The following is a 66,569-nucleotide window of genomic DNA, read 5'->3' on the forward strand; positions in this document are numbered from 1 at the left end:
TCAACAGTTACAAAAACTCCCTCCTTGTTTCCTGTGCTGATGTCTTCAAGCTAGACTTGGAAAAACCTTTGTTTAATGCAGTCCCTTTATTGTATTAATGAATACAGCACCTTTGGGGCACATGATTTATTCAAGGTCACATGGTGAGGTCAGCATGAAAAAGGCTGGGATATCCATTCTATCCACAACTCAACCTCAGTAAAATATGAGGGCTAGGCAAGTTCTCCTAGTGTTGAATTAATTTCCATCAGCCAACCGTTTCACAAGCAAATCTCCCTCACAATTGGAATACAAAGACTGGATAAGATGTCTCCATATGGAGTCCACTGAAGTCCTTGTAGGTGCAACAATGGTTAGTGACAACCCAGCATGTTAGTGAATTTCTTCCTTCCTTCCTTTTTTCCTTCCTTTCTTCCTTCTACCCTCATTCCCTTCTTTCTCTCCCTCCTTCCACCTTCTTCTTGTAGTTTGAAAGAAAACAGCCCCAAAGGGAGTGGCACTACTGGGAGGTGAGGCCTTGCTGGAAGGAGTGTGTCACTGTTGGGGTGGGCTTTGAGGCCACTTCTGTTTAAACTTTCCACAGTATGACAGTCATTTCACTTCCTGTTGCCTGAAAGATGTACCACTCTCAGCTCCAGCACTGTATCTGCCCCCACACTGCCATGGTGGCATGTGGGCAGACATGGTGCTGGGAAGGAGCTCAGAGTTCTGCATCTTGATCCACTGGCAAGAGATAATGAACTGCCACACTGGGCTTGACTTGAGCGTGTCTGAGACCTAAACACCCACCTCTACAGTGACACACTTTCTCCAACAAAGCCACACTTCCTAATAGTGCCACTCCCTATAGATTAAGCATTCAAATGCATGAGTCTAGGGGGTAGGCCAACTAAAAGCCCTGGATGTGGGCCTGGGGGAGTAGCTGAGTTGGTCAGGCTGGGCCTCCATTGGGACTGAAACTTTCAAGCAAGGGTCAGTTCCAGCTCTCCTACATGCATGGTGAGGGGTGGGACTAGCTCTCCTGAGTGTGGGGTAAGCTTTCTCTTTAAGGCAGCAGGTGAGGGGAAGGACATTTCTCCCAGGGCCATCAAAGGTCAAGGCCAGCTCCTCAGTGCCCACACCATTGGTCCCAGCTTTTCCATTGGGAGGGGCCTCTTCTGATGTTGTGGCCTGCAAGGGATGGAATCACTTCTCCAGTGTCCAGGCCTCCCAGGCCAGCTCTCCCATGGCTCCTGGGAGTAACATGGGCCACTAAAATCAACACTCCATAGGACCCCAGACCCAGACATGGCCCTCAGAATACCCCACACAGGCATCTGCTGTGGAATAATCCTTTTGTACTCCATGAAGATGGGTTGATCTCATTGGTTCAATAAAGAGCTAACTGCCCAATAGCTAGACAGGAAGAGTTTAGGCAGGAGAGGCAGACTGAGAGAATGCTAGGAAGAAGAAGGGCAGAATCTTCAGGAGACACATAGAGAAGCAAGATAAACATGTCATGGCAAAAAAAGGTAACAACATGTGATTGAGCATAGATAAGAAATATGGGTTAATTTAAGATGGAAGAGCTAATTGGAAACAGGCCTAAGCTATCAGCCGAGTTTTATAAGAGAGCTAGCTGGAGGGACAGAATATTCCACTTACAGGCCACTTTTAGGCTTCTTCAGAATTCCACATTCTTTTAATAAATCAGTTCCAAATCCAAGAGCCACATGGTCAGGTTTGTCAGAGTGACAACCCTCTCTTTGTACAAATTTTCAGGGGGTAATTACTTGTTCATAGCTATGAATAAGAACCTGACAAGTGTCAACAGGAAGAGGAAAGGGTTTGTTTTGACACTACCATCCATGCTGTCAGGGAAGGTGTGGTGCCTGAAGTATGTCAGAAATTGTCACAATATATCCACAGTCATGAACCAGATTTAAATGTGTACTTGTGGTCATCATGAATTCTTCTTTTTATTTTGTTCAGGAACCACTCATTAAGGGTGGTACCCATAGTCAGGGTAGAGATTCCCTATTCAATTAAAAATCTGTAGAAGTTCTCTTCAAAAGACACACCCAGAGGTGTAGTTGATGTGATCCTAAATCTAATCAAGTTGACAATAAAAGTGAACCAAGATATTCCAGTGGATCATCTCATGTGAAGGGACTGAGTGGCTTTCTCAACACTGTCTCTGAGTCCCTAATCTCTGACCTTCATCTTACTCTTTTGTTATCCTTCTTCCAGACTCATGGCTTCTTTCTTTCTGTCTGTCTCTATATCTCTTATTTCTAATATCTGTGATTAATCTATTTGTCCCTACTTGTCCCTCTAAATTCCCCTCTTAATCATAGCCCTCTTAATCCCTCTTCCTATTTCTGCATGGGGAGTGAATCTAGAACCCCAAACCTGCTTGGAAAGTGCCCTAACACTAAGGCACATCCAGGGTCCCTCACCTGTGACTGGTTGAGGCCAGGCAAATGCTCTACCACTGTTGGTACATCAGCAGCCCTTTTTGAAAGTTTTAATCTGGATATAGGATTTTGCTAAGTTCCCTAGGGAAGGACTGATGCTTAATCTCAGCCTTCCAAGTGCTGAGATGAGAGCACAGCCCATCCTTGCACCTGTGTATTTAGATAAGACTTCACATCTCTTTATGAGAGCAACAGAAGAGAGGAGGAGGAGGGAGTAAGAGAGAGGAGGAGGGAGAACTTCCAACATTTAGCCAATGCCTGTCTAGATCCAGTACATGACTTCCAGAGGAGAGTTATACTCCAGTGGCCAAGAAGGAAGGGAAGAAAAATGTGTAGATTTCAGACACAGACCCTTTACTTTCCTCATCTTGGCATGGTGCCACCCTAGACTCAACTGACACCAGGACCTTGTTCTTGCCAAGCTAGGTTATCTGGCATTGAACTTGGATCATTTTTCCACCCCAGGATTCCTGGTGGAAGCCATAAAGTGCATTCCGTGCAGGAACAGACAATTAACTCTTTGGAGAGGTATGTTGCCTTCCCCTACTAATATACAGAAGAGGTTGTGAGATTACCTAAGGTCACACAATGGATTAAAACTACTTTGTGCGATAGGAAAGCTGCTTCCAAAACATGAAATGTGCCAAAGGTGATGACACACATTTGTAATTCCAGCACTAGGAGGCTGTGAGAGCAGCTTTATGAGTTCAAGATGAGCCTGGTATACAGAGGGAGAACTTGTCTAAGACAAACAGATAAATAAACAAATTTAAAATGTGGGCTGGATAATCAAATTCAAACTTGGAAGTTTTATGATATACTTGAAACAGCAGATATCTGAATTATCTTCTTTATATAATCAAAGATTTTTGAAGGAAAAATTATGATACAATTAAGTTGTTACCACGTCAAAATTATACACCAGATTTTGCATAGAAAACGAACCCCATCAACATCACCACCACCAACAAAATCATACCTGGAGCTTGTGGCATAAGCCTATAATCTTCATTACTCAAGAGAAAAGATCACAAATTCACAGAGTCTTGAGTGGCAGAGCAAAATCCGCTTGTATTACAAGTGGAGGCAGGAGAATCAGGAGTTCAAGTCTGGCCTGGGCTGCATAGTGATATTGTATTTCCTTAAAACAATTGATCAAAACAAAAAAATGGGTTCTGAGGATTTTTCAGAATTGGTAGAATGTTGGCTTGCCTCGTGGACAGGAAGTCCTGAATTCAATCCCCAGCAGTGTATACTATAACCATTGTGGTTCATGACTATGCTCTCAGCACCAATAGAGGAGCCAGGAGGATCAGGTATATAAAATCATTCTTGGCCACACTGTGATACAGAGCTGGTAGGGTTTCATGAGACCTTCACACCAAGAGAGAAAGAAAGAGGAAGTGTATTGACATTTTAGGTTGCTTTTGATCTGCTTATCTATCAGGACAATACACACTGGGTGATCCTTGACCCCTCGGCCACAATGATATTGACCTATGTGAGGGGTAGATGATGTTGATGGTTCTGGGTCTTTGATAACTGAAATTTCTTGTGTTGAAATAGTTTAAGAATGTCTGTAACTGGAATCTGATCCTTATGTAGTCAAGAGTGACATTCACAGCCCTGAGATTGTGTGTGTTTATTATCACACTCACTTGATGCAGTGATGAAGGTGAAATCCAAGTTGACATCTATGCACAGAATGTATTCTATCAACTGAGCCCATCTCCAGCAGGTTTTGCCCTTGAATGTGTATGTAGCTCTGTAGATGTCAGTGTTGTCAGAATGGCAGGCTCTATTTCAGTTTCTCTCCCTCTTCCTCTTCCCTGAGGATGACTCAACACATCCTTCCAGGTTCTTCATCTGTCATCATCTCCTTTGTCAAAATGTCAAGATAAGATACAATCTCCTGCCATAGAAGATGAAGGTTCTCTTCCAAAACACAGACATGTATGCAGCTTGACCCCAGTGTGTGTACGTTACCTCTCCAGATTGATGCTAGTTTGTAGATTACAATTGAATGATGACTAAGGAAGTTGGTAAAAATAAGCCTTGGACCATGGGAAAGGCTTTAAAACAATTTAAAGTTGGCGGTATTGGGATTGAATGAATATCGTTTATTTGAGAGAGCAAGATGGATTATTTTTACGGGTCGAGGAGAGTGTTAATTGCTGAACATTCCCTGTAAAATTGAAGTTGAAATTCAAATGCCATTATTACTGCATTAAGAAATGAGATATGAACTTGGAGGTGGTTCATCAGTGAATAACACTTACTATTCTTGCAGAGGACCTGGATTCAGTTCCCAGCACCTCCATGGAGGCTCACAGCCATCTATAACTCTAATTTGAGAGCATATACTGTTCTCTGTGAACCTTTTGGGCTCCAGACATGCATGTAGAAAACATATGTATGTTCAGATGAAACATTTATACACATAAAATGAAAATTAAAAAGGAATAAAATGACAGCACGAAACTCTTCAGCTTCCTACTTCCTATTCCAAGTGAATGGATGTTCACTGAGTTGTATAGACTGTGGGTATGGTCAGTTTCTTAGTGTTATGTCTTACAATACCGTTAACTGAATAAAGCAACCAAAGAAGAGATGATATGTTTAAAATGTGATTCAGACTTTGCCTTTATGTTATGTTGGTTGTGGAATGTTCCTTACCAGTTTACTTATTTGATCAGTTGGTCTTTAGTTAGTAGTCATATTTTGAGAGTTGTAGATTATTTAAAGGGTTGTGAGTGGTAGCAAGTTATTTAAATTGGGTAACATTCATACCCAGTCTCTCTCTCTCTCTCCCTTCCTCTCTCTCCCACATGCCTTTCTTTTTTGATACTGATATGTGATCCTTCCTATGTCAAAGCTGGGGCCCAAACTACCTAGAATTTCAAACAAGGAACTAAATGGCCAGTTTAATCCCATAACAATCCCACTCATGCATTAGTTGTGTTTCACTGTGGTAAAATATTTGCTCAGAAGCAAGTGTGAGGAAGGATTTATTTAGGGTCAGTTTCAAGGCAAGAAGGCAGGGTAGCTGAGCCTCTAGATTTGCTGTGGGAGTATGTGGCAGGTGGGAAAGAGAGAGAGGAGGGTCCTCTCAGGTAACCTACATCTTTCTGCCAAGTCTGAGAACATCCTAAAAACACTACTAGTTAGAGATCAAGCATTCAAACACGTGGAGTCCTGGGAGATAGCTCACACTCTAACTATGGCACTTTGTAATTGGATTGTGTCATTATCATAGAGTGTGTCCTCTGTGGGCATGTTCAGTCCCCTTTTTAGCTCTGTCAGTCTTAGTCACAAATGATTGCCCCATGTCATGTTATAATGCAGCAGCAAATGCCTCACCAGACACGATGTGGTATTCCTGGAAATGATTTCTTTTAGAAGCACAAATTTAAAGTGCCTACTAATTATAACTTTCCAGTCTCTGGCATTCTGTCTCAGTAGAAAACAGAGTAAGACATTCTTAGCATAATGAGGTCAGAGTCTACAGGGGACAGAGACACTGTTAGAAAGAGATGGGTCAGTGGGAAGGTCAGAGAGCTCCACTTGCTGTGAAGCAGCCAGGAGGAGGATGTGATCACCAGTCACAATGATCAGAAACCAAGAAGCTCCACACCACCACCACCACAACCACCACAACCACACCACTGCAACAGATACAACACACACACACACACACATACACACACACACATCTTGAGAATACACAAAAACACATACATGTCATTCACATAAGAAAAATCCCTTCACATATGCAGCACACACACACACACACACACACACACACACACACACACACACACAGAGGTCCATGCCTGAATCAATAAACAGGCAATACTGAGCTGAGAAATGCACACTCACACCTAGAAATCAAGATGTGTTACTCCCAATGTTCTTTTGTCCTGTGTATCTGATTCAAGTCCTTGACAACATCTATGGAATATGGAGTGAGCAGGTGACTGGCAGCCCAAGCAGGAAGTATGGGTGCTCACACTCCTGGACAATGATGAAATAGGAGGCGGGAACCACTCAAGTTGCATAACTAACTAGGTGGAGAGACATGCTCAGCATAAAAAGTCCTGCTGGAGTGTGCAGTGGAGTGGATGGTGATCAGACCAGGACCATGGAGGTCAGTGTCCTGCTCTTCCTTGCTATCCTTGTGGGCTTCTTACTGCTTCTAGTCAGGGGACACCCAAAAGCCCATGGCCACCTACCACCGGGACCACATCCCCTACCCCTCTTGGGAAACTTACTACAGTTGGACAGAAGAGGCCTCCTCAACTCCTTCATGCTGGTGAGACATGCACAGTGGTTGTGTGGTTCTATGGGCTTAGCCCCATGTTTGCTCCTGGAGATCACTCAGCAGGATGAGGAAGGGACTCCATCCAAGCTGTAGCCTCAGGTGGGAAGGTGGCTAAGTGAAAGGTGAAATGCTGATTGATGATGGATTGTGCCCAGATCAACAGGCATGTTCTTTCAATGTTGGAATCATGTGGGGAACTGTGTTTGGTGTGTGAAAAGTGACAGGGATGTCAAGGTGTTTGCTAAGGTTTTACAATTTCCCTCTTTGGTGCTTCTTTGTTCCAGAAGAGAAAGAAAGATATCAGAGAAACCAACAGATAAAGTTGGCTTCTGCCATCACAACGGATTAACCTGCCATGTTCTGGAGCAAAGGGGAAGAGAGGCAGGTCAGGAGGTGGGGTAGGTAGGGAGTGCTTATCAGTTATAAACACCATGGACCATCCAAGCATCTGACCATGGCACCATCTTTACCAGTCTCCACAAGGGAGATTTCATGTTCACTTACCACTTGTTTATTAATAATCAGTTATCATCCTTGGCCTCACTTCCCATTTAGAAAGCTGATATAGTGGCAACAATCCCAACCTCCTGCTACCCATTCATTGTTAACACATCACCCATCTGGATCATTGGTGTAGTCATTTGTTTTTAACTAGCTTTTGAGACAAGGTAGCCCTACTTTCCCCAGGTTAATCTCAAACTCATGATCCTCCTTCAAGTTTTATATAACATCTTTGATCTGATATATGTATTGATAGTTCATTGTTGCAAAAGATTCCATATTGTGACTCAGCCTAAAAACATAAGTAGGTCAATATCAATTGTAGAGGTTTTCCTTAGCATTGTCCCTAAACTACACTGGACACTGACTGTTTTCATAGCCTTTCATTTCTTTTCTCTTTTCTTTTTCTTTTTTTAATTGAGACAGGGTTTCTCTTTGTAGCTTTGTGCCTTTCCTGGTAGCCCAGGCTGGCCCTGAACTCATAGAGATCCACCTGGCTTTGCCTCCAGAGAGCTGGGATTAAAGGCATGCGCCACCACTGCCCAGCCCCGTAGCCTTTCATTTCTATTTGCTGCATTGTAATCTAGAGTGAGGTAAAGGTCCAAGAGGATGAGTGGGTTATGTGCAAACATTGCACTGTTCTCTTCAGGGGCTTTCAGCACTGGAGTGTTGTGATATTCCTGGGATCAATTCCCTGTAGATGCCCAGATGGTTGCATTGTCAGGTATTTTCCAACTGTGTGTTCTGAAGTCATGACTCACATTCAGGTCCACCACTAGTGACTACCACTTTCCCTTCCCTGTTACTCAGGGGGTGGGTCCGCCATTTTCTGAATGTTGTCAGAATGCATTGGGCAGGTTGACTCTGGGTCACAGGAAGCAAGGTTCAGCTGGCCAGACTGAAGGGTTTGGGCATGGAGCTACCTCCATAACTGTACATGTTTTTTAGAGACAGATTTTATGTAGCTGAGGCTGGCTTCCAAATGCATGTTTAGCAAAGGATGACTAGTGATTCTCTGGCCTCTATCTCCATATTGCTTGATTATAAACATGTGTTGACCTTCATCCCTACTCTACAGTACTGCTGTACTGAACAGGAAGCCCAACCAATCAGCGCAGGCCCTGACTATGCAGACAATTAACCCTTCTAACTTCAGCTCCCAGAAGGGAAAGGGTGGTCATATGAGAGGTTCCTATTTTCCATTCTGTATGTGTTTTCACAGTGTAACAACATCATCTGCACTGACTAATGACAACCCTGGTGCCCTTATGCTTGGCAGTTTCGAGAAAAATATGGAGATGTGTTCACAGTGCACCTGGGACCGAGGCCTGTGGTCATGCTGTGTGGGACAGAGGCCATAAGGGAGGCTCTGCTGGACCAAGCTGAGGCTTTCTCTGGCCGGGGCACAGTTGCTGTGGTTGAGCCATTTCTACAGGGATATGGTGAGATATGGGACAGGGTGGAGTGGAGGATGTGGTTCAGGAAGGTGGAGCCCGAGCTGTGGGGAAGGACTCTGGTTCTCTGACCTACCAGTGTAACTACCCATACATCCCCTTCTGTCTAAGGTGTGATCTTTGCCAATGGGGAACGCTGGAAGACCCTTAGGCGATTCTCTGTGGCCACCATGAAGGACTTTGGGATGGGGAAGCGGAGTGTGGAGGAGCGGATAAAGGGGGAGGCCCGATGTCTGGTGGAGGAGCTGCAGAAATCCCAGGGTGAGTCTCTGAGAATGAGCATAAAGGAAGATGGTGATACAGGATCTGAGTGCACAACCAAAGAAAGACAAACAGACATATAAGGGTAGATAAAAAGGCAGACAGACTGACAGACCAACACACACACACACACACACACACACACACACACACACACACACACACACACTATGGGTAGGATGAGATATGGACACAGGTAGAAAGAGAAAAAAAAGGGTAGGGAAGAAACATGAGGTATATTGTGTACAAAATAACTCAGAAACATATACTGACCATAGCTGCAATGTTTCTTCAGAAAATCAGCCTGTGAATTAATTTTGTTTGTCAATTGGGTATGACTGGTGCATACTTGTCCTCTCAGAATTTAGAAAGTGAGGCACGATGCTCATGAGTTCAAGGCTAGTCCTGTCTACATTGTGAGGCTCTCTTTTTGATGTGACTGTGGCTGAGTGAAGGTTGCTTCCAGCACCACATACATCAGGCATGGTCCTACACGTTTATATTCCCAGCCCTCTAGGGTGGAGGCAGGAGGCTGAGATTTCCAAGGTGACCTTCTACTGCATATGGAGTTCAAGGCCACTTTGGCTTATCCTTTGTCACTGTTACCCATCATAGTCTAATAAAAGACACATGCAGACCCTAGGTAACTGAGAGGGAAGGGAGCAGGAGGAACTGCAGACGTGTTCTAAGCAGGGAACTGTGTTTCTTCCTTGTGGTTGTGCTGGTGAGCAGCAGTGAGCACACAGGCTGGTGGGAGTTTGACTCTGGGTGAACTCAGAGGCACCTCTGGGGACTTGAGGGGTCTTTACATCAAGGGCGTATTGGTGACATGACTGTTGTTTGCACCTCCATTTCTGTACACGGGACATTTGCCATCTTATTGACCTTTCTCAGGAGATCTGAGAGGTCAGTGCAGAGGCAGGAGGGAAGAAAGGTGCAGAGGCTGGGAAGAAGGACTGGAAAGAGCAGTCAGAGATGGAGGAAGCCAAAGGAAGAGAAGTGAGCTCTAAGGCTGAGAGTGAAGGTGATGAGCCCCAGGGAAGGACCTATATCACTGTCTGGAGGACCAGGCTCCAGGCAGTCCAGGACCCAAATGGAAATCCACAGCATCAGCACACTGGAATGTTTTTAAAATCACCTTCTGGATGGTTTCATTTCCTCTTCCTCTTCCTCTCCTCCTCCTTTTCCTCCTCCTCCTCCTTTTCCTTCTCCTCCTCTTTTTCCTCCTCCTCCTCCTTTTCCTTCTCCTCCTCCTTTTCCTTCTCCTCCTCCTTTTCCTCCTCCTCCTTTTCCTCCTCTGCCTCCTCTTCCTCCTCTGCCTCCTCTTCCTCCTCCTCTTCTCCTCCTCCTCCTTCTTCTTCTACTCTTCTCTTCCTCCTTCTCCTCCTTTTCATCCTCCTCCTCCTTGTCCTCCTTGTCCTTCTTCCTCTACTCTCCTCTTCCTCCTTCTCCTCCTTTTCATCCTCCTCTTGTTTCTCCCTCTTCTTCTTTTGGCCTCTACAGCTTGTATTCCCCAACGAAGTCTTTTAAGCAATACAAGCTTCACAATGTGGTTACGTTCAATTTTTAAAGTGAATGATTATAATGAATATAGGTAAAAACATGTTTTCAACTCACTTACATGATTAAAAACAGAGTCAACTTAATAACCCCATACATTATAACATTTTAGCAACTTGTTAAGATTAATAGAATATGAGAAAACAAGGACCGTTTGTTCTCATTCCACTCTTTGGTTGGCAGGCAGCATATTGCTGTTACAAAGAAATTATCAACTACTTTATTATCTATTCTTAAAGGTAATCTTATAAGGAATTTTAAAGAAGTCGCAAACCCAAACTTTTATACATAAAAAGCCAGTTAGTCAGCTGAACTTTGAATCCTCAGGATACATACTCATTTATCAATAGTATCTAATATCAGAAAATGGAGGTCAGGAATGGGTGAAAGGAATTAATTAATCATCACCTTTGCTCACCAACCAGATCTAGCAAGGAAAGTACTTCAGGTAGCAACAATCAGGCTGCTCTGTATTTTTGATATTAGCATAATGAATCTACAACTCAGCTTTGTGTCCTTGTGAACTTCAGATTGTTTTCTGGGGTTCTTCGTCATAAAGCTATTCTCAGAGTTTATGGTCTTACTTGAAGTTATTAAGAAGTTTTGTTTGAGCTAATGGTGAACACAGAAAACTGTGACAGCATCTTTCAGCATTAAGAGAATTAGAGCCAGCCTGGATCCTGGGGACTCAATTGTTTCCCTTAATCATTATCCTGAACTGTGATCTAAAGCAGCTCCTCAGGTGAAAGTGATAGGCCTTAGCTGTAAAACTCATAGGCCCTAACTGTGTAACATTTCCTTGTCTTTGTTTTTATTCATCAAAACTCTGTATAAACTATCATTATTATTATCAACTTGACAGTACAATTTAGGTAGGAATCATTTTCATGACAATCCACAGATAAAAATGCCCATGAGAATGGTTCCCATGAAATAAACACACTACATCACAGGCAGGGGTGTCATCCCTTAACCCCCCCCCAACACCCCCCCCCCCCCCCCCCGCAGATCCCAGAGGAAGATGGCCACAGAAACATGTAAAGGCACAGCAGAAGCAAAAGACATTCTGAGTTCCTGGGACTTGTGGCCTTGCCGAACCAAGACTGACCCATCAGAGAGTTTCCCCCTGGTGGGCTGACACCTTGGACTCCAATTGCCATCTGTTGCTCCTCTGACACAGCGACCAGCAGATCTACATGGGATCAGTGACCACAGACAATCCAGGACCAGGGGGAAGGGCAATGGTGGCCCAATATTTTTGGATGAACAACAGCCCTCTAACCACCAGGGTCCATGACTGAACCTGACATACGAAGGTTTCAGGCAGCAGGTGCTGATGGCTTCTGGAACACCACAGAGCCCAGAAGTCAGAGAAGGGATGGCAGATTGGCATGCAGAGTGCAGGGCTTGTAAATTCACACAGGCATTCCCTGAACCCTTCTCTGCACCATTCCAGCCAGTGGGAGTTAGGTATCAGCTCAGAGTCAGAATGTTGTCCTGGGAGGAGGTATAGGTTGGAGGCTGAATATACACACTCTTCTTTTCATCTTAGTTTTGTAGTCCCAACTATGGTTGGGACTTAGTGCCTTAGTGAAGGTAGACTCTCTTTTTTGTATATGAGTAGTATCCCATTTTCTGTACAGTATTGAGGGAAGTTGAAAAAGTGATGTATGCATTTCTAAGTGAAGGGCCTGGACTCATATGTGCATCATATGTGCAAATGTGGTAGCCACTGTTGCTGTACTTTGATTACAGAGTGATGGGGGCAGCCTCACATGATGGGGCTGAAGCTAAATGTTCTATGGTTCCTCATCCTCTGACTCCTGTCCTGCATCCTTGTCCTCCAGGAGCCCCCATGGACCCCACCTTCCTCTTCCAGTGCATCACAGCCAACATCATCTGCTCCATTGTCTTTGGAGAGCGCTTCGACTACAAAGATCGCCAGTTCCTGCGCCTCTTGGACCTGATCTATCAGACCTTCTTGCTCTACAGCTCATTCTTCAGCCAGGTCAGTGGTGGGAAGAGAGGAGCATCCAGAGCAGAGGAAGGAAGACACTGCTCTGTGAGTGAAGAAGGCAGTGTCCTAGGGCTGGAAGAAAGGCCGAGACAGGATGGAGAGGAAAGGATGTTGAGAGCAGGATGCAGAGAGGGATGGGGAGCAGGGCAGAGACCTGAATGCAGAAATACAGAGCCATAGACACATTCAGAAAATGGTGATGTGGGTGATGCAGCTGGAGCTGAGAGGGTAGAGGACTTGGTTTTCATGCCTGAGGCTCAGACTGTATATCCTGCGTGTCATGGTACACAACCTATGCAATTCCTGCACATGAAAGTAGGGGATGAGAAACTCAGGGTGATCCTTAGCTACATATTGAATTTAAGGACAGTCTGGCATGAATGAGATCTTGTGTCCATAAAGCAGGACTCCCAAATTAAAACAAACAATGACAATTCAACACAGGGTAATGGGAGAGAGAGCAGAGGAGAGGAAAAGGGAGATACAGAGAAGGGCGAGGTTTATCGCAGCCTAGGAGAACAAGCTCCAAGGCTGCACACAGGGCTTGCAAGGAATCCACGGTGTTGTGAAGCTAAGACTTCTTTATCTGGGGAATTTTAGGAATAGGGAAAAAACTCACACCATGTTAAAGGTTACTTTCTTTATTCTCTTCCAATGAATCTCTCTTTCTTTTTTTCTACATAGCTATATATACTCAACATAAATCCTTCAGGAAATGTGAAAGTTATATTTGAAGGTCATATTTCACTTGATAAGAAACAGAATCATCCCTACAACAACATGCTTATAATAAATGTTAGCTTTCTAATTGGTGTAGTTGTAATCTGTAGCTGCAGCATAAAGAAAGAACTGGGTATTGTTATCTATTTACAGAGATAGACTTATAAAAGATTTTAGAACAGTTATACACCTAAACTATTGAAGAGTCTAAGAAAAATAAAATCATCAACTACCCTATATTTCTGAGTATAATAAACATTTTATGCTAACATTTTGTGATTGGAAGGCTTTCTTGAATTCTCTGTACTAGATGCTTTGGTCGGAATTAAGGTTTACCTGAAATATCCTATGATAATCCTACTTAATATTTTCCAAGGCACAGTGACATTAAATGCGTTTTAGTTCTTGAAATATATTTTTCTGTCCTGCGTGTAACTTTAGACCATAAAAAAGGAAACTTGTAACTCTTTTTCACCTGTGAAATTTTAGAACACAACAGAAAAACTGTTAGTTGGCTGAACTTTGAGTTTTCAGGTGTATGCCTGTATCATAAAACTGAGATCAGGAATTTGTGCAGGAGTTAATCACTGGCCTATATTATCAGCCACATTTAGCAAGAGAGACTGGCATAGCAATTAGGTTTTTTGTACCTGTAACCTTGGTTCAATAAATTGGACAGCTGCTCTTTTGTCCTTGTGAATTAGACTGCTTTCCCTGGGAAATGTTTATCTTAAAACCCCATTAGTAAGGCACCTGGTCTAATTTGAAGTTACTTTGAAGCCTAAAACCAGCTAATAGTATGCAGCTATCTTAGTAGCTGGAAATACAACAGTTTTCCTGTGTCATCCTGAGCTATGATATAAAACAGGTCCTAAGTATATGGCAGTACTTGTGGAACAATAGGCCTAGTTATGAAAAAATATCCTAGAATTTATTCATCAAAATTATACAGCTTAAGAAGAAATCATCTTCATGACAATCCACAGATATAAATGTGCCCAGTAGATGGAATATATTCATGAAATGAGCATATTACAATTTAGGCAGTGGATGACTCCCAACCCCATATACACAGTAGCAGTAAGCATGCAGGGACACAACAGAAGAAAAATACATTATGGAGTCTGTTTTCTTTCAAGGCTTCCTTGAGTGAGACAATCCCATTAGAAAGTTGAACTACTGGTGGACTGACACCTTGAATATTAATTGCCATCTGCTATTGCTCTGACATGTCTATAGGGTACCAGCAAAGATTAGAGTCAGATTTAGAGATAAAGTTCAAAGCCATGAATGTGTATAGTGTACACTATGAGAGGGATTGTGTGTGTGTGTGTGTGTGTGTGTGTTTTGTATGATTCTTCATGAAATCTGGGGACCTAGAAGCAAGTGATGGTTTCAATGAGATTGGCCCACATAGGCTAGTGTTTGCATACTTGACATCCAGTTGAAGAGCTGTTTGGAAGGATTCGGATCTGTGTCCTTGTTGGAGAAGATATGATGCTTGAGATGAACTTTGAGGTTTCCAAATCCTATGCAAGACCTCATGTTCCCTCTAGTTCTGCCTGTCTGCCTGTACATCATGATGTCATTTCTCAGGCACATGCTTGTCTGTTTGTATATCATGATGTCAGCTCTCAGGCACATGCCTGTCTGCCTGTATATCATGATGTCAGCTCTCAGGCACATGCCTGTCTGCCTGAACATCATGATGTTATTTCTCAGGCACATGCCTGTCTGCCTGTATATCATGATGTCATCTCTCAGGCTCATGCCTGTCTGTTTGTATATCATGATGTCAGCTCTCAGGCACATGCCTGTCTGTTTGTATATCATGATGTCATTTCTGAGGCACATGCCTGTCTGTTTGTATATCATGATGTCAGCTCTCAGGCACATGCCTGTCTGTTTGTATATCATGATGTCATTTCTCAGGCACATGCCTATCTGTTTGTATATCATGATGTCATTTCTCAGGCACGTGCCTGTCTGCCTGTATATCATGATGTCAGCTCTCAGGCTCATGCCTGTCTGTTTGTATATCATGATGTCATTTCTCAGGCACATGCCTGTCTGCCTGAACATCTTGATGTCATTTCTTAGGCACATGCCTGTCTGTTTGTATATCATGATGTCATTTCTCAGGCACGTGCCTGTCTGCCTGTATATCATGATGTCATTTCTCAGGCACATGCCTGTCTGTTTGTATATCATGATGTCATTTCTCAGGCACATGCCTGTCTGTTTGTATATCATGATGTCAGCTCTCAGGGACATGCCTGTCAGCCTGTATATCATGATGTCAGCTCTCAGGCACATGCCTGTGTGCATGCTGCCATGTTTGCTGCCATGATGATAATGGATTAACCTTCTTAAATGGTAAGCAAGCCCTCAAAATACCTTTTTTTTGGTAAGAAATACCTTGGTTGTGATGTCTCTTCATAGCAAAAGAAGAGTGACTAAGTTGGAGCACTGTCCATTTCCTGAGACCTGCTAGCTCCAGGTGGCCTCCTGGGTCCTTCTTTCTTACAGATGTTTGAGCTCTTCTCTGGCTTCCTGAAGTACTTTCCTGGTGCCCACAAGCAAATCTTCAAAAACCTGCAGGAAATCCTGGACTTCACTGGCCAGAGTGTGGAGAAACACAGGGCAACCTTGGACCCTAGCAATCCAAGGGACTTCATCGATACCTACCTTCTACGCATGGAGAAGGTAAGTCCTGCATGCATGAGAGAAGTGATGGGTGAGAGTGAAGGCTGAGGATGTGAGCAGAGGAAGAGGGGGCAGAGGATGGGGAGGAGAGACAGGAAGTGGATTGGAGGAGATGCAGAAGCATCTAGAAATTGAAGACTAGAGAAAGGGAGGAGAATATGAAATAGGGAGGAAGAAGGCTGTGGAAGAAACACAGGGCAAGGGACAAAAAGCAGAAAAGACCTCAGAGGAAGAGAGAGCCTGGGAGACAAAACGTGAAAAATACCAGAGAACAAAGTCGAGAGAGGAGACAGAATAGAGAGCAAGGGACGTGATCAAGGACTGAGAAATGCTGTGTGGTCCATATAGTGTTTGACAGAAGGACAGTTCCCAGGATGTATGAGCATCTCCCTGTAAGGATCTGATGACTCCTGACCCTCTCTTCTCTTTCCCATCTGGAACCAGGAGAAGTCCAACCCACACACGGAATTCCATCACCAGAACCTCATGATCTCTGTGCTGAATCTCTTCTTTGCTGGCACTGAGACCAGCAGCACCACTCTCTGCAATGGCTTCCTGCTCATGCTCAAATACCCCCATATTACAGGTATGCCATAAGGTGCCATTTGGGGGGGGATCTTCTAGCTCCCTTTTGGCTGTGGAGATTTGTGTGGATGGGCAAGACATGGGCCTCTTACATCAGGATCTCTGAAGACTTTGTTTTACTTCTAAACTGTTTTGGGTGAGTGAACACTCAGCTGGCCCATTTTCTGTTATCACTTAAAGGTTGATCCATGCATGCATGCAAGCATCCATCCTTCCCTCCTTCTTCCCTTCTGTCTTTACTTCCATCCATTCACTCATCTTCTTATCCTCTTCTCCCATTTACCCATCCATCCTTTATCCATCCTTTATCCACCCATCCATTTTTCTAACCCTCCTACTACATACATATTCATGCCCATCTGTCATTGAGTCATTCATTTATTCATATACAAATGTTTTCATTCCTTAATCCTTCCAACTGGCCTTTGAATTTATTCTTCATGTATCCATACATTCCTCCATGTATCTTTTTAATGGCTCATTCATTTACCTGGGGTTTATTTATCATTCAATACCTGTGGTGATATATTGTGTACCCTAATAAACTTATGTGGGGATCACAGGACAGAGCCAGCCATTAAACTAGACACAGAGACCAGACAATGGTGGCACACACCCTTAATCCTAACTCTTGGGAGGCAGAGATCTGTCTGGATCTGTGTGAGTTCAAGGCCACACAGCTGAAAGAGTCAGGCATGGTTGCACATGCCTTTAATCCCAGCACTTGAGATCTCATGCCTTTGCTTGGAAAGCACAAATGCCTTTAATCCCAGGAAGTGACTTGGCTGTGTGGAGAATAGTATATAAGGTGTGAGGAGACAGGAAATAAGCAGCAGTTCAACTGACACCCTCAGGGGTGAAGACTCAGAGGCTTTCAATCTGAAGATTCATGGAAACAGGACTGGCTGAAGAGTTGACGAGGTGAGGTTGGCTGTGACTTGTTCTATCTGAGCTTTCAGCTTTCATCCCATATCTGGTTCTGTTGTTTTTTTTTCCTATTAATAAGACCATTTAGCAATTCGTGTTAGAACTACCTATTTATTCCTATATTTACTCATTCATTCATTCACATATTCCTTTGTCGAATCTACATTTGCATGATTATTGGCTGGTTGTGTGCACTGATTTATTTATGTAGGAACCATTTATTGATTCATTAATTGTTTAATATAACAGGTAGAAGTAGAATACATATATCTAGGTTTTAGTTTGCTCATTTCTTTCTCTCAGCAATCTTTCCTTCTATTAACTGACACATTCATTGCTCTGTTGACTTACACACTCACATTCTAAAGAGTTAGAAATGATTTGCTGTTCCTGTGAGTATGTCTGCTGCAGCTCATGTGTGGAGGTGGAAGGACAACTCTGTGTAGTTGGGCCTCTCCTGTACCTTCATGTGGGTTCTGGATGTCAAATCAGGCTGTTGGGATGAAACCAAATACATTTACTGATTGAGTCATTTGATGGGCCAACATACTCACCAACATATCCATATATTGTATTCAAGTATGCATAGATTAATGTACTTCCTTTATTTCTGAAGATATAGCCTCAGATTCTTAGCCTGGATTTTAAAATTTATTTTACTAATGTACATTTTTGTTTTGCCTGCGTATTTGTCTGTGATGGTGGACCTAGAGTCACAGACAGTGTGAGTCACCATGTGGGTGTTGGAAATTGAACCTGGGTCCTCTGCAAGAGTAGCAGTCAGTGCTATTAACCACACTGAGCCATCTCTCCAGCCCACTGGATTTTTAAACATAAATTCCATGCAAAAATGTCTGTCCCTCTGTCACTCTTTGTGTGTTTGTATATTTTTGTGTATGTATATACATGAGTGATAAACAGAAATACAAATTATAACATTATGATACAAAAGGAGAAAATTCTTACCGTCTCCCTCTCCAGTCATCACTCCAGATGGATAGATTAAAAATAGCCTTTTGCTGTAGGTTTTCCCTTTTTCTATTTACAAGCAAGGTTGGAGCTTTTGAGAGAGACTCTACTAAAGCTCTAAGTGTGGCTGGAGAGACAGGTGCCTGAGGGAAGCACAGGTGTGCGTGTCCAAGAGTGCACTGTGTCTTTCTCAGCAGAGTCTACTTGCTCTGCACTGTTCCTATGCTGTTTGCTGTGCATTGCCTGAGTGATAGGGGGTGGGCCCTGTCTGTTCTCTCCCTTTTCTGTTCAGAGAAAGTCCAAAAGGAGATCGATCAGGTGATCGGCTCGCACCGTCTACCAAGTCTGGAGGACCGCACCAAAATGCCTTACACTGAGGCTGTCATCCACGAGATTCAGAGATTTTCAGATCTCTCCCCGATTGGTGTCCCACACAAAGTCACCAAAGACACTTTGTTCCGAGGGTACCTGCTCCCCAAGGTGAGACCAGCTGCCATTGCACATCTCTACTCCATGATCATCCTCCACTCTCCTCATTACCATCCTCAGCCTGTTTGTGGTTTCCTAGCAATTCTGTGTTTTTCAGGGACTGACTGTCTGAGATGGGAGTCAGGGTATGCTAATATCTTTGTTTCTCATAATGTCTCCTAGAACACTGAAGTGTACCCCATCTTGAGTGCCGCTCTCCATGACCCACGGTATTTTGAACAACCAGACACCTTCAATCCTGATCACTTCCTGGATGCCAATGGGGCTCTGAAGAAAAATGAAGCTTTCATGCCCTTCTCTATAGGTGAGACCCACTTGTGCTTCCTCTCCCAGACACTAGATGGCAGGCTCATCCTCCTGGACACACAGGTCTAGATTCCTGTTTACTGAGTCTGTTCCAGCAGCTTTGCCTGAAAGGTCCCGTTTATCCTGGCTACAGTGCCATAAGAGCACTCTTGAACTAAAGGTACATTCTGACCATCAGGACTTTGGGGAATTATTTAAAAGCCTCTAAATCTGAGCAAATTCATTTTCTTAAGAAACAACAGCAAGAACAACTGACATCATCTATGAACACTGCTGTGAACTGGGTAGGATCTTGATGGCTGGGGAGGCATTGACTTTAGCTGTGAGCACTGGGGAGATGGGGCATGTTTTGACATGTTTGTCTTTTTTTTTTTTGTGGAGCTGAGAATTGAACCCAGGGCCTTGTGCTTGCTAGGCAAGCACTCTACCACTGAGCTAAATCCCCAACCCGACACGTTTGTCTTTGTGTGCAGTAAATACTCTGGCTTGGTAATTGTAATAGAAATCAAATTTAGTAGCATTTATTTCAGAAAAAAAAATACATGATGGATAATATCCTGAACCAGAGAAAGTTCAGAGTTACAGCACCCATCAGAGTCAGCCCTCAGTTTCTACAGACAATAGGGAGCTGGGCATGGACACACGGCTGGATTGTTGCCAGCTCTGCTTTTGCCTTACTTGGCCATGCTGGTGTGGTTGGCAGCCTGGGGTGGGTCAACTGCTATGAGTGACTGAGACTTCTTCATTGGAAGATATAATCTCAAGTTGTCCATTAGTTCAGTTGCCTATTGTGTTTGGTTAGTTGGTTACATACAGAACCTGCCTCCAGCCAAATTTAATTCAGTTTTATGGACTCTATGTGATGTAAACATGGAAAATTTGTGTTCAGGTTTTAACTTTTGGATAAGGGGCATTCTAGAAACAATTTCTTAGCCACTAGTTGTGTCTTCATGCTACAGATGGAACTCAGGGCTGAGTATGTGTTAAGCAAGTTCCCTTCAAATGAGCCCATACCTGTAGCCTCTCCATGGTGAATTCTAGAAGATTTCTCCTGCTATTCCTCCTCTCTGTTTTCATTCCCTCACTGAGGGATTTCAGGAAAGTGTTCTCTTACTGAGCCATGTCTCAGCTAAGAATTGTCTAGTGTTGAGTGTCCAAGTGACTTCACTGACCCTGGGCTCAGTCTTGCTCCTGGCTCTGTCCACTAAAAGAGCCTTCTTTCATATTCGATCCTCATAGTTGCAGACGTGTAGGATTTGAGATAAAAGTAAATTGTCTGTATAAGAGTCCCATGTTTAGAAAGGCATGGTTGTGGGGAAAGGGGATGTAAGAAGAAGACATGGAAGAAACACATGACCAGATGTAGTTGGACAGAGGAAGTGGAGGGCTTAGGATGTTGGCTAGGAAGTTAGAAAAAGCAAGCCAAAGATAAATAGACCATAAGACATGTAGTGGTGGTTGGTACAGACACAGGTTCAGGGAGACCGCTGTGGAAAGCAAGCAACCAAACAACCAAACAACCAAGCCAGCAAGCTAGGGATTGAGCTAGCAAGCCAGCAAGCTAGGGATTGAGCAAGCAAGCTAGCAAGCCAAAAAGATATTAGAACCAGAGACATGAATGGTGTCTGAATCACCAGCTCCAGGCATGGGGACATTGGGTTGAGAGTGAGATCAGTCATTAAAAGCTGCTTTGGAAAAATTTGGGTCATAAAATCAGTTCTAGGAGAACTGTCTCAGAGAGATACTCCATGAATTTCTAAGTTCATGTTACTAAAGTTCAGGAAATGGAACACGCAAGGGGATAGAGTGCTTTCCCTAGACACCCCTAAGCAGGCATGATTTCCCAACAACTGGAGGGCATAGGGATTGCTGGGAAATCCCTCTTTTATCTGGAGGCCTAAAGTGGTCAATTGCAGATTGAGACTCTCTGAGGTACAGGGCAGGGGGTAGAGCCTCTGCCTGGTCTTTCGGGCTCCCATTGCTCTGTGGTGCGCCATGCCCGAGGTGACTAATCATCAAGGCTCCTTATACCTCAGATAATCCTGCGGTTGCCATAGGCCCTTATCATGTGCCCCTGCCCATTCTCAACTGTGTGAACAATTGTCTTGAGGAACTTGTTGAAGTTCATTGATCACAAGCTGGAGAAACAAAGGAGGCAGAGAGGAAGAGAAAGGTGGAGGTGGGGATGAGTGACAGAGGGGACAGAGAAAGAGAATGTAGGGGTGGGGATGGGTGACAGAGAGGACAGAGAGAAAGAAAGAAAGGTGGGGGTGGGGATGGGTGACAGAGGGGACAGAGAAAGAGGAGAGACAGAGAGGCCATGCTCTGTAGTCTATCAACCCCCTGCCTCAGTCTCCTGAGTGCTGCACTTCCAGGCATGTGCCTCCATGTCTGTCTCATATAGGACCCTTAACAGCATCCAGTTGTTAATCTAAGGGTCTTTATAAAGAGTACCTTCATCCCAGGGCAGTCCTATGTGATGGGTACCAATCCCTCACATGAGCTAGGAGGGGACACTAAAGATGTTGCATTAGTCATATGTACACAGACACACTTTGTTCCTAATCTAAGTGCATTCTTACAGTCCTGGAACAAAGGACTCTGATAATCCATTCTTACAGTTCTGGAACAAAGGACTCTAATAATCCATTCTTACAGTCCTGGAACAAAGGACTCTGATAATCCATTCTTACAGTCCTGGAACAAAGGACTCTGATAATCCATTCTTACAGTTCTGGAACAAAGGACTCTAATAATCCATTCTTACAGTTCTGGAACAAAGGACTCTGATAATCCAACGAAAGCTAGAAATCTGTCAGAAGTGGCCATGAGACACCCACTAACAGTTTGTCCTGAATTTTATGACTAATTTATTGTGTATATGTTTGCAGGCATATACATGTGTGCTATAGTGGGTGTGTATATGTTTATATCAAAGGACAGACTTTGGGGGTTGGTTCTCTCCTTGTAACATGTGGGTCCAGGGGGTGAACTCATGTCTTCAGGATTGATGACCGGCTCCTTTCTGAGCTGAGAAGTCTCACTGGCCCTTGCACCAATTCTTTAAGGTTTTGGGAACCTTTTAACATTTATGAATTGCAGGAGAGGGTCAAACTCATTTGTATCCTTTGCAATGGCCTGAGTTGTCTGGTTGTGGAGATGGGAAAGCCTGGAGGTTGTAAACTGTCTTGGGGCTCACATGGCTCATCCTCTGTGCCCACAGGAAAGCGCATTTGTCTTGGTGAAGGCATTGCCCGCAACGAATTGTTCCTTTTTTTCACCACCATACTTCAGAACTTCTCTGTGTCCAGTCCTATGGCTCCTAAGGACATTGACCTCAATCCCAAGGAGAGTGGCCTCGCCAAAGTGCCCCCAAAGTACCAGATCTGCTTCTTGGCCCGCTGATTGGGCTAAGGTGGCCAGGTCTCCCTGCTCCTCTTGAGATGGCCCCATCTTTCTGCCTCTGAGAAACCTGCTGGAAACCAGGCCCTCAGTCACTGCTCACTTCCTTCCACCTCACTCCAGCTTCTGCAAAGCTCTGAGATGTGTTCTTCTTCCCTGTGAATGGCACTGGAGAAATCAATCAAGTGCCTTTCTTGATGTGTGAGCAGAGAGGCCACATCTCATACTGAGTCACTCCCAACAGCCACAGCCCCAGTATATCAGCTCCTGGAGAAACATGATCTATAGTGATGGAATTTGTATGTGATCTGAATTCTGTGTCTATAGACTTGCCTAATATGTATGGTTCACATAAAGAGAATCACATAGTGTGTGATCTTTTGTGTCTGGTGTCTTTTTCTTCACACAGTATTATCGAGGTCCCTGGGCTTCTTTGCAGGCCACAGTCACAAACCTTCATGGACTTCTCTCATGAGCTTTCTCAGCCAAAAGCACACTTACCTTCTTTCCTGTGTTCTGCCAGCAGAAGGTGTGGTCCTGATTTAGGGTGGGTCTTCCTGCTTCTAAGAATCTGATAAGAAATCTCTCACAGTAGGCTTAAAAGCTTGGGTCTTAGTTGATGCCAGATACAGCCAAGTCAACACTCAAGTGCAGCTATCACTAGGCCCAGTCCCCTGACCTCCTAGTTACTTTTACATGTGACCTCTTGGTTGTCTGGTGACGAAGGTTCTTTTCAGAAGGGCTACTGGCTGCAAACTCCATCACATCCAGGCCAGGTTTGTAAAGGGACAATCTGGTGCCATTTTTCCTGATCCATTGTAAGAAATTGGAATAGCAAATGGCTATTTAATACAGTAGAAGTATTATCACTCAATAAATAAATTGCTCTGTAAAGTGACAAAATGAGTCACTCATTATACTTGCCCAATATTCAGCCAGACCTAGTCTCTCAAATCTCTGTCACTCCCTTCAGATGACCTGAGTCTTCCAGACTGACTCAGCTCTGTGAGTCATCTGCTCTTGTTGTCTTGTCACCTTCTGACAGAAGTGTCTGGAGCTACCCTTTGAGCAGTATCCCCTGAAACTCAGCCTCTACACACCACACTGCTGGGACAAGCAGGTGCTTGTGGGAAGTCATTTATTAACATTATCACCTAGGAAGGTGTCTCTAGGCAGCCACTGGCCAATCAGCAGGCAGCTCTCAACTCACCTCTGAGATACTGAATTTCCACCTGTGTTAACAAGCTCCCTGTAGCCTAGGGAGAGTTACCAGGAGCTTTGCCAAGGTAGATTCCTGGCTCACTCTCTTCCTCTAACTACAGAAATAGGACAACAAACAGAATAGTCTGTCTTCAAGAAAAAGAGGAGTGTTCAGCATGCTAAAATAGGTTTCATGGCACTGTGGCTTCTGAATCTTGCTAGTCTGGATAGTAGTGTGTATCTAGCTCAAGAACTGTCTCTCTCCTGGAGAATGGTTTCTGCCTTTGCTGGGGGCCATTTTGCAAACAGACCCATGAGCTTACTGAAATACTTTCAAGGGATGAGATGTGGAGGAGTTCAGGGTGAGGAGGCAGGTGGTGGGAGGAAGGAAGTGATGCTCACAGGCAGTGTTGCAAGTCCATGGTTCAACAGACATCTCCAAATCAGGATGGGAATTCTCTTTTTCCAGTCCTGTTGTGGCACTAGAGAAGCTTTTAGAATTCTTATGAGAAAGAACAGTTTGAAGGAAGGTAGGTTCTGGTAGACATACTGTGGTCTCCATCCTGGAGAGCAGCATATGCATGTGTTAAGTCTGTGAAACTTGTAAAGTCCAAAACTGGGAAGTTTCTCAGAAAAGCTGGGACCAGGGCCCTCAGAGAAGAGCATGAGAAAGATGATCATGTGAAACCACAGAACTCAAGTTTGGGTTCCTCCCTGATGAGACCCAGCCAACACCGGGGAGTGTGATCCAGAGAGAAAGGACCCATCACTATGGTCAGCTTGTGAGGTCTGGGCCTTGGCTCTGCAGCTGAGGGGGAATATGGAGATACTGTCATGATGCAAGCCACAAAAACATATGAGGTAGGATTTCCGCTGATTATGACAAGCTATACCTGGAAGAAGCCGAGGCCTTCCAGAGGTCACACTGAAGCTCAAGGAGTCTTGGTCATATCGGCTTTTGATTATTTGTCATTCCCTACTATGAATTACTTATGTGCTATTGTAGCTTTTCCATTATTCATTGGGTACCATTTCCCCTGTACTAATGGAATATTCAGATAACCTTCTGCACTGACAGCTATGCATGGGCAGAAGCCCTCTTCAAGCCTCCCTGTAATTATCATCATTGGCAACATCCGGCAAGGAACATACCTGGATGGACAAAAAGTATCTTATCAGAGATACCTCTGTACTCTCAAAGAACAGACTTAAGCATCCAGACTGTTTGAGAAGGCCTGGCAGATGTGCTAATTAAGCTTAACTTTAACCTTTCCAAAATCTTATCTCTAGTTTTAGATCCACCCTTTACAATTAACTCAGAACTAAACCATACTTACATGTACATCTAGCTGTGATGGAAGTTGCTTAGCCAAGATGCTAAGGGATTGAGCACACTTCCTACCCCCCTTGCCAGAAACAGTGGGAGCAAATATAGCTTAGAGAGCTAAGAGCCAAAGGGATAAAAGGCAATTTTATTTTCAGAGCAAGGACTAGATGGAGAAGAGAAAAGAGAATGGAAGAACGAAATGGGTAAGAACTGGAGAGGAACTAGCTGATATGAGAAGAACTAGATTGAAGGGATAGAAGACAGTACTAGAGGAACAAGATGGAAGATGAGGAGGAGCCATGTGGGAGAAAACAAGATGAGGAAAAACGAGCTGAGGAAGGAGATGGGAGAGGAGCTGAGATAGGAAAGAACTAGATGGATGAGAACCTAGATGGGGCAGGACTATAAATGTAGAGAGAAATCCAGCAAGAAAGTAGTTAGGCATGAGAGCAGAACTGAAGCTGTGTAGATAGGATTTTATCCCAGAAGAATAAAGTAGACAGACAAAAGAGCTCGGTGTTTTAGTTTGCTTTCCTGAAAATAATTCTTGCTGTTTATAGCCTTGTCCTGGGTGGACATGAGGCAATATGGGAGGCCATAGAGGATCAGGCTGAGGCTTTCTTTGGCTAAGGGACATGGCCATCATTGATCCATCTTCCAGGAAGTGTTGAGTAGGGGATGGTCCTGAGAGTAGTGGGAGGGAAGATCCCACCCACCCAACTCTTAGATATGCTGGTTTTTGTTTTGTTCTTTGTCCAAAGAATGACTTGGAGATTCTCTAGGGGTTCTGTCTGACCACCACAAGGGACTTTGTAGCAGAACACAGAGCATGGAGGCTGAAATCAAGGTGGAGGCTTGGGGTCTGCTAGTGGAGCTTTGGAAAACTTGTGTTGAGTCCTAGGGGTGTGTGCAGAAGGTCAACATGTTGGAGACACAGAGATGGAGAGTGTGATTGCTAAAGATTCAGAAGAGTGATGTAGAGACACGTTCAGGGTAGGGGTGAGGATGATAAATTAAAGATCCAAAGATACATTTTGAAATACAAGTTTCACAGAAAAACATAGAACTAAGATATGTGATACCAGAAATAGTTAACAGAGACACAAAGTATCTGGGTGGGAAGGACAGATGGATGTGAGACTCACCAGGATGTGGTAGTTTGAATGAGAATAACCCCCATTGGCTCATATATTTGAATACTTGGTCCCCAGTTGGTAGAAATCTTTGGAAAGGATGAAGAGGCGTGGCTTTGATGGAGAAGGTGTGTCACTGGGGATGGGCTTTGAGGTTTCCAAAGCCCATGCCTTTCCCAGTTAGCTCTCTGTCTGCCTCCTGACATGGAAGAGATGCAAGATCTCAGCTACTGCTTCAGCACCATGACTGCCCACCTGCTCCCATGATCCTTACATGATGGTTGTGGAGTCACCTCTGAAACTGTAAGCCTGAGAAAATTCTTTTTTTTTTTCTTCTAAGCTGAGTTGGTCATGATGTCTTAACAGAGCAACAGAAGAGTAATTCAAGACAAAGGGCATGAAAGGAGAACAGACTCTCAGAGAGACAGAGATGAGACCAGAGAGACACAGGTGCACTAGGAGTCACACATGACTAGAGAATAATAGACACATCAAGGTTTCAGAAGTTCAGGCAAACCAGGAGATGGCAGCAGCCATGTGAGAGTCAGCCAGAGGGATAATGTAGGGGAATGAGACCAAGACCAAGAGGGTACAGTACAGAGAGGTGGATACAATGGAACAGAGGATTAAACTAGAACTCTGTTCATGCTAGGCAAGGATTCTACCTACTGAGAGACCTCTCCAGCCAATTTTGTCCCATAGTGGCCTCTGTAATTTGAATGATTGCTGTAGATGCCAGTGTTGTTTACATGGTTCTCTTTTCCTCCCCCATCTTCCTCTGCAGATGAGTCATCATGACCTTCCAGCTCTTCATTTGTCCTCAGTTATTTTGTAGATATCAGGATAAGGAACAAGTTACCACAGGGAGAAGATAAAATTCTCATTTGAGGTGTAGACATATGTGCAACCTTCCATGATTCTATACATGAACTCTACAAGTTTACATCTGTTTATATTTTCCCATGTGAATGATGAATAATCATGTCCACAAAGTAAATGGTTGTGTGAAAGATCGTCAGCAAATAAAACTTATTGGTATGGAATGAATGTTATTTTGTGTGTAAATAGGCATGACGTGTGTGTGTGTGTGTGTGTGTGTGTGTGTGTGTGTGTGTGTGTGTGTGTGTTGGGGAGAGCAGGGCAGAAGACTATAGATTGAATGTCATTATGTCATTTCTAACACCCATGTTGAAATTTTAAATGTCATTATAACAATGTTAAGAAGTGAGATCTTCAAGGTGTCATAATATCATAAATATTTTATCTTGATGTTATAGGTTGATTGTGAATGTTGCCCAAAACAGATGCTTGAACACTTGATCCATAGCAGGTGGTTCTGTTTTGGGGAATTATAGGATCTTTAAGAGGTAAGGCCTGTCTGGTGGAAGTAGGTTACTTACAATGGACTGTAGATAGAGTATCTGATGGGTTGTTACCTTGGCCTGATTCCAGCTTCTGTCTTTTCTCTTGTTTCTCATCTGGCACATGTGACCAGCCACGAGCTCCCATTTAAATCCCGGAGCCCCAGCTCACAACGATTCCAGCCTTTGAGTAACATGGTCATGTTTATCCTAACAACTGAGTTCTGGATCCATTTTTCTGCATTGTTTGCCTTTCTTGTCACTGCGGCCAAATTCCTGCTACAAAGCAACAGACAGGAGAGGATTTATTTTCTCTTAGTTTCATGGCAGGCTAGGTGTAGCACTTGGGGCTTTGGTCTAAATGTAGGAGTTTGTGGTTGTTCTTATATATTGCAGATGGAAGAAGAAGGAGGAAGATGAAGAAGAGGAAGAGGACACACACACACACACACACACACACACACACACACACACACGGGTGGGGAATGCATGCAGTGGAGTCTCGACCCATCGTCTTGCCTCCAACAACCTATTTCTTTCTTGCAAGCTTTACCTCTTACGGTTTCCTGCCACCTCCCCAAATAGTGTTATCAGTTAGGTACAAAATGTGTGAACCTGTGACAAGGAATTCACATTTAAAACATAACACTTTGTGAATGGATCAAAGTAATCAGTGTGGTGGGCTAGCTAAGAATGTCCAGTTTCATTTGTAGGTTTCTCCTTCATTCTTAGACACATTTTCTGAGCCCTGTGTCATGTTATAGTACAGCAGCAAGGGCCTCACCAGATACCAGTCCTGTGTTCTTGGAAATAACTGCTTCCAGAACCACAAATGAAAATACTCTGTTCACAAAGTTACTGGGTTTCCAGTATTCTGCTACTGCAGAGTACAGACTAAGAAGTTTTCTGCATCTTTCCACAGAGTCTACAGTGCGGCGAGCTCCTTGACCAGCGAGGAAGAACGACCACCATTCGAGGATTCTTCTCAGATCACACTTTATTGGAGCGCTTCTTGGTTGAGGGAGAGCGGGAGGTGAGGGGCCCCAAGAACCAAAAGGCAGCTGCTTATATAGGGAACCAAGCGAACGGGTCAATCTGTGATTGGATCCCGCCAGAATGCAAGCACGGGGAGCACTGATAGGCCATGAGGACATAAGGCCAATTACATATACGTGCATGCGCAAGCTCGAGGTGCGCAGCCAGCAAGCACAGCCAAATATGGAGCTGTTTACAGCAAAGCTGTCAGGAAGTCGGCGCCATCTTAGAATGGCAGCTCCCTACACTACAGGGGTGTGGGGTGGAAAGAGACACTGTCAGAGAAAGAGCAAGAGAGAGGGTTGGAGTGCTGCATGGCCTATGAGGACAGCCAGGAGGACAAAGGAACCAGTTGTCATTAGTCACAGCAATCAGAGATTATTTCGTTAGGGTTTCTATTTCTGTGACAAGTCACTGTGACCATAAGCAACTTGGGGAGGAAAGGGTGGATTTTGCTTGAATTCCCACTTTACAGTTAATCTTCCAGGGAAGTCAGGGCAGGCACACAAGGCAGGATCCTGGAGGCAGGAGCTGATGCAGAGGTCAGGGAGGGGTGCTACTTACTGGCTTGTTCCCCATGGCTCGCTCAGCCTGCTTTCTTATAGAACCCAGGACCAACAGCCTAGGGATGACTCCACCCACAGTGGGCTAGGCCCTCCCCATCAATCACTAATAAAGAAAATGCCTTACAGGCTTGCCTGCACTGTGATTTTAGGGATGCATTTTCTCAACTGAAGTTCCTTCCTCTCAAATGACCCTAGCTTGTATCAAGTTGACATAAAGTCTAGCCAGCTCAGACACACAGAGGCCCCAACTGCTCCTCTGCCAGGTTTCAGCCTCTCTCTCCTCCTTGCTCCAGAGCCTTCCCACTCCTGAATCTCTTGCCTCTCCTTTCTTCTTCTTTTTCTCCTATCTGTGGCTGTCATGGGCCAGAGAGTGCAATGGAGACTCTGGAGAAATTACATCTGCAGCCTCTCAGGGACTCGTGCTGGGGAATGTATAGACACACAGTGATGTGCACAGGTCCATGCGACACTGTTCTTGTCACTTAAATGTAATCACATTCATATATGAAACTAAGAACATACAGAAAGGACTCTACAATTTAAGATTATAAATGCAAAACACACCCCAGACACTCAAGAGTAGACTAGCAAGCACGTCTAGACTCAAACACAGAAACACACATCTGCACATTTATATTAGAATGACCCTTCACATATAAAAACATACGGTACACACTCACAGGTTCATGCCTGAATAAATAAACAGACCAAACTGAGCTGACATGTGTATACTCACCCCCACAAATCGAGACATATTACTCTCTATGCCCTTTTGTCCTGTGTGTCTGTTTCATGGTTATTGAGAGCTGCTGGTAGCAAAATTCATGGGAGTATACAGCATGTGACATTTAGAGTTCAGAAGGTCAACCTATCATAACTAAGGGTTCTGCTAGAGGAAACCACTATGAAAGGCATTATGGAATTACTGCCTTTTGAATGAATTGGCTGTTTCTTGTTGTAAATTTCTTGTGTAATAACAGCTATGATTCTTCCCATTTACCATGCATCTCCATGTTATGTGTACATGTAAACTCGTGATTGCATCTCGATCTTGGGCACAAATTTCCTTATACATTTGGGGTAATGGATAACTGTCCCCAGGTGTATTTATTCTTCATTAACATAAATCTGTCCAGGGCCATTTTTCAGACAAAAGTATTTCAGCTAAGATACCTTTTTATCCTAGGACAAATACAGATAAACATTAGCTCATCTCACCCACAGATAGAGAAAATAACCACTAGTAATTAGATTCTCAACTCCTTACCTTCACACCGGGTTATTTACACAAGACCCTAACTTGAGAGATTTACTGTTCATATTTCTAAGATGATGTTTTAGCCACCTGCTAGTTACTGAGTTAAGGTAATTATTTCCTACTGACCTAAGGAGACTTCTGACAAGGCCAGGCTGTCAATAGGTGCCAAGCTTTTCTTCTTGTGCAAATTAAGTTTTAATCCTCCTTAGCAACCAAAGGCTACATGCTAAGAAGTAGGTTGCCTAGCAACCGAGCATAAGTCCCCCGCCCTTCCAGAAAGTGGCTCAAGTGGGATGAGCAGGAAAAAAGCAGCACCAAAGACAATTTCACTTTTCTGTTGACTTATTGACGTTTATAGACCCCAACAGTCTACCGAGCCACTTCTAGATTGTAGTTTGAGCACAGAAGTTACTTTTTAGAATTCCCTAATTGATCTTAGCCTTTAGTTGACCCTACCAGAGAACTCCCCTTTAGTCACTCCCCCTTTTGGGTTGTTAATCTAAGCTGATAATTATTGCTTTATGTGTGGATCCTTATCACTTTTCTCTGCAACCCTGAAACTTTAAGCCTCTCATTACTCAAGGGCAATCTTATCAGCGTTTGAGATTAAAAACATCAGGGCAGGCAAGTGGTACATCTTGGCAGCTGCTGGAAGAGGAAGGTGGGTGAGAGAAATAGAGGAAAATACAATCTAAGCCGTTTGTAAGCACCCACGTGGTGAAAAATGAGTGGGCGTGTTTCAGAAGAAGAGAGGGACAGCTCAGAGTGTCCAGCCTTTGGTCGGTCTCTGAAAGAAGAAGAGATAGAAAGGAAGTTTTGGAAAAGTCATGATTTTCTGAGTCAGGACTCAAAACAGGAGGTGGGTCCCATGGTGCAGACACTACAGTGCTTCCTGATGGAAGGTCTGCAAGTGGCTACCTAGAATTTGGAATGAAATGCAATTAATTATTGTTGATATTATTATTATTAGCATTATTGTTATTATTACTGTGTGTCTGTTTGAGTGCATGTGGATGTGCACACCTACTATACATGGAGGCCAGATGGGGGCATTGGTTGTCCTCTATCTCTGTCTATTCCTTTGAGGCAGGGTCTCTCCATTAATCTAGGCTTAGCTGGGCTGGAGACCAGCAAGCCCCATCATCCTCCTGTCTCCATCTCTGCTGTGGGGTGTCCTTCTGTATGCTGTGAATATATATTGCTCTGATTGGTTAATAAATAAAGCCATTTGGCCTATGGCAAGTCAGGGTATAGCTAGGTGTGAAATTGAAGAGAGAGATAGGAAGAAAGGCAGAGGGATGAACAGTTGCCAGCTACTTCTGAAAGGGAAATGAGATGTCAGCAGACCAGTAAAGCCACAGAATGCATTTCAAAACACAGATTAATAGAAATGGGTTAATTTAAGATAAAAGAGCTAGCTAGCAATAAGCCTGCCATAGGCAATGCAATTGGTAATTAATATTAAGCCTCTGAATGATTATTTTATTAGTGGCTGTGGGAAAATGGAGGCCTGGCAGGACAGGAGCAACTTAAGGCTATACACCTCCACTTTGGAGATGGGATTCTGGATGTGCTTAGGATGCCAGGCTTATAACTTGGGACTGGGGTGCAAATTTCAGCCATTATGTTATAACAGCAAGTGTTCCAGACCACTGAGCTACTTTTCCAGCTTCAGTTATACCTTAAAATGATTTCTTTTGGATTTATTTTTATTTTTGTGTATAAGAATGTTTTGCCAGCACATATCTGTGTATCATGTATGTACCTGGTGCCTGAAGAGGTCAAAAGAGGGCACTGGATGCCCCAGAACTGGAGTTAAAGTTAGCTGTGAGCTGCCATGTGGGTGCTGGGAACCGAACCCAGATGCTCTGCATGAGATTTTTAACCTCTGAGCCATCTCTCCAGCCACTCCAGTTTTAACTTTTAGGCTATGCTATTGTTGACCATCAGCCTTCCTAATGCTGTGGCCCTTAATACAGCTCCTCATGTTGTGGTGACCCCCGACCATGAAATTACTTTTGTTGCTACCTCATAACTGTAATTTTGCTACTGTTACGAATCATAATTCAAATTTCTATGTTTTCTGTTGGTCTTAGGTTACCCTGTGAAAGGATTGGTCAATCCACAGAGAGATTGAGACCCATAGATTAAGAACCACTGCTCTAAAAGGCCACAGCTCAGGCAATTTTCAAAGTGAACATGTTCATTCTTAACATCGATGTGAAGATCAGCTGCATGGTGAATTTGGCTGTTGACTCTGCCCCTCCTCCCAGCTTCCCAACATGGGAAAGGTACATTTACCACCAGCTTTGGAATCCATGCTCACCACTGAGTCTGGGAAACAGTGGGTCAAATCCTTTATCAAGCAGTGTATAGCCCAGAACCTCCCATTTTGTTGTCTGTACCAGCAAAAGCTAAATCCACCATGCAGTATGCTGTACATCTTGGAGATACCTCTGTGTACCTGGAGAGGAATCTGCCATACTGTAGCTTAAGCCCACATGTCACCGTGTCTCTGTATCATGACTTACCTGAGAGACATATCTGCAAAGACACAATTATCTCCATTTTAGAACCCCTTTTAAAAGCTTTCAAAAGTTTTCAGTGGAAATTCTTGCCATAGGTTGGGTGCCAAAACATAGCCATACGTTTCTCCAGTCATGCCCAGTTCCATGGTCAGGAAGAATCTCTCCCACCCACGTCCCACAGCTACTCAGTCCCAAGTAAACACATAGAGGCTTTTTTACTTACAAACTGTATGGTCAGGCTTGTTGTTAGCTATCTCTTATAACTTAACTCAACCCATTTCTATTAATCTATATGTTGCCAAGTGACTGTGGCATTACCAGTCTGCAGGCATCTTGTTGCCCCTTGACTAGCATCTCTCCCATTTTGCCTTTCACTTTCCTATATCTCTTTGGATTTCCTGCCTACCTCTAAGCTTCCTTGCCATAGGCCAAAGTAGCTTATTTATTAGCCAAACAGAGCAATACAAATTCACAGTGTACAGCATGACATCCCACAGCACATATCAGTCTCTATATCCATAACTATATCTGAAGCAACACATTAAGTAACCCCCCAACACTAGTAAGAATTTACTCCAAATACTTGGGAAATAAGAATAAAATTCTTTAATAATGCACATCTGGTTCTGGACAACATCCTAGAGAAACTAGCCTCAAAGATACATTTCAACAGCTTCTGCAGATCTTGGGTGCTAGCAATCCCTATATGCTGTCATCTGTAAATATCTTGTAGGTTCCACCAGACTTTGAGCAGTTAAACATATTTCACAGAGATAGGAACTGCAAGCCTGGCTATTTCAGATAAGTGGAGATTTACAGCAAAGATATTGTCACCATTACTTTTAAAGTAGACCAGTGTTTTATTTTGTTTGTTTGTTTTTAATCACATTACTTGTGTCTCAGTCATTGTTCTGTTGGTGTGAAGAGACCCCATGCCCAAGGCAGCTCATATAAGAAAGCATTTAGTTCATTATCATCATGGCAGGAACATGAGCTGGAGCAGTAGCTGAAAGCTGCATCCTGATATGTAGGCAGAGAGAGAAAAACTCTGGGTTTAGCAGGGGCTTTTAAAACTTCAAAGACTACCCCTAGTGACACACTTCCTCCAACAAGGCCACACCTCCCAAGATCCTTCTAATTTTTTCCAACAGGTGAGCAGGCATTTGAATATATGAACCTCTAGGGGGGCATTCTTATTCTAACTACCACACCCAGGGCCACCCTGCCCTCCTGGCAGAATTACACTCTTCCTGATAAGAGAACCAGGACTTAATGGTCATTGTTAGCCAGTGCTATCCTCTTTGAACTGCCCAGTAGAGAAATGTTCTTTGATGTGGGAATGGAGCCTAATTCACAGCTATCTTAATAAACAAATATTAACAGAACTATATTCTCAGAAGCCTAAACTACAATTGTGTTCAAGGTATAACTATTTTCCTATAGTTTCTAACAAGTCTGGCTAGCTTACTACTTACCACCGAGTCATAGGAGAGGCAGCACTGCTTTAGCTAAACCCTTCCTTGTGCAGCTTAGTATTTCCTAAGCAAGTTTACTGCCGAGTCCTCTGTAATGTCAATTCATCACTCTCAGTTTTCCTACATCATATTTATATCTTGTTCATTCTTTTGAGACAAGGTCCCATGTAGCCCAAGGCTGGCCTCCACCTTAACAGCAGCTACAGTCATACTGTAATGCAGTACTGCTCAGATCATCCAGCATCCATGCAGACTTCCATGGTGGTGGGTTGACCTCAAAACTGCTAGGTTCTCAGATGGGGAAAGGTGGCCAGAGGAGGTCTTCCTATGTATCATTCTGTGGCTAAGTGTTTTCACAGTATAAGAACATCATCTGCACTGACTAACAACAACCCTGGTGCCCATGTGCTTGGTAGCTTCGAGAAAAATATAGAGATGTGTTCACAGTGCATCTGGGACCAAGGCCTGTGGTCATGCTGTGTGGGGCAGAGGCCATAAGGGAGGCACTGGTGGACCAAGCTGAGGCTTTCTCTAACAGGGGACAATTGCTGTGTTTAGACCAGTCTTTAAGGACTATGGTAGGAGTCTCAAAGTTTGGGATGAGGTGAGCTGGGGAATGGGCCCAGAGAGAGGAGAATCTGATGGAAGGAAGGGTAAGGGGTGGGGAAGGACCAAGGTTTTCTTGAATTTCCTCTATAACTCCTCCATGCTTCTCTTACTTTCTTAGGTGTGTTCTTTGCCAATGGGGAACATTGAACGACCCTTTGATGATTATCTCTGGCCACCATGACAGACTTTGGGGTGGGGAAGCGGAATGTGGAGGAGCGGATTCAGGAGGAGGCCCAATGTCTGGTTAAGGAGCTTCAGAAATCCCAGGGTGAGTCCTTGAGAATGGATATAAAGGAAGATGGTGATTCAGAGACCTGAGTGCACAGCCAAAGAAAGAGAAGAGACATCCGTGGGCAGAGAAAGATACACACACACACACACACACACACACACACACACACACACACACACACACACACAGACATACAGATGCACACACAGACATACAGACACATATACACACAGACACACACAGACACACACACACACACACACACACACACACACACACACACACACACACTGGGGAGAGAATAAGGTAGGGGGAGAGAGAAATACAGAAAGACAGGGAAAGAGATGTGAAGTTCACAGTGTCTAAGAATGGCTCAGAGACATAGATACTCTTATTTGCATGCAGGCTACTTATGTTCAGGGTAATCAATGCCTGGGTTAACAATATGTGTTAGTCTGGTGTGATGGCATGAACCTGTCCTCCCAATACTCAGGGGACTGAGACAGGAGCATCATAAATTCAAAGGCAATTTGGCTACATCACGATATCTTGTCTTAAAGATAAACCATGGTTGGCATGGTGGGTTCAGCTCAGGCATGCTGGGCTGCTTGGCACACACACAGTTCCCAGCCTGATCCCTAACACCACAACATTGGCATGGTGCCACATGCTGGTCATCTTGGTATACCTGAGGTGGAGGCAGGAGTTTAGAGGTTGGAGGTCACCCTTGACTTTATACAGCATTCAAGGGCGTCTTGATCATATCAACCACTCTCAAAACATAGTCTATGTCCAACCAGGTGTTAGAAGCAGGGAACTTTGTTCTTTCCTTGAGGATGTCCTGATGAGTGGGGCGGTGAGCAAAGATGGGGTGTTTTACTTTGTGGCAGCCATAGGCACTTCTGGGTACTTATAGAAACTTCACAACAGGGGCATCCTGGTGTCCTAGTCTGTTTTTAGCACAACATTCCTCTGTGTCAGTGTTTTCCATCTCTTTTAAGATTTCTCAGGAGACTCTGAGAGGTCCATGCAAAGACTGGAAGGGAAGAGAAGGAAATCAAGAGACTAGGAAGGAGAAAGCAGGGTGGCAGAGACTGGGAAGCTGAAATGGAGTTTGAGGGACCAAACAGAAAAGAAAATGCAGGGGAGCAGGAGTGAGGGGAATAGAGGGGGGAGGAAAGTAGGTAGGGGAAGGGAAAAGAGAAAGACAGAAATGCTGAGAGACATTTAGACAGGAAATCAGAGACAAATAAAGGCTGACAAGCACCAGGGAAAGATCTGCAGAGGAATCAGGGACAACAAACAGGCCAGACCCAGAGGAGGGGCAACAATGGCCCAATAATGCTGGGATGACAACATCCTTCCCACCATGAGGGCCCATGAAGAAACCTGGAAGTAAAGGAAGCAAGCACCACAGAGCCTAGAATCAGAGAAGGAATGGGGGAAGACTCAAAGATGAGACTTCTAAGTCCACACAGGCAACCCCACAACCATTCTCTGCTCCATTCCTGCCAGTGGGAGTCAGCTATGGGCTCAGAGTCAGAATGTTTTCCTGGGAGGAGGTGCACAGTGGAGACTACCCTACACATGCTCTCCTTCTCAGCTCTCTGTGTCTGATCCTGGTCCCAGTCATGAGGAGCTGTGTTACCTTGGTAAAGTTAGCAACCATGTCTGTGTATATTAATAGCGTTGCAGCTTATGTATAATTTTGAGAGGAAATTAAATAAAATCCTGTATGCAATCCTGAGTGCAGGGCCTGGTGGCATATGTCCCGATGGGGTAGCAGTTGCTGGTATTGAGTAGGAAGTAGTGAGGACATGTTTACAGAGATGGGGGCCAACACCAAATGTTCCCCTGATGCCATGTCTTGATGCCCTGTCTCCTGAAGTGCATCTTCATTATCTTCATTCTCCAGGAGCTCCTCTGAACCCTACCTGCTGTTGGTAACACTCTGTATAAATAAAACACGGATTGGTCAGTAACCAGACAAGAAGTATAGGTGGGACTAAGAGAGAAGAATTGGGAGAAGAGAAAGGCAGGGGAGAGACAATGCCAGCTGCTGCCATGACAAAGGAGATGTGAGGTACCAGTAAGCCACGAGCCATGTGGCAAAGTATAGATTATTAGAAATGGGCTAAATATAAGAGTAAGAGCTAGACAATGGTAGGCCTGAGCTAATGGCCAAGCAGTTTAAATAATATAAGTGTCTGTGCGTTTATTTTATAAGTGGGCGGTCGGACTGCCGGGGCTTGGTGGGGGCTGGAAAGAAGGTCTCCAACTACACTCACCTTCCTCTTCTAGTGCATCACAGCTAACATCATCTGCTCCATTGTCTTTGGAGAGCGCTTTGCCTACAAAGACCACCAGTTCCTGGGCCTGCTGGACCTGTTTTATAGGTCCTTCTCTCTCATCAGCTCATTCTCCAGCTAGGTCAGTGGATGGGAAGAGAGGAGCATTCAGGGTAGAGGAAAGAAGAAGCTTCTCTGTAGGTGAAGAAAAGAGTGTCCTAGGGCAGGAAGAAAGGCAGAGACAACATGAAGAGACAAGGAGCCTGAGGCCTGGAGTGGCAATGAATGGGAGGCAGATGTTAAGGAGGGTGGAGAAACCCTAATGCAGAAATACCAAGCCATCCAGACATGAGAAGATGATGACATAGGGGCTGTGGATGCAGCTAAGAGGGTAGAGGACATGTCTATTGTGTATGAATCCTGGGGTTCAACTCCAGCACCAAATAAGCCAGATATGGTGGTACATATGTGCAATCCCAGTACATGGGAGATCAGAGTTCAAGGCCATCTTTCTATAAATATTGAGTTTGAGGACAGTCTGAAAGACATGAGACCCTGATTGACAAAAACAAAACAAAAACAAAATGATGGCTTAGGAGAGGGAGAGAGAGAGAGAGAGAGAGAGAGAGAGAGAGAGAGAGAATATAATACAAGTGCTGGAGAAAGACTTAGAGAAATAGGCTGAGAACATGCTGTGTGTGTATGTGCATAAGAGGGGAAATGAAGGAAAGAGAAGTTCAGCAAAGGAGTGGGGAAGGGAGGGGAAAGGATGGAAGGAGAGAGGGCAGATCCTCATGAAATATTGGGACCTAGGAACACAGCCTGCTTCTTGAGTGCTGATAGCTCCAGGTGACCTCCTGACCCTCTTTCCTATAGGTGTTTGAGCTCTTCTCTGGTTTCCTGAAATACTTTCCTGGTGTCCACAGACAAATCTCCAGAAACCTGCAGGAAATCCTCAACTACATTGGCCAGAGTGTGGAGAAGCACCAGTAACCTTGGACCCCAGCAATCCAAGGGACTTCATGGATACCTACCTTCTATGCATGGAGAAGGTAAGTCCTGCATGCATGAGAGAAGTGATGGGTGAGAGTGAAGGCTGAGGATGTGAGCAGAGGAAGAGGGGGCAGCGGATGGGGAGGAGAGACAGGAAGTGGAGTGGAGGAGATGCAGAAAAATCTAGAAATTGAAGACTAAAGAAAGGAAGGAGAAAATGAAATGAGAAAGAAGGCTGTGGAAGAAACAGGACAAGGGACAAAAAGCAGGAAAGAGCTCAGAGGAAGAGAGAGCCTGGAGGACAAAACATGAAAAACTACCATAGAGCAAAGTCAAAAAAGAAGGAGACAAAGAAATAGAGCGGCAGGGACATTGTTGAGGACTGAGAAATGCCATGTGGTCCATATAGTGCGAGACAGAAGGACAGTTCCAAGGATGTGTGAGCATCTCCCTGTAAGGGCCCATTTACCCCTGACCCCCACTTCTCTCTCTCATCTGGAACCAGGAATAATCCAACTCCCACATGGAGTTCCATCACGAGAACCTCATGATCTCTGTGCTGTCTCTCTTCTTTGTTGGCACTGAGACCAGCAGCACCACGCTCCACTATGGCTTCCTGCTCATGCTCAAATACTCCCATGTTGCAGGTGGGACAGAGGCGGTTAGTTGGGGGATCTTCTAGGTTTGTTTTTGTCTGTGGAGGTTTGTGTGCATGGGCCTCTTACAACTGGAGCTCTGAATGCTTTGGTCTACTTCTAAACTAGGGCAGTGCTGTTGGTTTTGAGCAAATGAACACTCAACTGGCCCATTTTTTCTTGATTTCTCCTATCGCTTTAAGGTTGATACATCCATCCACCCATCCATCCATCCATCCATCCATCCATCCATCCATCCATCCACCCACCCATCCATCCATCCATCCATCCATCCATCCATCCATCCATCCATCCATCCATCCATCCATCCATCCATCCATCCATCCATCCATCCATCCATCCATCCATCCATCCACCCACCCACCCATCCATCCATCCATCCATCCATCCATCCATCCATCCATCCACCCAACCTTCTTTCCTTCCTTCCATTTTTACTTTCATCTATTGATTCATGTTCCTATCCATACACCTCTTCATCCATCTACTCATTGTAGTAGGAATCTTAAAGGTACTTGTTAATAAAACTCAAACCCAAGGCCAGTTATTGGGGTGAATGCTGGAAGATCAGAGACACAGAACAAGCCACAGCTATCTCACCTTGCTAGTTTCTCAGGTGATCCTGTTTCCTCAGGCTAGAAGCTTCTGAGTTCTCGTCCCAAATGGTTCTCAGCTGAACTGTGTTGCTCCAAAGCCTGAACGCTTAACCAACCAAATCCTTAACTAACTACATGCTTTTTTCTCCTTTAGTTCCTGGTCCTTACGCCTTATATACCTTTCTCTTTCTGACCCCACTCCCTGGGATTAAAGGTTGGGTTTCTGGGGTTATAGGCATGGGTCACCATGCTTTGCTGTTTCTAAAGTGGCCTTGAAGTCAGAGATCCACCTGGCTCTACCTCCCAAGTGCTGGGATTAAAGGCGTGTGCTACCACCGCCCAACTTCTGTTATGGCTTGCTCTGACCCATTTTCTAGCCACCATTTTTGGCTTTGTTCTAGTGGCTTTCTGTTCTCTGACCCCAGATATGTTTATTTCGGGGAACACACAATATTCCAGGGAACACAATACCCACCACAACTCATTCTGTTCATTTACCCACATATCTGTCCACCCACCACCTAATCCGTCATCCACCTATCCCTTCATTCATTTTCCCATCCATCTAAGCATCTAGCTGTCTAAACATCTATGTACAAAAGCATCCTATCTACCTCCCTATGAACACTTATTCACACACACACACACACACACACACACACACACACACACACACACACACCTAGTACCCACCTACTCAACCATATATCAATCCATTGTCTAATTTTTAGTGATACCCCAAGTGGCCATTTCATTCATTTATTTCAATTCATCAACTTAGTTTCCCTTTGTTCAATAGAACTGAATAAACTATTAGTCATTGATTATACATAAACTTATCTATCCTTCTATCAAAAGTTTCATTCCTTAATCCTTTCATTAACTGGCCTTTGAGTTCATCTTTCATTTGTCTATCCATTCTTCCATTTATCCTTTAATTGAGTCACCTGTTGACTTATGAGTTGAATACATAATTTAGTGTTCAGTCTAATCATTTCATTAACTCACAAATCTGTTCATTTATTAATTGATTTATCCATTACTTTTATTATGTATTCATTCTTACATGCATCCATTGATAGATTCATTTGACAACCTACCTACTTCTCTGTTATATTCCTGAGGATACAGCCTTGAGTTCTTAACACAAAATTCCATGTAAAGTTATGGTATGTGTCTGAATGTGAGCATGTGTTTGTTAGTGCATTGGGTGAGTGTGTGTGTGTGTGTGTGTGTGTGTGTGTGTGTGTGTGTAGAGACAGACACTTCATTCCCTTGCAAAAGTGAGAATTTTTGCTGCTTTTCTCCATCACACTCTTACACCAACATGATTGCTCTGAAGTCTCCCTATGCAATAGCCCTTTGCTGTATTTTTCTCTTTTTTTAAATTCCTGCTGAAATGAGGTTGAAGCTTGTGGAGGAGAGCTTTGATGTAGTTTTAAGCATGGGCACAGAGAGACAGTCGATTAAGAACAGGACAGTTGTTTGTACCCACAAATGCAGTGAGTTTCTCAGAGAGGCTCCTTGGTGCCCTCTTTCCTGGGTTGTTGGCTTATAGAATGAAACATCATTGCTACAAAGCAGGCAAAGTGGATCCACTATCCCCCTTTTCTGTGCAGAGAAAGTTCAAAAGGAGATCAATCAGGTGATGGGCTCACACTGACTCCCAGCCCTTGATGACCGCACCAAAATGCCTTACATTGAGGCTGTCATCCACAAGATTCAGAGATTTTCTGATCTCATCCCCATTGGTGTCCTACACAAAGTCACCAAAGATACTTTGTTCTGAGGGTACCTGCTCCCCAAGGTGAGACCAGCTGCCATTCCACATCTCTACTCCATGATCATCCTCCACTCTCCTCATCACCAACCTCAGCCTGTTTGTGGTTTCCTACATTCTGTGTTCCTCAGGGACAGACTGCAGATGGGAGTCAGGGTATGCTAATATCTTTGTGTCTCATAATGTCTCCTAGAACACTGAAGTGTACCCCATCCTGAGTTCAGCTCTCCATGACCCACAGTACTTTGAACAACCAGACACCTTCAACCCTGACCACTTCCTGGATGCCAATGGGGCTCTGAAGAAAAATGAAGCCTTTATGCCCTTCTGTATAGGTGAGACTCACTTGTGCCTTCTTTCCCAAACACCAGAGAACAGCGTCATCCTGAAGGACACAGGCAGGACTAGGACCATCTTTTACTGAGACTGTTCCAGTTGCTTTGCCTGAACCATCCCATTCACCCTGGATACAGTGCCATAAGCAGACTCTTGAAATAAAGGAGCATTCTGGCCATGAGGACTTTGGGGAATTATTTAAAAGCCTCTAAACCTGAGCAAATGTATTTTCTTAAGAAACAACAACTAAAACAACTAATGTCATCTGTGAACACTGCTGTGAACTGGGTAGGATCTTGATGGCTGGGGAGGCATTGACTTTAGCTGTGAGCACTGGGGAGATGGGGCATGTCTTGACATCCTTGTCTCTCAGTGTAATAAATACTCTGGCTTGTTAAAATGTAAGAGAAATCAAAATTACTACCATTTATTTGAGCAAAGAAACCATCCATTATGGATAATATCCTGAACCAGAGATAGTTCAGGGTTAGAGCATCAGTGCCAGCACTCAGTGTCTGAAGACAATGGGGAGCTGAGTATGGACACACAGCTTGATTAGTGCCAGCTCTGCTTTTGCCTTACTTGGCCATGCTGGAATAGTTGGCAGACTGGGGTGGGTCAACTGCTGTGACAGACTGAGACTTGTTCTTCAATGGAAGATACACTCTCAAGTTGTTGATTAGTTCTGTTTCCTATTGTGTTTGGTTAGTTTGCTACATACAGAACCTGCCTCCAGCCAAATTTAATTCAGTTTTATGGACTCTATGGGATATAAACATGGGAAATTTGTGTCCAGGTTATTATCTTTTGGAGAAAGAGGCATTCTAGAAATGATTCCTTAGCCTTTAATTGCCTCCCCCAACCCAATGTCCTCATGATGGGGATGGAACCCAGGGCTGAGTGTATGTTAAGCATGTTCTCTCCCCCACATCTCCAGCCTCTCATGGGTGCATTCTGGAAGATGCTCTCCTGCTGAGCCTCTCTATTCTCATCTTATTACTGAGTGATTTTAGGCAAGTATTCAATTACTGAACCATTTCTTAGCTAAAAATTGTCTAGTGTTGAGTGTCCAAGTGACTTCAGTGACCCTGGACTGAGCCTGGCTCCTGGCATTGTCCAGTATAAGGGCTTACTTTCATATTTGAGCTTCAGAATTGCAGACATGAAGGGTGTGATATAAAAGTGAATTGTCTGTGTAAGAGTCCCAAGTTTAGAAAGGCAGGGTTGTGGGAAAAGTGGACATAAGAAGAAGACATAGAAGGAATGTACAACCAGATGTGGTTATACAGGGAAGGTGGATGGTTTAAGATATTTGCTAGGAAGTTTAGAAAAAACAAGCAGAAAAGAATACATCGTACAACACATAGTGATGGACGGTACAGACACAGGTTCAGGGAGACTGCTATGAGATTCAAGCAAGCAAGCAAGCAAGCCAAGAGGATGTTAGTGCCAAAGGGACATGAATGGTTGTGGAATGTTCCTTACCAGGTTACTTATTTAATCAGTTGTTCTTTAGTTAGTGGAGATTATTTGGGAGTTATGAAATGTTTAAAGGTGGTAACAAGTTATTTAGATTAAGTTAATATTCATAGCCAGTCTCTCTCCCTCTCTCTCTCTTTTCCTTCTCTCTTTATGTGATCCTTCCTATGTCAAAGCTGGGGTCCATATTACTAAAGAATTTCGAACTTAGAACTCAATGGAAAGTTTTATCACATAACAATCTCACTCTTGGTACTGATTTTCAGGATTAGCTGCTTCATCATGTGGTTAAATATCTGCTCAGAAGCAAGTGTGAGAAAGGATTTATTGGAGGTCAGTTTCAAGACAGGAACTCAGGGTAGCTGGGCCTCTAGGTTTGCTGTGGGAGCATGTGGCAGGTGGGAAGGAGAGAGAGGACAGTGTGGGGTAGAGGTTCGCTCAAGTAACCTACTTCTTTCTGTCAAGTCTGAGAACATTCTAAATATACTGTTAGTTAGAGATGAAGCATTCACAAAACCATGGATTCATGGGCGGTATTGTAAACTCTAACCATGACTCTTTGTGACTGGATTGGTGTCATTATCACAGGAGTGGGTCATCTATAGGAGTGTTCAGTCTCCTTGTTAGCTCTGTCAGTCTTAGGCACACTTGATTGCCCCATGTCATGTTATAATGTAGCAGCAAATGCCTCACTAGACATCTCTTTTTGTTGTTGTTGTATCTTTGTGTGGTTTGTGTATCAGAGTAGCTGTAGCCTCATAAAGAAGTTTGGTAATGTTCCTTCTGTTTCTATTGTGATCATCAATTTGCAGAATATTGGTATTAGCTCTCCTTTGAAAATCTGGTAGAATTCTTCACTGAAACCATCTGGTCTTGGTGTTTTTTTTTTTTTTGTTGTTGTTGTTTTGTTTTTTTTTTTGGCTGGAAGACTTTTAATGATGTTTCTATTTCTTTGGGGGTTATTGTTCTGTTTAAATTATTTATCTGGTTGTGACTTAACTTTGGTGTGTGGTAACTTTCCAGAAAATTGTCCATTTCTTTTATATTTTCCAGTTTTGTGGAGTACAGGTTTCTGAAGTATGACCTGATGATTCTCTGGATTTCCTCACTGTTTGTTGTTATGTCTCCCTTTTCATTTCTGATTTTTTAAATTTAGATGCTCTCTCTCTCCCTTTTGGTTACATAGATTAAGGGCCTGTCTATCTTGATTTTCTCAAAGAACCAACTCTTTGTTTCATTGATTCTTTGTATTGTTTTCTTTGTTCCTATTTTATTGATCAGTCTCATTTTGATTATTTCCTGGTGTCTATTTCTCCTGGGTGACTTTGTTTCTTTTTGTTCTAGAGCTTGTAGGTGTGCTGTTAAGTCTTTCATGAGAGTGGGGTATTGAAGTCTCCCACTCTTAATATGTTTGATGTATGATTTAAGCTTTAGTAATGTTTCTTTTTTTGTTTTTTAAGACAGGTGTAGCTTAGCACCTTTCATGGAACTCACTCTGTAGCCCAGGCTGTCGTTGAACTCACAGAGATCTGCCTGTGTCTGCCTCCCCAGTGGGTTGTGTACCACCACCACCTGGCTAGTAATGTTTCTTTTACATATGTGGATGCCCTTGTATTTGGGGCATAAATGTTCATAATTGCGACTTCATCTTGGTAGATTTGTCCTGTGATGAGTATGTAATGTCCTTCCTGATCTCTTTTGATTGATTTTAGTTTGAAATCTATTTTGTTAGATATTAGGATATCTATACCAACTTTGTTCTTAAGTTAATTTGATTGGAAAGTCTTTGGCCAGCCTTTTACTCTGAGGTGGTGTCTGTCTTGAAGCTGAGGTGCGTTTCTTGTATGCAACAGAAGGATGGAACCTGATTTTGTATCCATTCTGTTAGCCTGTGACTTTTTATAGGGGAATTGAGTCCATTGATGTTAAGGGATATTAATGGCCAATGATCATTAATTCCTGCTATCTGTTGGTGGTAGTGTGTGTATTTCCCTTCTTTGGAATTTACTGCTGTGGGGTTATATACTGGCTATGTTTCTATGGGTGCATCTGACTTCCTTAGGTTGGAGTTTTCCTTCTAGTGATTTTTGTATGGGTGGATTTGTGGATAGGTATTGTTTAAATATGGGTTTTCTTGGAATGTCTTGTTCACTCCATCTATGGTGATTGAAAGTTTTGCTTGGTATATAAGTTAGGCTGGCATCTGTTGTCTCTTAGTATCCGCATTACATCTGTCCCAGACCTTCTGGCTTTCAGAATCTCCATTGAGAATCCAGGTGTTATTCTGTTGGGTCTGTTGTTATAAGTCACTTGGCTTTTTTTCCTTTGATGCTCTTAATATTCTTTCTTTATTCTGTATGTTTAGTGGTTTATTTATTATGTGGCAAGGGGGACTTTTTTGGGGGGGTATAGTCTATTTGTTCTTCTATATGCCTCTTTTATCTTCATAGATATTTCCTTCTTTAGGTTTGGAAAGTTTTCTTCCATGATTTTGTTGAATATATTTTCTGTGCCTTTGAGTTGGTATTCTTCTCCTTCTTCTATCCCTGTTATTCTTAGGTTTGGCCGTTCATGGTGTCCCAGAGATCCTGACCATTTTGTGTTATGACTTTTTTGGCTTTGGTGTTTTCTTTGATTGTATCCTCTATGCCAGAGATCCTCTCTTCCATCTCTTGCACTCTTTTGGTTATACTTGCATCAGTAGTTCCTGTTTACTCAGATTTTCACTTTCCAGCATTTCCTCAGTTTGTGTCTTCTTCATTGTTTGTATTTCAATATTCAGGTCTTTAACTGTTTTCTTCACTTGTTTGATTGCTTTGGGGGGGGCTTTCTTTAAGAGATTTATTGATTTCTTCCAATTTTTTGTTTGTCTTTTCCTCAATTTCTGTAAGGGAATTTTTTCTTTCCTCTTTGAAGGCTTCTATCATCGTCATAAAGTTGTTTTTAAGTTCACTTTCATCTACTTCTTCTGTGTTGTGATGTTCAGGTCTTGCTGTTGTAGAACTGCTAGGTTCTGGTGATGCCATATTGCTCTTTATGTTGTTGTATGTATTTTTGCACTGGTGTCTTCCCATCTCTTCCTCCATTGCTGCAAGTGGTGCCTGTGTCTGAGTGAGCTGCTCTTGGTCCAATCCAAGATGGCTGATTCTGTGTCTCATGAAGCCACTCTTGGTTCAATGTGAGCTCTTGGTCCAATGAGAGTTGGCAGATGCCATGTCTCAGAAAGCCACCAGTGTCACAGGGGGATGGGTATATTTGGGGTAGGCCATGTTTCTTGTAGATTGCAGGTTCCAATGGAGGGTTTTGGTGAGAGAGCCTGCCCAGAGGAGTCTTCTCTGCTGGCCAGCAACTTGGACACAGTTGGGTGGGGGTTCCCAGGGACTGGTTGTGCCCCAGGGCCTAGGTCCTAGAGGCAGTACTCTGTGGGTGGGAGAAGAGTTATTCATCTTCTGGTCCAATGAGAGCTGGTGGGTTCCATGTCTCAGGAATCCCCTGGAGTCACAGGGGAATGGGTATGTTTGGAGTAGGGCATGGGTCTTGTAGATTGCAGGGTCTGATGAGGGTTTTGGGTGAGCGAGCCTGCCAGCAGGAGTCTTCCCTGCTGTCCAGCAACTGGGGAACAGATGGGTGGGGGTTTGTACCTCCATTTCTTTACATAGGGCATTTGCCATCTCTTATTGACCTTCATCAGGAGATCTGAGAGTTCAGTGCAGAGGCAGGAGGAAAGAAAGGTTGCAGAAGCTGGGAAGAATGACTGGAGAAAGCAGTCAGAGATAGAGGAAGCCAAAGTAAGAGAATTGAGCTCTAAGGCTGAAGTGAAGGGAAGGATCTATATTGCTCCCTTGGGGACCAATCTCTAAGCAGCTCATCGTCTGAAGGGAAATCCAAAGTGTCAGCACATTGGACTTCATTATCTGAAGAGGTTAGGGAAAAAGACATTCACACACTTTCTTGATGGTTTCCCTTCTTCTTCTTCTTCTTCTTCTTCTTCTTCTTCTTCTTCTTCTTCTTCTTCTTCTTTTTCTTCTTCTTCATCTTCTTCTTTTTCCTCCTCCTCCTTCTTTTATTTCCTTCTTCTTTTTCTTCTTATTCCCCTCTAAAGCTTATATTTCTCAGCAAATTCTTTCTGGAAATAGAGGATTCATGATGTGGTTACATTCAATTTCTCAAGTGAATGATTATAATGAGTATCAGTAAAAACATGTTTTTCATTTCTCTTACATTATTAAATCAGATTTACCCTGATGACCCACATGTATTACATCTAAAGAACTTGTTACAGATTAATAGAACATGAGCAAGCAAGGACCATTTGTTCTCAGGCAATTCTTTTGTTGTTTGATAAACACAGTATATCACAGGCAGTGTGTATCTCCCCACATCCATTAACACCATGCCAGATACCAGAGAAAGATAGCAGTAGGAATCATGTAAAGGCACACCAGAAGGAAAAGACATTCTGGGGTCTGTGGTCTCATGGCCTTGCCTAACTGAGATTGACCCATTAGAGTTTCTTCCTGGTGGCCTGGAACCTTGACCTTCTTATAGGTGAATTGAGTCCATTGATATTAAAGGATTTTAATGACTAGGGATTGTTATGTCCTATTATTTTTTGGTGGTAGTGTTGTGTGTTTCCCTTCTTTGGCATTTGTTGATGTGGGATTATCTATTGCCTGTGTTTTCATGGGTGCATCTAACTTCCTTAGGTTGAATTGTTCCTTCTAGTGCTCTCTGTAGGGCTGGATTTGTTGGTAGGTATTGTTTAAATCTGGTTTTATCGTGGAATATTTTGTTACTTCGTCTATAATAATTGAGAGTTTTGCTGGGTTTACTCATCTGGGTTGGCATCCATGGTCTCTTAGTGTCTGCATTATGTCTGTCCAGGAGCTTCTGGCTCTGAGTTTCCACTGAGAAATCAGGTGCTAGTCTGATGGGTCTGCTTTTATATGTTACTTGGCCTTTTTCCTTTGCAGCTCTTAATATTTTTTCTTTATTCTGTATGTTTAATGGTTTGATTATTATGTGGTTAGGGGACTATTTGGGGGGTCCAGACTATTTGGTGTTTTGTAAGCTTCTTGTATCTTCATGGGCGTTTCCTTCTTTAGTTTGGGAAAGTTTTGTTGAGTATATTCTCAGTGCCTTTGAGCTGGTATTCTTCTCTTTCTTCTATCCCTATTATTCTTAGGTTTCATCTTTTCATAGTGTCCCAGAGGTCCTGGATGTTTTGTATTATGACTTTGTTGGCTTTATTGTTTTCTTTGACTGATGAATATATTTTCTCTATTGTATCTTCAATGCCAGAGATTCTCTCTCCCATCTCATTGTGTTAGTTATGCTTGCATCTGTAGTTCCTGTTCATTTATTCTGATTTTCCATTTCCAGTATTCCCTCAGTTTGTGTCTTCTTTACTGCCTCTATTTACTGAAATAGAGTTCAAGTTCAAGAAAAACAATTAAAGTCTTGAACTATTTCCTTCACATGTTTGATGACTTTTTCTTGGTTTTATTGGCTTTCTTTAATGGATTTATTGATTTCTTCCAAATTTTTGTTTGTCTTTTCCTCAATTTCTTTAAGGGAAATTTTCATTTCCTCTTTAAAGATCTCTATATCTTTTTACTGGTATTTTCTAAAGTTGATTTCTACTGCTTCTTCTGTGTTGGGATGCTCTGGTGGTGAAATATTGCACTTTGTGTTGTTGAATGAATTTTTGTACTGGAGTCTACCCATCTCTCCCTCCAATTGATGCAAATGGTGTCTGTGTCTGAGGGAGCCTCTTTTGGTCCAATCAATACTCTTGGTCCAGTCGGAGCACTTAGTCCAAGTGGAGCTAGTGGACTCTGTGTCTCAGGGAGGAGCTGTGGTCTCAGAGGATGGGTGGATTTGAGGTGGTGGTGTTGGGTTTGCAGGTTACAGGGTTCAGTGGGGGATGGTTATAGTCAGGCTTGCCTGTAGGAGTCCTGCCTGCTGGCCTGAAACTGGGACTGCAATGGGTAGTTGTTTGGGGGTGCAAGTTGTGTCCCTGAGCCTAAAGACTAGAGGCTGGGGTGATCGGCTAGGAGAACAAAGACTCCTCTTTAAGTCCAATCGGACCTGACAGAGTTTGTGTCTCAGGGAGCAGTTGTGATCTCAGAGGATGGGTAAGTTTGGGGGGTAGAATGGGGCTTGTAGGTACAGGATCTGGTGAGGGATGATGTTAGTCTGGCCTGCCTGCTGGAGTCCTGCCTGGTGGCATGCAACTGTGGCTAAAATGGATGGGGATATGAGAGTGTGGGTTTTGCCCCTGGGCCTAAATCCTAGGTGCAGGGGTGATCAGCAAGGAGGACAATGACTCTCCTCATGGTCCAACCAGAGCTGGCAGAGTCTGTGTCTCAGGGAGCAGCTGCAGTCTTGGAGGGTGGGTAGTATTGTGGGATGAGGTGGGGCTTGTAGGTTATAGGTTCTGGTGGGGGATGGTGGTAATCCAGCTTGCCTTTAGAAGTCCTGCTAGCTGGTCTGCAACTGGGACTTCAATGTATGGGGATATGGAACACAGATTGTACCACTAGGTCTAAAGCCTAGAGGCTGGAGTGATTGGCTAGGAAAACAAAGACTCCAACATCTTGAACTTCAGTTGCAACCTGCTGTTCCTCTGACACATCCACTGGGATCAGAGACCATAGACAAGCCAGCCCCAGGGTGAGGGGCAATGGTGGCCCTATATTGTTGGATGGACAATAGAGTCCTCCAACCACAAGTGTTCATGACTGAACCTGACATACAAAGGCAGCAGGCAGCAGGTGCTGATGGCTTCTGGAACACCACAGAGCCCAGGAGTCAGAGAAAGGATGACAGAGGGGCAAGGAGTGTGCAGGGCTTATAAATTCACACAGGCATTCCCTGAATCCTTCTCTGAACCAATCCTGCCAGTAGGAGTTAGCCATCAGCTCAGAGTCAGAATGTTGTCCTGGGAGGAGGTGCAGGGTGGAGACTGACTACACACACTGGACCTCTTCATCCTAGCATCCTAGTCCCAGCCATGATTAACTGGGTTGCCTTGGTGAAGGTAACTTCCCTTTCTGTGTACACAAATAACATCCCACATTGTGTACAGTATTGAGGGAAGTTAAATAAAAGGATACATACACCTCTGAATAAAGAGCCTAGATTCACGTGCAAATGTGGTAGCTGCTGTTGCCATTCTTTGAGTAGTGAATGGTGGGGGTAGCTTCACAGAGATGGGGCTGAAGCCAAATATGCCTTTTTTCTATATCCCCTGCCTCCTGTCCTGCATCCTCCTCCTCCAGGAGCCCCCATGGACCCCACCTTCCTCTTCCAGTGCATCACAGCCAACATCATCTGCTTCATTGTCTTTGGAGAGCACTTTGACTACAAAGACCGCCAGTTCCTGCGCCTCCTGGACCTGATCTATCAGACCTTTACACTGTACAGCTAATTCTCCAGCCAGGTCAGTGGATGGGAAGAGAGGAACATCCAGGACAGAGGAAAGAAGAGGCTGCTATGTGGGCAAAAAAGGGAGTGTCCTAGGGCTGGAAGAAAGGCAGAGACAACATGGAGAGGAAAGGATGTTGAGAGCAGGAGGGAGAGAGGGATGGGGAGCAGGGCAGAGACCTGAATGCAGAAATATAGAGCCATAGACACATGCAGAAAATGGTGATGTGGGTGATTCAGCTGTAGCTCAGAGGGTAGAGGACTTGGTTTTCTTGCTTAAGGTGCAGACTGTGTATCCTGGATGTAGTAGTATACCACCCATGCAATTCTTTCTCATGAAGGCAGGGAGATGAGAAATTCAGGGTGATCCTTAGCTACACATTGAGTTTATGGCTAATCTGGGATTCATGAGACCCTGTGTCCATAAAGAAAAACTCCCAAATTTAAAAAAAAAACAATGAAAATTCAGCACAGAGTAATGGGAGAGAGAACAGAGGAGAAGAAAAAGAAGACACAGAGAATGCAAGGATAGGCATATAGATAGATTTAGAGATAAAGTTCAAAAGCATACACATGCATAGTGTACACTATGTGAGGGTTGTGTGAGTGTGTGTTTTGTTTTTCTTCATGAATTGTGGGCACCTAGGAGTATGTGGTGGTTTGAATGAGATTGGCCCACATAGGCTAGTGTATTTGCATGCTTGAATCCTAGTTGAAGAGCTGTTTGGAAGGATTAGGATCTGGGACTTGTTGGAGGAGATGTGTTGCTAGGGATAAACTTTGAAGTTTCCATGCTAGTGATGATGCGTTGTAAGCAAGTTCACTTTGAAATGACACCTCCAGCCTCTCCCTCCTGCATTCTAGAAGATGCTTTCCCGTGGAGCCTCTCTGTTCTCATCCTCTCACTGAGGGATTTTAGGCAAGAGCTCTCCTGCTGAGCCATGTGTCAACTAAGATGTTTCAAGTCTTGAGTGTCCAAGTGACTTTGGTGACCCTGGCTCCTGAATTGTCCATAGAACAGTCCCAAGTCTAGAAAGGCAGAGATGTGGAGAAAGGGAAAGAGACAAATAAACAATACAGTGGTAAGGACATTGTAACAGATCCCAATAAAGAGAGGCACACAGAGGACACAAGGAAGCTACAACAGGAGGAGATATGTGGAAGGATTCAGAGAGTGGACACGAGACAGTGAAAAAGTGTGAGGAGTCAGGGTGAAGGGGGAAGACAGGAAGAGAGGAGGGGAGAGAGAAGGAAGAATGAGAAATCAGAGGTGAAGGGGTAAGACAGGAGGAGGAAGGGAAGAGAGAAGGAAGGGCAGGAGATACAAATAGAAATAGACAATGGGGCCAGGTGGTGGTGGCACATGCCTGTAATCCCAGCACTTGGGAGGCAGAGGCAGGCGGATCTCTGTGAGTTTGAGGCCAGCCTGGTCTACAAAGCGAGTTCCAGGACAGGCTCCAAAGCTACAGAGAAACCCTGTCTTGAAAAGCAAAAACAAAACAAAACAAAAACAAAAAAAAGAAGAAAGAAAGAAAAAATAGACAAAGGAACCTGAGGGGAAGACACAGAAAGAACAAGTGAAAAGGTATCATTAGACAGAAATGGGAGGGGCTAAGATAGTATCTAGGGAATTTAGGAAGACACAAGTGGGTGGAATAAATCAAAATACAAATAGAGTTATAGCAACAGTTTCAGGTAGTCTGCCAATGGAAGAAAGAAGAAAAAGACAGAGAGAGTAACAGAGACAGAGACAGAGACAGAGAGAAAGCCAAAAAGTGTTAGAGCCAAAGAGACATGAACAGTGTCCAAATGTCCAGCTCCAGGCATGGGGACATTGAGTTGAGAGTAAGATCAGTCATCAAAAGCTGTTCTGAAAACATCTGGATCATAAAATGAGTTCTAGAACCATCTCAGAGAGATATTCCATGAATTTCTAAGCTCGTGTCACCTAAATTCTGGAAAGGAGGTGCCCAATGGGATACAGTAATTTCATTAAATACTCCCACAAGGGCACAATTTTCCAACAACTGGAGGGCACCGGGGTTGCTGGGAAATCCCTCCTCCACCCTGAATCCTGAGGTGGTCAGTTGCAGATTAAGAATCTCTGAAGTACAGGGCAGGAGGTAGAACCCCTGCCTGGTCTTTCAGGCTTCCATTGTTCTGTGGTGCACCATGCCTGAGGTGACAAACCTTATGTCCCTGAGAATCCAGTGGGTGCCATAGAATCCTTATCATGTGCCCCCACCCATTCTCAACCGTGTGAACAATTGTCTCCAGGAGCTTGTTGAAGTTCATTGATCACAAGCTGAAGAAGCAAAGGAGGTAGAGAAAGAGAGAAAAGAAGGGGGTGGAGATGAGAGACAGAGAAGACAGAGAGAGGAGAAACAGAGAGGTTTTGCTTTGTAGCCCATCATCTGCCTGCTGCAGTTTCCCAAATGCTGCGCTTGTACACATGTGCCTCCATGTCTGGCTCATATAGGACCCTTAACACCATCCAGTTGTTAATCTAAGAGTCTTTGTAAACAGTACTTTCACCCTCAGGGCAGCCAACGAGGTGGGTGTAAATTCCTCACATGAGTTAGGAGGGAATACTAAACGTTGCATTATACATGTGTACACATACTACTATTCTAAGTGGGTTCTTACCATTCTTAGACAAAAGACTCTGGTAATCTAACAAAAGCTAGAAATCTGTCAGAAGTGACCACAAGACATCCAACAACACTTCTTCCTGCATTTTATGATTGAATATACATGTGTGCTATGTTGGGTGTTTATGTCTTTATGTCAAAGGACAGACTGTGGACATATGTTCTCTCCTTATAACATGGGTGTCCAGGGGATTGAACTCATGTCATCAGGATTGATGGCAAGCTCCTTTGCATGCTAAGAAGTCTCACTGGCACTTGCACCAATTCTTTAAGGTTTTGGGAATCTCTTAACATTTACAAATTGCAGGTGAGGGTCAAATTCATCCCCCCCTTTTTATTATATTTGTGTTTTAATTTTACATATCAGCTATGTGTTCCCCTGTCCTCCCCGCTCCCGCCCAAACCCCACCTTCCCCCCATCCTCTCCCCTCCATTCCCATCTCCTCCAGGGCCAAGACTCCCCTAGGGATTCATTTAAACTTGGTGGATTCAGTACAGGCAGGTCCAGTCCCCTCCTTCCAGTCTGAGCAAAGTGTCCCTGTGTAAGCCCCAGGTTCCAAACAGCCAGCTCATGCACTAAGGACAGGTCCAGGTTCCACAGCCTGGATGCCTCCCAAACAGTCCAAGCCACTCAACTGTCTCACTTATCCAGAGGGCCCGATCCAGCTGGGGGCTCCACAGCCTTTGGTTCATGATTCATGTGCTTCCATTCGTCTGGCCTTTCGTCCCCATGCTTTTTCCAATCCTGGGCTCAACAATTCACGCTCCCACAGTCCCTCCTCCTTCTCGACAACTGGACACATGGAGCTCCACCTGGGGCCTGGCTGAGGATCTCTGCATCCACTTCCATCAGTCACTGGATGAGAGTTCCAGTCCGACTGTCAGGGTGATTGGCCATCTGATCACCAGACTAGGTCAGATCAGGCTTTCTCTCGACCACTGCCAGCAGTCTATAGAGGATGCATCACTGTGGACCTCAGGGGACCTCTCCAGCACTCTGCCCACTCCTGTTCTCATGTGGTCCTCATCCATCATGGTCTACCATTCCTTGTTCTCCCTTTCTCTTCCTGACCAGCTGGGAACTCCTGCTCCCCCAAGCCTCCCTTCCCTCAAACCTTGTCCTTCATTTCTCCTACTCTCAACCAGGTTGTTCATATAGATCTCATCCATTTGTCTGTCATTGGGTGATCCCTGTGTCTTTCCTAGGGTCCTGTTTTCTAGGTAGCCTCCCTGGAGTTGTATAGCAGTCTTGTCATCTTTGTTTTACATCTAGTACCCTCCTATGAGTGAGTACATACCATGTTTGTCCTTCTGAGTCTGGGTTACCTCACTCAGGATGATTTTTTTCTAGATCCATCCATTTGCCTGCAAACCTCATGATGTCATTGTTTTTCTCTGCTGAGTAGTACTCCATTATGTATATGTACCATATTTTCTTTATCCATTCTTCAGTTGAAGAGCATCTAGGTAGTTTCCAGGTTCTGGCTATTACAAACAATGCTGATATGAACATAGCTGAGCAAATTCCCTTGTGGTATGATTGAGCATTCCTTGGGTATATGCCCAAGAGGGCTATAGCTGGGTCTTGGGGGAGATTGATTCCCAATTTTCAAAGGAAGTGCCATATTGATTTCCAAAGTGGCTGTACAAGCGTGCATTCCCACCAGCAGTGGAGGAGAGTTCCCCTTGCTCCACATCCTCTGCAGCATAAGCTGTCTTCAGTGTTTTTGATCTTAGCCATTCTGACAGGTGTAAGGTGGTATCTCAGAGTCATTTTGATTTGCACTTCCTGGATAATTAGGGATGTTGAGCAATTCCTTAAATGTCTTTCAGCCATTTGAACTTCCTCTGTGGAGAATTCTCTGTTTAGTTCTATAGGCCATTTCTTAATTGGACTGTTGGGTATTTTGATGTCTAATTTCTTGAGTTCTTTATATATTCTGGATATCAGCCCTCTGTCAGATGTGAGGTTGGTAAAGAACTTTTCCCATTCTGTAGGCTGTCGCTTTGTTTTGTTGACTGTGTCCTTTGCTCTACAAAAGCTTCTCAGTTTCAACAGGTCCCATTGATTGATTGTTTCTCTCAGTGTCTGTGCCACTGGTGTTATATTTAGAAAGTGATCTCCAGTGACAATGTGTTCAAGAGTACTTTCTCTTCTATCAGGTTCAGAGTAACTGAATTTATGTTGAGGTCTTTGATCCACTTGGACTTAAGTTTTGTGCATGGTGACAGATATGGATCTATTTGCAGCCTTCTACACATTGACATCTAGTTATGCCATCACCATTTGTTGAAGATGCTTTCTTTTTTCCATTGTACATTTTTGGCTTCTTTGTCAAAAATTATATGTTCATAGGTGTGAGGGTTAATGTCAGGGTCTTCAATTCGATTCCATTGGCCCACATGTTGGTTTTTATGCCAGTACCAAGCTGTTTTTATTACTGTAGCTCTATAGTAGAGCTTGAGTTTGGGGATCATGATGCCTCTAGAGGTTGTTTTATTGTACAGGATTCTTTTGGCTATCCTGGGTTTTTTGTTCTTCCATATGAAATTGAGTATTATTCTTTCCAGATTTGTGAAGAATTGTGTTGGGATTTTGATGGGGATTGCATTGAATCTGTAGATTGCTTTTGGTAAGATCGCCATTTTTACTATGTTAATCCTGCCTATCCATGAGCATGGGAGGTCTTTTTATTTTATGACATCTTCTTCAATTTCTTTTTTCAGGGAATTAAAGTTCTTGTCATATAGGTCCTTCACATGCTTAGTTAGAGTAACCCCAAGGTATTTTATATCATCTGTGGCTATTGTAAAGGGTGATGTATCTCTGATTTCCATCTCAGCCTGTTTGTCTATTGTATATAGGAGGGCTACTGATTTTTTTTGAGTTGATCTTGTATCCTGCTATGATGCTGAAGGTTTTTATTAGCTGTATCAGTTCCTTGGTTGAATTTTTGGGGTCACTCATATATACTATCATGTCATCTGCAAATAGGGAAAGCTTGGCTTCTTCCTTTCCAAATTGTATCCCCTTAGTCTCCTTATGTTGTCTTATAGCTCTGGTTAGAACTTCAAGTGATATATTGAATAAGTATGGGGAGAGAGGACAGCCTTGCCTTGTTCCTGATTTTAGTGGTATTGCTTTCAGTTTCTCACCATTTAATTTGATGTTGGCTGTTGGCTTGCTGTAGATTGCCATTATTATGTTTAAATATGTTCCCTGTATTTCTGTTCGCTCCAAGACCTTTATCATGAAGGGGCGTTGGATTTTGTCAAATGTCTTTTCTGCATTTACTGAGATGATCCTGTGTTTTCTTTTTTTTTAGTTTATTTATAGGGTGTATTACATTGACAGACTTTTGTATGTTGAACCACCCTTGTATTCCTGGGATGAAGCCTACTTGATCATGGTGGATAATTGTTTTGATGTATTCTTGGTGTCTGTTTGCCAGTATTTTATTGAGTATTTTTGCATCAAAGTTCATGAGGGAGATCTTTCTTTGTTGCATCTTTGTTTGGTTTAGGAATCAGGGTAATTGTAGCCTCATAGAAGGAGTTTGGTAATATTCCTTCTGCTTTTATTGTGTGGAACAATTTAAATGGTATTGGTATTAAGTCTTCTTTGAAGATCTGGTAGAATTCTGCACTGAAACCATCTGGTCCTGGGCTTTTTTTGGTTGGGAGACTTTTAATGACTGATTCTATTTCCTTAGGGGTTATTGGACTATTTAAATGGTTTATCTGGTCTTGATTTAACTTAGGTATGTGGTACCTATCCAGAAAATTATTCATTTCTTTTAGATTTTCCAGTTTCATTGAGTAGAGGTTTTTGAAGTATGACCTGATGATTCTCTGGATTTCCTCATTGTCTGTTGTTATGTTTCCCTTTTCATTTCTGATTTTGTTAATTTGGATGCTCTCTCTCTGTCTTTTGGTTAGTTTGGATAAGGGCTTGACTATCTTGTTGGTCTTCTCAAGGAACCAACTCTTTGTTTCATTAATCCTTTGTATTGTTCTCTTTATTTCTATTTTATTGATTTCAGCTCTCAATTTGATAATTTACTGGCATCTGTTTTTTTCTGGGAGACTTTACTTCTTCCTGTTCAAGGGATTTCAGGTTTTCTGTCAAGTCACTAGTGTCCAACTTCTTCATGTGGTCATTTAGTGCTATAAATTTCCCTCTTAGCACTGCTTTCATAGTGTCCCATAAGTTTGGGTATGTGGTGTATTCATTTTCATTGATCTCTTGGAAGTCTTTAATTTCTTTCTTTATTTCTTCCTTAACCCATTGGTGATTCTGTTGAGCATTATTCAGTTTTCATGAGATTGTAGGATTTCTGTAGTTTTTTCTGTTGTTGAAATCTAACTTTTGACCATGGTGGTCCGATAGAACACAGGAGGTTATTCCAATTGTTTTGTATCTTTTGAGATTTGCTTTGTGGCCAAGTATGTGGTCTATTTAAGAGAAGGTTCCATGGGGTGCTGAGAAGAAGGTATATTCTTTTTTGTTTGGGTGGAATGTTCTGTAGATATCGATTAAGTCCATTTGAGTCATAACATCAGTTAAGACCATTTTGTCTCTGTTAAGTTTCAATTTGCCTGATCTGTGCAGAGGTGAAAGTGGGGTGTTGAAATTTCCCACTATTAATGTGTGGGGTTTTATATGTGATTTAAGCTTTAGTAATGTTTCTTTTACATATGTAGGTGCCCTTGTTTTGGGGGCCTAAATGTTCAGAATTGGGACCTCATCTTGATGGATCTTTCCTGAGATGAGTATGTAATGTCCATAATGACCTCTTTTGATTGATTTTAGTTTAAAGTCTATTTTGCTGGTCATTAAGATGGCTACACCAGCTTGTTTCTTAAGACCATTTGATTGGAAAGTCTTTTCCTAGCCTTTCATTCTTAGGAGGTGTCTGTCTTTGAATTTGAGGTGTGTTTCTTGTATGCTGCAGAAAGATGGATCCTGTTTTTTTATCCATTCTGTTAGACTGTGTCTTTTTATAGGTGAATTAAGTCCATTGATATTAAGGGATATTAATGACCAGTGATTGTTTGTTCCTGTTATTATTTTTATTATTTGGTGGTAGTGTGTGTGTGTACTTCTCTTCTTTGGGGTTTACTGCTGTGGTGTTATCTATTGCCTGTGTTTTCATGGGTGTATCTGGCTTCCTTAGGTTGGAATTTTCCTTCTAGTGCTTTCTGTAGAGCTGGGTTTGTGGATAAGTATTGGTTAAATCTGGTTTTGTCTTGGAATGTCTTGTTCACTCCATCTATGATGATTGAAAGTTTTGCTGGGTATATTAGTCTAGGCTGGCATCCATGGTCTCTTAGTGTCTGCATTATATCTGTCCAGGTCTAGCTGTTGGAGAAAGGCTAGGTTCTGGTGATGCTGTATTGTTCTTTATTTTTTTGTATGTACTTCTGCCTTGGCACCTGCCCATCTACTTGTGGGTTCGTTCTTGGTCTTGTCAGTGTACTTGGTCCAGTCAGAGCTGACAGATTTAGGGAGCCCCTCTCTGGTCCAGATGGAAGCTCTGGGCCTGATGGGAGCTCTGGTCCAGATGAGAGTGCTGGCTGGATAGGAGCTGTGGGGCTGGACTCCGAGTCTCAGGAAGTCCCTGGGATCTCCTTATCTTGTCCAGATGGGAGCTCCTGTTGTCCAGATGGGAGTTCTGGGACAGGATGGAAGCTCTGGTCCAGATGGGAGTTCCAGGGCGGATGGGAGCTGGGGCCTTTCTGGTCCAGGTGGTAGATCTGAGACAGGATGGAATACTGGACACTGGTCTCTAAGTCTCTTGAAGTGGCTGGGGTCTCCAGCATGTGGGTGTGGGGGCAAGGCGTTGAGGTTGTAGTGTCCACCAGAGAGTCTCTCTGGTCTCTGGTCCAGATGGGAGTTCCAGGGTGGATGGGAGCTGGGGGCTGGTCTGTGAGTCTCAGGAAGTGGCTGGGGTCTAGGGCAAATGGGTGTGGGGACAGGGTGTGGAGACTGCAGTGTCTGCCCGCAGTCTTGGAAAAGGGGAGCTTTCCCACATGGCCAGCCTATTGGTCGGAAACTGGGGCCAAGTTGGGCAGGACCTCCCAGGTTGGTGCCCATGGGTGGGACCCATGGATAGTTGCCTCTCTGACTATAACCCCAGGCACTCACCTGCAAACTCATTCTTATTGTTTGCAATTTGCAGGTTTGTCTGAGTTTAAGAATGGGAGAGTCTGAAAGTTGTATACTGCCCTGGGGCTCACATGGCTCATCCCCTGTGCCCACAGGAAAGCGAGTTTGTCTTGGCAAAGGCATTGCCCAAAATGTGCAGTTTCTATTCTTTACCACCATCCTCCTGAGGACATTGACCTCATCCGAAGGAGAAGGGCTTTGGCAAAATGTCTCTAACATACCAGATCTGCTTCTTAGCCTGCTGACTGGGCCGAGGTGGCCAAGTGTCTCCACTCCTGTTGAGATTGGCCTCATCTTTCTGCCTCTGAGAGACCTGCTAGAAACAAGACCCTAGGTCATTACTCACTTCCTTCCTCTTTACTGTAACAGCTTCTGCAAAGCTGGTGGTATGTTCTTCTGCCCTGTGAATGGGACTGGAGAAATCAATCAAGTGCCTTTCTTGATGTGTGAGCAAAGAGATTTCTGGAGGCCACATCTCATACTGAGTCACTCCCAACCAGCCACAGCCCCAGTATATCAGCTCCTGGAGAAACATGATCTATGGTGATGGAATTTGTATGTGATCTGAATTCTGTGTCTATAGACTTGCCTAATATGTATGGTTCACGTCAACAGAATCACATAGTGTGTGATCTTCGGTGTCTGGTGTCTTTTCTTCACACAGTATTATCGAGGTCCCTGGGCTTCTTTGCAGGCCACAGTCACAAACCTTCATGGACTTCTCTCATGAGCTTTCTCAGCCAAAAGCACAATTACCTTCTTTCCTGTGTTCTGCCAGCAGAAGGTGTGGTCCTGACTTAGGGTGGGTCTTCCTGCTTCTAAGACTCTGATAAGAAATCCCTCACAGCATGTCCAGTAGCTTGGGTTTTAGTTGATGCCAGATGCAGTCAAGTCAACATTCAAGAGCAGCCATCAAAAAGCCCAGTTCCCTGGTCTCCTGGCTACCTTTACATGTGACATCGTGATTGTCTGGTAACTAAGGTTCTTTTCATAGGGCTTCTGGCTGCAAATTTCATCACATCCAGGCCAGGTTGGTGAAGGGACAATCTGTTTCCTTGTTCCTTGCTGCGTTGTGAGAAGATGGAATAGCAGGTGACTGATACCAGGTGTTTAATATGATGGAAGTGTAACAAGTAATGAAATAAACAACTCAATAATGTGACAAAATGAGTTACTCCATAAACTTACCCAATGTGCAGCCAGACATAGTCTGTCTCAAATCTCTGTCACTCCCTTCAGATGACCAGAGCAAATCCTCGTCCCCAAACTCTCCAGACTGACCCAGCTCTGTGAGTCATCGGCTCTTGCTGTCTTGTCACCTTCTGACAGAAGTGTCTTGAGCCACCCTTTGAGCAGTGTCCCCTGAAACTCAGCTTCTACACACCGCACTGCTGGGACAAGCAGGTGCTTGTGGGAAATGTCATTAATGTAATATCATCACCTAGGAACGTGTCTCTGGGCAGCCATTGGCCAATCAGAAGGCAGCTCTCAACTTACCTCTGCAATACTGAATTTCCACCTGCGTTAACAAGCTCCCTATAGCCTAGGGAGAGTTACCAGGAGCTTTGCCACAGTAGATTCCTGGCACACTCTTTTCCTCCAACCACAGAAATAGGACAACATAGACAACAGTGTGTCTTCAAGAAAAATGGGACTGTGCTGCATGCCAAGGTAGGACCATGGCACTCTGGCTTCTCCTGAATCTTGCTAGTCTGGATCTGGGGTGGCTCCAGCTCAAGGACTGTCTCTTTTCTGCCTTTGCTGGAGAACATTTTGCAAACAGACCTAATGAGTTACTCAAATCCTCCAAATGGGTGAGATATGGAGGAGGTCAGTATGAGTAGGTAGGAGGTGGGAGGAAGGAAGTAATGCTCACAGGCAGCAAAGAGTTTCGAGTCTATAGTTAAACTGGCATATACAGATCTGGTTGGTAATTATCTTCTTCCAGCTGTGTTGTGACTCGATAGAGAAGCCTCTAGAATTCTGGGTAGGATGAACAGTGGGAAGGTAGCTAGGGACTTAGGTTCTGGTAGACATACTGTGGTCTCCATCCTGGAGAGCAACGTTTTCCTGTGTGGAATCTGTAAATCACATAAAATTCAAAGCTGAGAAGGCTCTCAGAAAAGCTGGGACCATGGCATCAGGGAAGGAGATATGAGAGATGGTCACCTGAAACCACAGAATTCAAATTTGGATTCTTCCCTGATGAGACCCAGACAACACGGTAAAGCATGATCCAGTGAGAGGAAGGACCATCATCACTAGGTTCAGCTTGTGAAGTCTGGGCTCTGCCTTGTAGCCAGGAGGGGAACATGGAGATACTGTCACAGCCCATATAGGTCTCAGCCTGTTCTAGTCCTGGGTGGATATGAGGCAATAATGGAGAGCCTAGTGGATGAGGCCGATGCTTTCCCTGGCCAAGGGCTCATGGCCATCACCGATCCATCTTCCAGTACGTAGTGAATGGGAATTGGTCCTGAGGATAGGGGGAGGGAAGATCCCACCCAAACTGACTCTAATGTATGATTTTATTTGTTATTATTTTTTGTGGTCAAAGGACTTGGAACTTCCTCAAGGGCTTCTGTCTTCCATCACACAGGACTTTGTAGCAGAAAATGGAGCATGGAGGCTAAAATCAAGGTGGAGGATCTGGGTCTGCTGGTGGAGCTTTGGAAAACATGAGCTGAGTCCGAGGTGCGTGTGCAGGAGGTCAACATGATGAAGACACAGAAATGGAGAGTGTGGTTGCTAAAGATACAGAAGAGCGATGTAGAGACTGGTTAGGGGGGGGGGCGGGGATGATAAGTTAAAGATCCAATGATACATTCCAAAATAGATATTTCATAGAAAAAATAGAACCAAAAGTGTGATACTAGAAATAGTTAACAGAGACACAAGTGTCTGGGTGGGAAGGACAAAAGGATGTGAGACTCACCAATAAGAGGTAGTTTGAATGATAATAACCCCCATTGGCTCATATTTGAATATTTGGTCCTCAGTTGGTAGAAATGTTTGGAAAGTACTAGAAGGTATGGCCTTCTTGGAGGGGGTGTGTCACTGGATGGGCTTTGAGGTTTTCAAAGCCCATGCCTTTCCCAGTTAGTGCTCTGTCTGCCTCCTGACATGGATTTAGATCTAAGCTATCAGGTACTGCTTCAGCAACATGATTGTCTACCTGCTTCCATGATCCTGACATCATGAACGTGGGCTCACCTCTGAAACTGTAAGCCCCAGTAAATCCTTTTTTATCTATTCTAAGTTGAGCTGGTCATGGTGTCTTAGCAGAGCAATAGAAGAGTAATCAAGACAAAGAGTATGAAAGGAGAACAGACTCTCATAGAGACAGAGATGAGACCAGAGAGACACAGGTTCACAAGGAGTCACACATGACTAGAGAATAATAGACACATCAAGGTTTCAGAAGTTCAGGCAAACCAGGAGATGGCAGCAGTCATGTGAGAGTGATCCAGAGGGATAATGTAGGGGAATGAGACCAAGACAGAGGGTAAAGTACAGGAAGGTGGATATAATGGAACAGAGTGGCATAGACACACACATGAAGATAGAGAAAGAGACATAGAGAGACACAGAGTGACAGAAATGGATGAGAGAGACAAGCAGTGAGATTAATACTGCTTGTATTGATGAGTATAATAGGAAAAGAAAGCACTATGTAAATGTATGCAAATTACATGCAGATACTATTGTAGTTTAGTTTAAAAAATGCAGAAGACAACCTTGATGGTTTGGAGCAAAGAGGCATCACAAAATTACACCATTCAATAAACCTTGGAGATTTATTGGAGAGGAGGAAGGGAAAGGAGTGGAGGAACAGAAAGATTGCAGAGCAAGCCTCCAGAGACAGGAAGAGGAGAGAAGGAGGGGGAAATGGGCAGGGTTTGTTTTTTGTAAGAGGATTTAGTGTATGAGCCTGTTGAGAGCTCTACATAGTGGTGAAGCTGATGACGTATTCTGGCAGGACACTGAGCAAGCCAGTGTAGATGCCTGAGTACTAATGTTCCTCCCTTTTGTTTAAGATAAAAAGATGAGGAGGTAGGAAGAGGGCAGATGAGGCAGGTTAGAGGGCACTATGTTCTTGAGACTGCTTCCTGCTGAACTGGGTGCATTGGCATCTTTGGGGTACCTGAGAAAGCTGGGATGCTGGCCATGTCCTGGGGTAGGTGGATGTTTCATTTCACCGTCAAGGCTCTGTGGAACTTTCCAGTGATGCTTGGACCTGGCAAGATGCTTAAGCAGAAGATAAAGTTAAGTTTAGGGGAAAGAATTTTTTTCTTAGCGTCTGGTAGTTGAGGGAGGGGAGTCCCAAGGCCAGAAAAAGGTGGGGACAGTACTTATCTGTAGTGCATCTGACCGATTTGAGGTGGATCCAAGTCTGAAATCCACACTGTAGAAAAGGTAGTACAAGAAAAGAGATAAGTTTTAGACACATTATTATTCTCACTGTTTGTAATCTGTTCAGAAATCCACACTGCTTTTCTACAGTATACACATACCTTTGAGCCATTAGAAAGCAACCAAAGGGAATTTAGTCGTAGAATTGTAGAGTGGTAGTATAGTAGTGTGTACTCTGCCAGAGCTAGATTAATAGCTTGTCAGAATTCCATCAATTAATATTAAGGCTATGAATTGTTGGAATCTTCGTGTGACAATAGCACATCAAGAGAGAGAAGTCTGGAACATGTTTCATTCTTTCCTGCATCTCAAGTCACTTTCTCCTTGTCAGCACTCAAGCTTTTCTTTCTTCACATAAACAAACCCTAAAGCACCTTCTTAGACTCTAATATGTTTTTCTTAGATCCTCAACTTAAGCTTTCATATCTTCACATAAACTCTACACTTTAAAACACCTTCTTTCTATCTAATTCACCAGGAGATAGAGATGGCTGAGATCAGTCACTGTAAAACAAGCTCCTTTAAATAAAGGAATGGTAAAAAGTTACACTGAAATCTGTGAGTTTATCTCATTTCTGAGTCTGGTAATAGAGTCAGTTGTGTCTAGACTTAGTATTGTCTGTAGGAGAGTGAGGCCTGCACCTTGGATTTTATACGGGGAACTGGGAAGGTGGCTGAAGCCTTGGCTGTCACAGCCAAGTCATCAAGCAGCATCAGAGTCTGAGAAGATTTTTACCTGAGTAAGCTGCAGACCAAGCATCTTCTGACTGTATTAAAAATGACAGAGTCTTACTTGCTGGCTACCTAGACAGCTACCTCAGGGTCCTCCAGGGTCATTGGTGGCAGAGGTCTTAGGGCAGCATCAATCCTGAGCTGCCAGGACCAGAAGCTCCAACAGACTTTCCTGTGGAGTAGGAACTTGTGGGAGGGCCAGCCTACCATGTCTAGGAAACTCGGGGCAGTTGATTCCCCAGTGTCCTGTTGTCCATAGTCTGGTGAGAGTTTTGGCAGCAGTTGAGGTGAAAGGCAGGTTTTTGTTCAGTGGCTGGTGTTCCCACACCTCCAACAATCTCTGGGTAGAGGTTCTTCTGTGCCCCTCTATCTTCTTTGGAGGAAATAGAGGTGCTGCCAGGAGCTGGAAGGTTGCTCTGTCATGTGAGGCTTTTTAATTAAACATTTAAATGCCATATTCTGCAGATCTCTGAAGCATTTGAAGACTATCTATTTAGTAGGTATATCTGAATAGACAAACTTGGTTTTTTTCTAGTTACTTGTTTTAAGCTTAACTTTGAAAACATATACAGGGGACTAAGTAAGGCTTACCCCTGTAATTAATTACATTAGTACTTAACATGAGTACGATTAAAGAATTTGGTCAGGTTGGGGATTTAGCTCAGTGGTAGAGTGCTTGCCTAGCAAGCGCAAGGCCCTGGGTTCGATCCTCAGCTCAAAAAAAAAAAAAAGGAATTTGGTCGTTTATAACGTGACTATTAACTTGTGTTGTATAACCATCTACAATATGTTAGCAGCTGTCATAATACTATGACTTTGTATTTCATTCCTGTGAGAATAAATATCAAAATGAAAGTCTCTAATCACAGATAATGGACTCTGTAAAGTAACAAAAATAGGCATTTTGTGGTGAAAGCCAGCTCTGCCCTTGACATTCTGAGTGTTCCCCTGCCAAAATGCTCAACTCTGTCAAAATCACCCTCTTTGGGGATCAGAAACTCCATTATTAAATATGTATCTTATTTATCAAATGCCTTAATTATCAAACACATGTTGCCACTTACCTAAGTTCTCCAGAAGCTTGGTGTTGAACATTTGGCAAACATATAAGTGCTTAGATGTAAATCCCTAAGTTACCTTTGTTAATCTGAATAGATCTTTATAACCTTAAATTGTTATTATCATATAGAATATATTCTAAGTCAGAGTTGAATCACATATACAGTATGTTGTAAGAAATACAACCATATATTGTTATCATCATACAAAAGTCCATAGCAATCCAAAATATTTGAGGCTTGTTGCTTCTTTAGTCTGAAAGGAGAAAGAAAGAACATAGAGCTCATTCGGACTAAGAAGCGTTCTCTTTAACCTTAGTAAAAGAAGGATGCCAGCCACATGGCTGCTTACATTATGAAGAGGTCACCAGCCAAGATGAAGAAGAGCCACATGATCGCTGTTTAAAACACATTATTTAAAACAATAGTAGCAAGTTTATATACATAGAGTTTAATAAAAGTTACTTACACATACACGTTGTTAGGTCCAGCTTACATTCACACATACAGAGTTAAATCCAAGTCACATACATGTACACACACACACACACACACACACACACACACACACACACACACACACACAAGCTGG

General features: G+C 43.6%; 1 protein-coding gene and 1 pseudogene across 1 annotated transcript; both read left to right on the forward strand.

Annotated features, from left to right (window-relative positions):
- The first annotated feature begins 6,597 nt into the window (after positions 1-6,597).
- On the forward strand, positions 6,598-22,677 carry LOC118597009 (cytochrome P450 2B1-like). The gene is made up of 9 exons (XM_036208236.1): positions 6,598-6,768; positions 8,558-8,720; positions 8,844-8,993; positions 12,401-12,561; positions 15,820-15,996; positions 16,441-16,582; positions 18,770-18,957; positions 19,129-19,270; positions 22,496-22,677. The coding sequence occupies exons 1-9, from the start codon at positions 6,598-6,600 to the stop codon at positions 22,675-22,677; spliced, it is 1,476 nt and encodes a 491-aa protein (XP_036064129.1).
- Positions 22,678-31,278: 8,601 nt separating this feature from the next.
- On the forward strand, positions 31,279-60,108 carry LOC118589937 (annotated as a pseudogene).
- Positions 60,109-66,569: the final 6,461 nt, after the last annotated feature.

The sequence above is a fragment of the Onychomys torridus genome, chromosome 1 (assembly GCF_903995425.1).
Source record: "Onychomys torridus chromosome 1, mOncTor1.1, whole genome shotgun sequence".
NCBI lineage: Eukaryota > Metazoa > Chordata > Mammalia > Rodentia > Cricetidae > Onychomys > Onychomys torridus.

Coding starts and splice junctions, on each gene's coding strand:
- LOC118597009 (XM_036208236.1), top strand. CDS start 6,598: ATGGAGGTCAGTGTCCTGCTCTTCCTTGCTATCCTTGTGGGCTTCTTA. Junction 16,583..18,769: donor CAAATACCCCCATATTACAG/GTATGCCATAAG, acceptor TTTTCTGTTCAG/AGAAAGTCCAAAAGGAGATC. Junction 18,958..19,128: donor GAGGGTACCTGCTCCCCAAG/GTGAGACCAGCT, acceptor AATGTCTCCTAG/AACACTGAAGTGTACCCCAT.